We start from the raw sequence: 72,089 nt of genomic DNA, 5'->3' as shown, positions 1-72,089 counted from the left end.
GCTCCTTTGGCAAAATTTGTGCCATTGTTAGTGATGATGCTATGTGGTATGCCTTACCAGATGGTGATATTTGCGATGAAGGTCACAGCAGTCGGCCCATTCAACTTCTTGATTGGCTTTGCTTCAATCTACTTGGTGAACTTTCTACGGCAATAAGTAGATGTGTCATGCCACCGCATGTCGTCTTGAATGGGCCCACCATGTCCATCCCCCAGAAGGCAAAGGGCCAGGTGAGGGGGATGGTCTTGAGTGCAGAAGCCAGCAGGTGTTGCTTGGAGCTGAATACTTGGCACCCTTTGCAGTGTTTGACTAACTCTTTGGCTTCTTCCAAAGTAGTCGGCCAGAAGAAGCCGTGGTGGAAAGCCTTGGCAACAAGTGATCTTGAAGCCGCGTGGTGGCCGCACTCGCCTTGATGGATGTCCTTGAGTATTTCCATGCCCTTCTCTGGCTCAATGCAGCGCTGGAAGACTCCAGTCACGCTACACCTAACGAGCTCTCTATTTACTATTGTGTAGGCTCCAGCTCGGTGTTGAACTTGTCTTGCTGAGATCTCATCAGTCGATAGCTCTCTGTTCACCTGAAAGTTGAGGATGGGCTGAGCCCATGATGGAGCTGCGACTTCTTCTATTGCCAACACGGGTACTGCGACTAGGGCGGTTGGGTTGGGAGGTGGTAGGTTGGAGTCGGCCACCGCCTGTTGTGTCGTTGAAGTCCCCGGGCCGACTGTTGCAGTCCTCGAGCCGGGTTCTGAAGTCCCCAGGCCAGGTTCGACAGTAGCATTCCCCGAGCCGCATGTCGAAGTACCCGAGCCGCCTGCCAAAGTACCCGAGCAACCTGCCGAAGTCCGCAAGTCGGATCCGACTGCATCGGGGTCGGGCGGCACGAAGATAGAATCTGATTCTGGTGACGGCTTGACCGACGGCTTGAGGAGGTGCTGAAGGGAGACGCCGGTTGGTATGGCTTGCCGGGTGGAGCCGATTCGTGCCAGGGCATCTGCTTGCTCATTGTCGGCTCAAGGCATGTGAAGAAACTTGCACCCTTCAAAGTATTGATACATCTCCAACGTATCTACTTTTCCAAACACTTTTGCCCTTGTTTTGGACTCTAACTTGCATGATTTGAATGAAACTAACCCAGACTGACACTGTTTTCAGTAGAACTACCATGATGTTTGTTTTATGTGTAGAAAAGAAAAGTTCTCGGAATGTCCTGAAAATCCACAGAGGCACTTTTTAGAAAATATAAAAATACTGGCGAAAGAATCAAGACCAGGGGGGCCACACCCTGCCCACGAGGGTGGGGGCCTGCCCTGCCCCTGGGCGTGCCCTCGTGTCTCGTGGGCCCCCTGAGGCTCCGTTGACCTCAACTCCAACTCCATATTTTCCTTCTTGCGGAGAAAAAAATCAGATAGAAATTTTCATCGTGTTTTACGATATGGAGCCACCGCCAAGCCCTAATCTCTCTCGGGAGGGCTGATCTAGAGTCCGTTCTGGGCTCCGGAGAGGGGGATTCGTCGCCGTCGTCATCATCAACCATCCTCCATCACCAATTTCATGATGCTCACTGCCGTGCGTGAGTAATTCCATCGTAGGCTTGCTGGACACTGATGGGTTGGATGAGATTTACCATGTAATCAAGTTAGTTTTGTTAGGGTTTGATCCCTAGTATCCACTATGTTCTGAGATTGATGTTGCTATGACTTTGCTATGCTTAATGCTTGTCACTAGGGCCCGAGTGCCATGATTTCAGATCTGAACCTATTATGCTTTCATGAATATATGTGTGTTCTTGATCCTATCTTGCAAGTCTATAGTCACCTATTATGTGTTATGATCCGACAACCCCGAAGTGACAATAATCGGGATACTTCTCGGTGATGACCATAGTTTGAGGAGTTCATGTATTCACTATGTGCTAATGCTTTGTTCGGGTTCTATATTAAAAGGAGGCCTTAATATCCCTTAGTTTCCACTAGGACCCTACCGCCACAGGAGGGTAGGACAAAAGATGTCATGCAAGTTCTTTTCCATAAGCACGTATGACTATTTACGGAATACATGCCTACATTACGTTGATGAACTGGAGCTAGTTATATGTCACTCTATGTTATAGCTATTACATGAGGAATCACATCCGGCATAATTATCCATCACTGATCCATCGCCTACGAGCTTTGCACATATGGACTACATGGATAGTTATGCTGGTTGTGTTTTGAGGGAAAGAACAGTCGACGAAGCTGAATTACTATTGAATAATATGTTGACTAATGGAAATAATTGGACTCTTCCTGAGCCAATTCCTGAGCCAATTCCTGAACCAATTAAGCCAACTCCCGAGCCTATTCCCAAACCCACTCTAAAGAAGAGAGGTGTTTTATTTCTCAGTCCTGAAGATATGCAAGAGGCAAAGAAATCAATGAAAGAAAAAGGTATAAAAGCTAAAGATGTTAAGAATTTACCACCTATTGAAGAAATACATGGTCTTAATATACCGCCTGTTGAAGAACCACATTGTCTTGATAACCCGACATAGGTAGTAAAGGTAAATTCTCTCTATAGATTTGATAAAGTTGAAATTCCCTCTACTAAATATCATATCCCATACTTAGACGAATTTGATGACTTTATGGCTAGGCAAGAAAGTTTTAATGCTTATGTTGGTAGGGAGTTAAAGAATAATGCTTTCGAGATAGGACGCGTGAGCGATAATATGGCTAGATATAAAGGTGAACTAAAACTCATTAGCAAATGTACTTCCATGGTCGCTACTCAAGATGAGCAAGTACTTAAAGCTCAAAATGATTTGCTAGATGAATTAAATAATAAAAATGACTTTGTTGTTAGAGTGGCTACTAGAACTGGTAGAATGACTCAGGAACCTTAAGAGAATCGAGCAATATTCTCAGAGAAACAATTTAGAGGCACCTAGTTCTTCTAAAAAGAATAAAAACAAAAACTATAGGAATTTGCATGCTTCTAGTGAACCTACGGTAGACACACCTGAGAATCCCAATGATATTTCTATTTCTGATGCTAAAACACAATCAGGTGATGAACATGAACCTAGTGATAATGTTAATGATAATGTTCATGTTGATGCTCAACCTAGCAAAAATAATGATGTAGAGATTGAACCTGCTGTTGATCTTGATAACCCTTAATCAAAGAATCAACGTTATGATAAGAGAGATTCTGTTGCTAGGAAGCATGGTAGAGAAAGAGAACCATGGGTTCAGAAACCCATGCCCTTTCCTCCTAAACCATCCAATACAAAGGATGATGAGGATTTTAAGCGCTTTGCTGAAATGATTAGACTTATTTTCTTACGTATGCGCTTAACTGATATGCTCAAAGTAAATCCTTATGCTAAGTATATGAAGGATATCATTACAAACAAAATATCCGAAGCTGAAATTTCCACTATGCTTGCTAATTAAACTTTTAAGGGTGGAATACCAAAGAACTTGGAGATCCAGGGGTACCAACTATACCATGTTCCATTAAAAGAAATTATGTTAGAACTGCTTTATGTGATCTTGGAGCCGGTGTTAGTGTTATGCCTCTCTCCTTATATCGTAGACTTGAATTGAATAAGTTGACACCTACTGAAATATCTTTGCAAATGGCTGATAAATCAACTGCTATACATGTCGGTATTTGTGAGGATGTGCCTGTTGTGGTTGCAAATGTCACTATCTTAACGGACTTTGTTATTCTTGATATTCCCGAGGACGATATTATGTCGGTTATCCTTGGTAGACCCTTTTTGAATACTGCAGGGGCTGTTATTTATTGCAACAAAGGCAATGTCACTTTTCATGTTAATGGTAATGAGCATACAGTACACTTCTGAGGAAACAATCTCAAGTTCATAGCATCAACTCTATTGGGAAAGTTCCAACTATCATCATTGGAGGTTTTGAATTTCCTCTCCCTACTATCAAGAAAAAGTATGATATTGTTATTGTTGGGGATTTCCATATCCCCGTTGAGGTAACTCAGTGTTATTCGAAATTTCTCCAGTTCCGTGTTATTCGGAATGAGTTTGTTAACAAGACTTGATTAACCTTGTTAGTGGATTCATTTTGATGATCACGAGATGGATGAAACTAGAAGGCACAACCTTCTGTACCCTCTTTTTACTTTCTGTTATTTAGAATAAATAAAGAAAAAATAGTATAATCTGTCTATTTTCTGAATTATCTGTGCATTAGAAAATATCTCGAAAATAAAAGTGCTCCAAATGCCCTGCAAATTTAGTAAGTTTTTTATGGAATATTTGAGGATTTTAGGCACTGAAATCACTGTAGGTGGGGCAAGCACCAGGCCACGAGAGTGGAGGGCGCGCCCACCTACCCTGGGCGCGCCCCCTGTCTCGTGGGCCCCTGGTGGCCCCCCTCCACTTATGCCAGCACCCACACACTCCATCTTCTTCCCAAAAAATTCCCCATCCAGCTCAAGCACGAGTTCTAGCTCATTTTGCTGCGATTTTTGATCTCCTTGCTCAAAGCTCCATTCACAAAAATGCTTTGGGAGATTGTTGCTTGAAAAAGAATTATGTCTAGGAGAATGTACCAAGGTGGTTCCTCGGTAAAGAAAGGGCCCAGGATTGCTATACGTGAGCAAGATGTTGAATTACCGAGGGACGCGGATGTACGAGCTTGTGAGTGGCCATCCGACGATTTTATGGTCGAAGCAGGCTTTAAGGAGGAATTTGACGCGTATGTGCGTAATGCTGAGCTGGAGGACTTCTTACAAGATAAGTGTCTGCAGTACTATGAATTGACTGATTCCTTTATGCAGAGGTATAAATATAACTGTACGTGTAATTCTCCTAGTGTCCTATTTGATACTTATGATACATCTTATACCATGGACTCAGAGGATTTTACAACTGCTTGCAAACTCCCGCAATGGGGTAATACTAATAATCCTCACAAATCTGATTTAGAGATTTCCTTGCTAGTATTACTGTGGGAGAATCCATGGACATAGCACAAGCTACTATAGGCAGCATTCATTTTCCTGCTATACATTATTTTGCTCTCTTCATTGGTAGATGCATTAACGGTAAAGATGAAGCATGTCATATGTGTGTCCCTGATCTTTGTGTCCTCAAGAGTGTTGTGTTACGTTATAAAGGTTATAACTTGGGGGCAATAGTTGCACGTAGGTTGCAGAATAATGGTAGAACTGGAGATTTATTTGGAGGAATTTATACAACCCATGTGGCTAATTATCTTGGTATAGCCCCATGACAGGGGGATGTGATGATACCTCCTGCTTATTTAGATTATGATGCTATGGTCAACCATCATTTTCTTAGGAGGAATGGACAATTCCTCCATTATTGACTAATCTATAACAGACGCAACGTCGTCCATGTTACTCTTCCGGCTCCTCTCCTTTTTGATTATCAGGCAAAAGGAAGATATGTTGTTACCAGGGAGGAAGCAGCTGAACACGAGGGGAGAGTGGAGGCAGCTCGCTAACATGCCGCAGCTCAGGAGGCGGTTGCTGCTGCATCTCAGTACAACCCTAGCTACAACTACGGATATCAGCCAGGCAGTCCTTGGTACTACACCAACTTAGGCCAAAAGCCTAAGCTTGGGGGAGTACGTATTTCTCACCGACTTTACATTCATGTTCACACACTAGTCGTCGGTGCTCATACTCTTTCATTGTATTATCCATGTTAGCTTAATTTTCTTTCTTGCTTTCTTCTTGTGTGGTTGATAAACCTTAAGAAAAAACCAAAAAAATTAGTTAGTTTAATTTCCATGCTTGTAGAAGAAATTAAAATGAAAACCCAAAAAGATTTCTAGTTCTTCTTCTAACTTGTTGGGAGCTTTCCCGTGTAAATAGTTTTATTTTATTTTCTTTCCTTTGGGGGTCGAGAAGACCATATTGAAAATGTTTAGTGGCTCTCATATGCATGATTGTTTATTTAATTTAGAGCCCATATTACCTTGTCTTCTCTTTTGAGTTGAATGCTTGCAGATTCCAGCTTAGTCCAATGCACGTGCACTATTATTATTATGCACATCGTTCGGTCGTGCAAATGAAAGGCAATAATGACGATATAAGATGGACCTATTGAGATGAGAGAAGCTGGTATGAACTCGACGTCTCTTGTTTTTGTAAATATGATGAGTTCATCGTTTCTGATTCAGCTTATTATGAAGTAAACATATTTGCAATGACATTTAGAGATTATAGTTGCTTGTGCCATGCTTGATTAGCTATGAGTTATAATGGTTTACCTTGCGTGCCAACATGCTATTAGAATGATTATGATGTGGTATGATGGGATGGTATCCTCCTTTGAATGAATTGAGTGACTCGACTTGGCACATGTTCATGCATGTAGTTGAAACAAATCAACATAGCCTTCATGATATTTATGTTCATGGTAGATTATATCCTACTCATGCTTGTACTCGGTGTAAATTAATTTTAATGCATGTTTATGACTGTTGTCACTCTCTCAGTTGGTCGCTTCCCAGTGTTTTGCTAGCCTTCACCTGTACTAAGTGGGAATACTGCTTGTGCATCCAAACTCCTTAAACCCCAAAGTTCTTCCATATGAGTCCACCATACCTTCCTATATGCGGTATTTACCTGCCGTTTCAAGTAAATTTGTATGTGCCAAACTCCAAACCTTCATGAAATTTTGTTTTGTATGCTCGAGCAGCTCATGTTTCAACTAGGGCTGCCTATATCTTCCATGCTAGGTGGGTTATTCTCAAGAGGAGTGGACTCCGCTCCTCATTCGCGAGAAAGGGCCGGTAACCGGGATGCCCAGTCCCATGATCCAAAAAGATCAAAGCAAATCAAAATAATTAAACAAAAACCCCCCAGGGCTGTTGTTAGTTGGAGGCACTTGTTGTTTCGAGCAAGCCATGGATTTATGCTTGTTGGTGGTTGGGGGGTATAAACCTTTACCATTTTGTTTGGGAACTGCCTATAATGCATGTAGTATGGAAGATACAGCCATCTCATAGTTGTTGCGTTGACAGTGAAAGTATGCCGCTCAAAATGTTATTCAATCTCTATTTTAAAATCGAGCTCTTGCACCTCTACAAATCCCTACTTTCCTCTGCGAAGGGCCTATCTATTTACTTTTATGTTGAGTCATCACCCTTGTTATTAAAAAGCACCCGCTGGAGAGCACACTGTCATTTGCATTTATTACTATTGGTTTATATTGGGTATGACTTGACTGTATCTCTTTTACCATGAATTACAATGTTTAGTCAGTCCTTGATCTTTAAAGGTGCTCTGCATTTATGTTTTGCGGTCTCAGAAAGGGCTAGCGAGATACCATTTTGTTATATCATGTTATGTTTGTTTTGAGAAAGTGTTGTCATCCGAGTTTTATTATTATGGCTCACTAGCTGATTATGCTAATGATATGAGTAATTGTGAGACCTGGGTGTTATTATGAGTATGGTTAGTTCATAATATTTGCTGAAACCTGAATGCTGGCTTTGCATGTTTACAACAACAAGAGGAAACAGAGCTTGTAAAAGTTTTTCTTTATCACTTTCAGTTTATCAACTGAATTGCTTGAGGACAAGCAAAGGTTTAAGCTTGGGGGAGTTGATACGTCTCCAACGTATCTACTTTTCCAAACACTTTTGCCCTCGTTTTGGACTCTAACTTGCATGATTTGAATGAAACTAATTCAGCAGAACTGCCATGATGTTGTTTTATGTGTAGAAAAGAAAAGTTCTCAGAATGTCCTGAAAATCCACGGAGGCACTTTTTGGAAAATATAAAAAATACTAGCAAAAGAATCAATACCAGGGGGCCCACACCCTGTCCACGAGGGCGGGGGGCGTGCCCTCCCCCCTGGGTGCGCCCCCCTATCTCGTGGGCCCCCTGAAGCTCCGCCGACCTCAACTCTAACTCCATATATCCCGTCTCGCAGAGAGAAAAATCAGAGAGAAAGTTTCATCGCGTTTTACGATACGGAGCCGCCACCAAGCCCTAATCTCTCTCGGGAGGGCTGATCTGGAGTCCGTTCGAGCTTCCGAAGAAGGTGATTCGTCGCAATCGTCATCATCAACCATCCTCCATCACCAATTTCATGATGCTCACCGCCGTGCGTGAGTAATTCCATCGTAGGCTTGCTGGACGGTGATGGGTTGCATGAGATTTACCATGTAATCAAGTTAGTTTTGTTAGGGTTTGATCCCTAGTATCCATTATGTTCTGAGATTGATGTTGCTTTGACTTTGCTATGCTTAATGCTTGTCACTAGGGCCCGAGTGCCATGATTTCAGATCTGAACCTATTATGTTTTCATGAATATATGTGTGTTCTTGATCCTATCTTGCAAGTCTATAGTCACCTATTATGTGTTATGATCCGACAACCCCGAAGTGACAATAATTGGGATACTTCTCGGTGATGACCATAGTTTGAGTTCATGTATTCACTATGTGCTAATGCTTTGTTCCGGTTCTCTGTTAAAAGGAGGCCTTAATATCCCTTAGTTTCCACTAGGACCCCGCTGCCACGGGAGGGTAGGACAAATGATGTCATGCAAGTTCTTTTCCATAAGCACGTATGACTATTTACGGAATACATGCCTACATTACATTGATGAACTGGAGCTAGTTCTGTGTCACCCTATGTTATAGCTATTAAATTAGGAATCGCATCCGGCATAATTATCCATCACTGATCCATTGCCTACGTGCTTTTCACATATTGTTCTTCGCTTATTTACTTTTCCGTTGCTACTGTTACAATCACTACAAAACCCAAAAATATTACTTTTGCTATTGTTCCCTTTATTACCATATTACTTTGCTACTAAATACTTTGCTGCAGATACTAAGTTATCCAGGTGTGGTTGAATTGACAACTCAACTGCTAATACAAGAATATTCTTTGGCTCCCCTTGTGTCGAATCAATAAATTTTGGTTGAATACTTTACCCTCGAAAGTTGTTGCGATCCCCTACACTTGTGGGTTATCAAGTATCCGCTGAGTTGCTGGACGAGGAAGTCGTAGCTCACCATGTTTGCATCCTTGGTGTCCCAATCACCGGACGACTGTTGGAATTCCAAGTTCGAGTCGCCATAACACAGGATCCGGCGGATGCCGAGTTCTTTGGCCAGCCGGAGCCCGTTTATGAGTGCCTCATACTCCGCCACATTGTTGGAGGCGGCAAAATGGATTTGCAATGTGTATCTGAGCTTGTCACCTTTGGGAGAGTTGAGGATGATGCCGACTCCCAAACCGGTGCGCATCTTGGATCCGTCGAAGTGCATCCGCCAATGGGTGGAGTCGGGTGCTGGCGGCAAGTATTGGGTCTCGGCCCAGTCGACGAGGAAGTCGTCCAGTACTTGGGACTTTATGGCAGTGCGAGGCTGGCAGAAGATGGTACAAGGAGCCAGCGCAATGGCCCACTTGGCCACCCGGCCGGACGCATCCCGGCTTCCCATGATCTCGGCAAGCGGCGCATTGCAAACGACCGTGTTGGTGTGCTCTTGGAAGTAGGGCTTGAGCTTCTTAGCGGCAAAGTACATGCCATAGCACATCTTCTGGTAGTGGGGGTAGTTCTGCTTTGAGGTTGACAGTACTTTGCTCAAATAATACACAGGCCTCTCGACCAGCTGCGCCTTGCCTTCTTCTGGGCGCTGAACCACGATGACTGTGCTGACCACCCAACTGGTTGCGGCAATGTAAAGGAGCATGGGCTCTTTGTCAGTCGGAGCCGCCAAGACAGGCGGTGTGATTAGCATCTTCTTCAACTGGTGAAAGGCCTCATCCGCCTGGTCATTCCACTGAAGTGAGTGGTCTTCTTCATGAGTTGATACAAGGGAAGAGCTTTCTCTCCTAGCCGACTGATGAAGCGGTTCAGGGAAGCCAAGCAACTGGTGAACTTCTGGATGTATAGCAGCCGGGGGGGAATCTCCATCCTCTCTATTGCCTTGATGTTCACCGGGTTGCACTCAATGCCGCGTTCAGAGACCAGGATGCCAAGGAGCTGGCCGGCTGGTACCCCGAACATCCATTTTTCAGGGTTGAGCTGGATCTGAAAGCGGCACAAGTTGTCAAATGTTTCCTTGAGATCTTCTAGCAGGGTGCCTCGCTTCTCCGTCTTCACCACAATATCGTCTACATAGACGTGGGAATTTCTGCCGAGTTGCTTGAGGAGGCACTTCTGCATGCAACGCTGAAAACTGGCACCAGCATTTCTCAAGCCGAATGTCATAGTCAAGTAACAGAAGGCTCCGAATGGCGTGATGAAGGCGATCTTCAGGCGATCAGCTGGATCCAACTTGATCTGATGGTATAGTGAGTAGGCATCCAAAAAAACTCAACAGCTCGCATACGGCTGTGGAGTCTGTCACTTAATCAATCCGGGGCAAAGCAAACGGATCTTTAGGGCAAGCTTTGTTGAGGCTGGTATAATCTATACACATGTGCCACTTCTTGTTCATCTTCAGTACAAGGACCGGGTGGGCAAGGCACTCTGGAAAGAATACTTCCATAATGAAGTCGACTTCCAGAAGCCGGGCTATCTCTTCACCAACAAATCTTCTCTTCTCCTCCGATAATCGGCGGAGGGGTTGCTTGACTGGATTTGCATCTGCCCGAACGTGTAGCTTGTGCTCGGCGAAATCCGTCGGAACACCCGACATGTCCTTGGGGTACCATGCGAAGATATCCCGATTCTCACAAAGGAAATCGATGAGCTCACTTTCCTATTTGTTATCCAGGTTTGTTCCCACAAGGGCGAACCTCTCCGGGTGCTCCGAGTCCAAAGGTATCTTCTTTGTTTTCTTGGCCGGCTGGAAAGAGCCCTGATCTTTCGACTCCTTGGGATTGGGCGATAGGTCCGGCTACTTGCCGGCCATGGCCACAACCCGGTCAAGGACCTTTTTCTCTATAGCAATAACGAGGCACTTGGCCAGCGGACTGCTGGCTGCAGCGCGGGCGGATAATTTCTTGTAGTCCCCGACTATGGTGACGATGCCCTTGGTGCTCGGCATTTTCATCTTGAATTAGGCATACTAGGGCACAACCATGAACTTGGCCAGAGCAGGTCGGCCAAGCAAAGCGTGATAGGGGCTCTCCAGATCCACCACCTCAAACCACACTGCTTCACGATGGAAGTGATCTTTGTCTACAAAAAGAATATCTATCTTGATCTTGCCGATTGGTGAGCATGAAAGGCAGGGTACAAAACCATGGAAGACGATCGGACTGGGCAAGAGTTGCTTCGTCTTGATGTTCAGCTTCTCCATGGTGTCACGGTACATGATATTGAAGCTGCTTCCGCCATCAATCAGGACTCGGGAGGAACGAGGAGCTTGCCTCTCAGTTGCAAAGGTGGCATCCAACACAATGGCATAAGAACCTGGAGAAGGCATCACCTCTGGGTCGGCTCCAGCTGATGCGCTTCTCAGACCAGTGCATGAATTCTGGAACTTTGGAGGCGAAAGCGTTGACCTCTTGGTGCTGCCGGCGCCAGCTGGGCCTGTCGTCAGCTTGGCTCGTGAAGACAAGGTAGGCTGCATGCTCTTCGGGGAACTCGTCTTGAATGGCTCCGACTGTTGTGCGGGCTGCCGACTGCTGAGGAGCCGGAGGCGGCTGGCCTGCAGGCGGAGAGGGCAGCAGCCCTTAGCCTTTAGAAATTCGGGTGAGCCAGTGGCACTTACGGATTCTGTGGTTGGATGTTTTCGCGCCGCTATGGAACTTGCAGGGGGCATCAAGGCTTTGCTCGTAGGAGAAAGCAGGCTGCCAAGCCGGCTTGCCGCCTTTCTGACGCTTGGGTATGGGCTGCCCTTTTGTCTACTGGTCTTCGACTGTTGCTACTTGCTGGCTGGTGGAAGTCGGCATCAGGGCCTTGCACTTGTTGTCGTTCTGATGCGGGCGCCGATTGGTGTCACCAGTCGGCGTTCTAGGAGCCAGAGGGGAGCACCTTTCCAGAAGTGTCCACCCGAAGTTCCGACTTCATTGAGGAGTCGGCATTGGCGTACTTGTCTGCTATGATCAGCAGCTCGTCGAGCGTGGCCGGCTCATCACGGGGGAGTCTGTGCTTGAGGAGGGTGCCTTCTCGGCACCCGACGGTGAAGTACTCTGTAGCTTGCACCTTGTGCACCCCCTCGCAGGAGTTGCGGAGCTTGGCCCAGCATGTCTGGTAGTCGCGGCTAGACTCGGTTGGGCCTTGGGTGCACAGAGAAAGTTGGCGGGGCTTGGGCACCCGCTTGTACGTGCTGGTGAAGTTACAGAAGAAGAATTCTATGAAATCGAGCCAGCTGTTGACGCTGTAGGGCTCGAGGCTGTTCAGCCAGGTGCGTGTCATGCCCTGAAGCATGAGGGGGACGTACTTCACGGCAACGCGCCTGTTGCCGTTTGCTATGCTGACTGCAGTGGAGTAGTCTATCAGCCAGTCTTCTGGCTTCACTGAGCCGTTGTACTTGGGAGTGTCTCTTGGGAGCAAGAACCCTTTGGGAAAGGGCTCGTCGCGAATGCAGGGACCGAATCAAGGCGGGCTGACCTCATCCTCCTCTTCTAGTGTCAGGGATCTCGCTAAGCGGTCGATCCGATGGCGGGCATCGTTCTCGCTGATTCCTTCGCGGCGGCCCCGCCGGCCGCTGAGTGTCGGGTGCTCAATAGGTGGCGGGGAGGGATATCTCTCCCTGTGGGGTGGAGGAGGAGGCGAATAGTCGCTTCACCGCTCCATGACTCATGGGCGCCCTTCTTCGTCGCGCTCGATGGTGAGGCGCGTCCGACTGTGGCCAGTAGCCGGCTCCATATCTTTTCGCTCTCGGGCGCAGCCTGCAGTCGGCGCCCGGGAGGTTGCATGATGCTCTCGACGTGGGGGGGGAGGACTCTGGGCGCGGGCGCCGGCTTCTTGCCGTTCTGCGACTGTGTCGATGAGCTGCTCGACGCGTCTCATCATGCAACGTAGCTCGTCACCGTTCAAGCCGGCCAGCTCGTCTACTGCCGCCTGGGTAGCTCGCAGGTATTCGAGGGGTGTGGCATAGACCGGATGATCAGCTCCCAGCATGCTGGAGATGGCTATGTGCTACGTCTCGAGCTTGCCTTGGTTTTCCCGAAAGAGGAGAGGATGATGCAGCACAGTAGCATAAGTATTTCCCTTAGTTTTTGAGAACCAAGGTATCAATCCAGTAGGAGGTCACGCGCAAGTTCCTCGTACCTGCACAAAACGATAGCTACTTGCAACCAACGCGATTAGGGGTTGGCAATCCCTTCACGATCACTTACGAGAGTGAGATCTAATAGAGATAATATGTTCGGTATTTTTGGTATAAAGATGCAACATAAAAAGTAAAAGCAAAGCAAGTAAATAAAGTGATGGAGATTGATACGATGAGAATTGACCAGGGGGCCATAGGTTTCACTAGTGGCTTCTCTCAAGAGCATAAGTATTCTACGGTGGGTGAACAAATTACTGTTGAGCAATTGATAGAATTGAGCATAGTTATGAGGTTATCTAGGTATGATCATGTATATAGGCATCACGTCCGTGACAAGTAGATCGAAACGATTATGCATCTACTACTATTACTCCACTCATCGACCGCTATCCAGCATGCATCTAGAGTATTAAGTTAAAAACAGAGTAACGCCTTAAGCAAGATGACATGATGTAGAGGAATAAATTCATGCAATATGATAAATACACCATCTAGTTATCCTCGATGGCAACAATACAATATGTGCCTTGCAATTGTTTCTGTCACTGAGTAAGGACACCGCAAGATTGAACCCAAAGCCATGCACTTCTCCCATTGCAAGAACTACCAATCTAGTTGGCCAAACCAAACGGATAATTCGAAGAGACTTGCAAAGATAACTCAATCACACATAAAAGAATTCAGAGAATATTCAAATATTATTCATAGATAAGCTGGATCATAAACCCACAATTCATCGGTCTCAACAAACACACCGCAAAAAGAAGAAGATTACATCGAATAGATCTCCATGAGAGAGGGGGCGAACATTGTATTGAGATCCAAAAAGAGAGAAGAAGCCATCAAGCTACTAGCTATGGACCCGAAGGTCTGAAGTAAACTACTCACACTTCATCGGAGGGGCTATGGTGATGATGTAGAAGCCCTCCGTGGTGGATGCCCCCTCCGGCGGAGCTCCAGAACAGGCCCCAGGATGGGATCTGGTGGATACAGAAGGTTGCGGCGGTGGAATTAGGTTTTTGGCTCCTCTTCTGATCGTTCGGGGATACGTAGGTATATATAGGAGGAAGGAGTATGTCGGTGGAGCTCCGAAGGGCCCACGAGGTAGGGGGGAGCGCCCAGGGGGGCGCACCCTCCACCCTCATGACCGCCTCTGGTGCTTCTTGGAGTAGGGTCCAAGTCTCCTGGGTCACGTTCGGTTGGAAAATCACGATCCCGAAGGTTTCATTCCGTTTGGACTCCGTTTGATATTATGTTTCTTCGAAATACTGAAAAAGACAAAAAACAGCAATTCTGGGATGGGCCTCCGGTTAATAGGTTAGTCCCAAAAATAATATAAAAGTGGAAAATAAAGCCCATTATTGTCCAAAACAATAGATAAAGTAGCATGGAGCAATCAAAAATTATAGATACGTTGGAGACGTATCAGGCATCCCCAAGCTCAATTCCTACTCGCCCTCGAGTAGGTAAATGATAAAAAAAAGAATTTTTGATGCGGAGTGATACTTTGGCGTAATTTCAATGTAAATCTTCTTAATCATGGTATGAATATTCAGATCCGAAAGATTCAAGACAAAAGTTCATATTGACATAAAAATAATAATACTTGAAGCATACTAACGAAGCAATTATGTCTTCTCAAAATAACATGGCCAAAAAAGTTAACCCTACAAAATCATATAGTCTGGCTATGCTCCATCTTCCCCACACAAAGTATTTAAATCATGCACAACCCCGATGACAAGCGAAGCAATTGTTTCATACTTTAACATTTTCAAAACTTTTTCAATCTTCACGCAATACATGAGCGTGAGCCATGGATATAGAACTATATGTGGAATAGAATGGTGGTTGTGGAGAAGACAAAAGGAGGGAAGATAGTATCACATCAACTAGGCATATCACCGGGCTATGGAGATGCCCATCAATAGATATCAATGTGAGTGAGTAGGGATTGCCATGCAACGGATGCACTAGAGCTATAAGTATATGAAAGCTCAACAAAAGAAATTAAGTGGGTGTGCATCCAACTCACTTGCTCACGAAGACCTAAGGAATTTTGAGGAAGCCCATCATTGGAATATACAAGCCAAGTTCTATAATGAAAAATTCCCACTAGTATATGAAAGTGACAAAAGGAGAGACTCTCTATCATGAAGATCATGGTGCTACTTTGAAGCACAAGTGTGGTAAAAGGATAGTATCATTGTCCCTTCTCTCTTTTTCTCTCATTTTTTTATTTGGGCCTTTTCTCTTTTTTATTGCCTCTCTTTTTTTTCGTCCGGAGTCTCATCCCGACTTGTGGGGGAATCATAGACTCCATCATCCTTTCCTCACTTGGGATAATGCTCTAATAATGATGATCATCACACTTTTATTTTTCTTACAACTCAACAATTACAACTCGATACTTAGAACAAAAATATGACTCTATACGAATGAATCCGGCGGTGTACCGGGATATGCAATGAATCATGAGTGACATGTATGAAAGAATTATGAACGGTGGCTTTGCCACAAATACAATGTCAACTACATGATCATGCTAGCAATATGACAATGATGGAGCGTGTCATAATAAATGGAACGATGGAAAGTTGCATGGCAATATATCTCAGAATGGCTATGGAAATGTAATGATAGGTAGGTATGGTGGCTGTTTTTAGGAAGGTTTATGGTGGGTGTATGATACCGGTGAAAGGTGCGCGATATTAGAGAGGCTAGCAATGGTGGAAGGATGGGAAAAAGTGTGTATAATCCATGGACTCAACATTAGTCATAAAGAACTCATATACTTATTGCAAAAATCTAGAAGTTATCAAAGCAAAGTATTACGCGCATGCTCCTAGGGGGATAGATTGGTAGGAAAATAGCATCGCTCGTCCCCGACCGCCACTCATAAGGAAGACAATCAATAAATAAATCATGCTCCGAGTTCATCACATAACGGTTCACCATACGTGCATGCTACGGGAATCACAAACTTCAACACAAGTATTCTTTAAATTCACAACTACTCAGCTAGCATGACTCTAATATTATCACCTTCGTATCTCAAAACAATTATCAAGCATCAAACTTATCTTAGTATTCAACGCACTCAAAAGAAAGTTTCACGTATCTTGAATACCAAGTATATTAACATTAAGCAAATTACCATGCTATTAATGACTCTCAAAATAATCTAAGTGAAGCATGAGAGATCAAGTATCTTTAAAACAAAGCCACCACCATGCTCTAAAAGATCTAAGTGAAGCACTAGAGCAAAAATTATCACGCTCAAAAGATATAAGTGAAGCACTATGAGCAAACAATCAAGCTCAAAAGATATAAGTGAAGCACATAGAGTATTCTATAAAATTTCAACTAATGTATGGCTCTCTCAAAAGGTGTGTACAGAAAGGATGATTGTGGTAATCTAACAAGCAAAGACGCAAATAATACAAGACGCTCCAAGCAAAACACATATCATGTTGGTGAATAAAAATATAGCTCCAAGTAAATTACCGATGGAAGTGGACGAAAGAGGGGATGCCTTCCGAGGCATCCCCAAGATTTAAATTTTTGGTGTCCTTAGATTATCATGGGGGTGCCATGGGAATACCCAAGCTTAGGCTCTTGCCACTCCTTGTTCCATAATCCATCAAAAGAATTCACCCAAAACTTGAAAACTTCACAACACAAAACTCAACAGAAATCTCGTGAGCTCCGTTAGAGAAAGAAAACAAAAGACTACTTCAAGGTACTATAATGAACTCATTCTTTATTTATTTTGGTGTTAAACCTACTGTATTCCAACTTCTATATGGATTATAAACTATTTTACTAGCCATAGATTCATCAAAATAAGCAAACAACACACGTAAAACAGAATCTGTCAAAAACAGAATAGTTTGTAGCAATCTGTAACTAACGCAAACTTCTGGAACTCTAAAACTTCTACCAAAATAGGAAGTCCTGGAAAATTCGTTTTTTAATCAGCGTCAAAAAGAATCAACGCAAAAGCACGTTCCTGTAATTTATCATAACCAAATTCGTGCGTGCAAAGTTTCTGTTTTTCAGCAGAATCAAATCAACTATCATCGTAGGTTATACTATAGGTCCTACTTGGCACAAACACTAATTAAAACATAAAACCACATCCAAACAGTAGGTATATGGATTATTTATTCCTAAACAGAAGAAAAAACAAAAAACACAAAATAAAATTGGGTTGCCTCCCAACAAGCGCTATCGTTTAACGCCCTTAGCTAGGCATAAAAGCAAGGATAGATCTAGGTATTGCCATCTTTGGTAGGCAATCCATAAGTGGCTCTCATGATAGATTCATATGGTAATTTTATTTTCTTTCTAGGGAAGTGTTCCATACTGTTCTTTAAAGGATTGGAATCTAATATTCCCTTCCTTCATATCAATAATTGCACCAATCGTTCTAAGGAAAGGTCTACCAATAATAATAGGACATGAAGGACTGCAATCTATATCAAGAACGATAAAATCTACGGGCACATAATTCCTATTTGCAACAATAAGGACATCATTAATTCTTCCCATAGGCTTTTTAATAGTGTAATCCGCAAGATGCAAGTTTAGAGAGCAATCATCAAAATCACGGAAATCTAGCAAATCACATAAAGTTTTGGGAATAGTAGAGACACTAGCACCCAAATCACATAAAGCATGAAACTCAAAGTCTTTAATTTTAATAGTAGGTTCCCACTCATCATAGAGTTTTCTAGGGATAGAAACTTTCATCTCAAGTTTTTCTTCATAAGATTGCATCAAGGCATCAACAATGTGTTCGGTAAAAGCCTTATTTTGACTATAAGCATGAGGAGATTCTAGCACGGATTGCAACATGGAAATACAACCAATCAAAGAGCAATTTTAATAATTAAATTCCTTGAGATCCAAAATAGTGGGTTTAGCAACATCACGGTTTTTTATTTATTGCAATCCCACTTTCATCAATTTCATCATCAAGATCTAGAAACTCCGAACTCTTAGAAAGCCTTCTAGGTAAAGGAAGATAATCTTTAGATTCATCAAGATTCATATTGCAAAACAAAGATTTAATGGGGGACACATCAATAACTTTTAGATCTTCATCTTGATTTAGGGATTAGAAGAACACGCTTTAGTAAAGGCATCTTTGGAAGCACGCATCCTAGCGGTTCTTTCTTTGCACTCATCAATGGAAATTCTCATGGCTTTGAGAGACTCATTGATATCATGCTTAGGAGGAATAGATCTAAGCTTTAAAGAATCAATCTTGATAGAAATTCTATCAACGTTCCTAGCCAAATCATCAACTTTAAGCAATTTCTCTTCAAGCAAAGCATTAAAATTCTTTTGTGAATTCATAAACTCTTTAACACTACTCTCAAATTCAGAGGGCATCTTATTAAAATTTCCATAAGAGTTGTTGTAGGAATTTCCATAATTATTAGAAGGATTACTAGGATAAGGCCTAGGATTAAAATTCCCTCTATACGCGTTGTTACCAAAACTATTCCTACCAATAAAATTCACATCCATAGATTCATTATTATTCTCAAGCAAAGTAGATAAACGCATATTATTGGGATCAGAAGAAACACTCTTAGCAAATAAATTCCTAAGTTCATCCATTTTTTCACTCAAAACATTGATTTCTTCTATAGCATGAACCTTTTTATTAGTAGATCTTTCAGTATGCCATTGAGAATAATTAACCATAATATTATCTAGGAGTTTAGTAGCATCTCTAAAGTGATTTCCATAAAAGTGCCTCCCGCGGCCGAATATAAAAGATTTCTAGAAGCAAAATTCAATCCAGCGTAAAAAATTTGTATAATCATCCACAAGTTCAAACCATGAGTAGGACAATTACGTAGCATTAATTTCATTCTCTCCCAAGCTTGTGCAACATGTTCATGATCAAGTTGCTTGAAATTCATAATATCGTTCCTAAGGGAGATAATCTTAGCGGGAGGAAAATACTTAGAGATAAAAGCATCTTTGCACTTGTTCCAAGAATCAATACTATTTTTAGGCAAAGATGAAAACCATGCTTTAGCACGATATCTATGCGAGAAAGGAAATAGCTTCAATTTAACGACATCATTATCGACATCTTTTTTCTTTTGCATCTCACATAAATCAACGAAGCTATTCAGATGAGTAGCGGCATCTTCACTAGGAAGGCCGACGAATTGATCTTTCATAACAAGATTCAACAAAGCAGTATTGATTTCACCAGATTCAGTATTGGCAAGAGGAGCAAGAGGAGTGCTAAGGAAATCATTATTATTGGTATTGGTGAAGTCGCACAATTTGGTAGCATCTTGAGCCATCGCGACAAACAAGCAAACTAACACACTAGCAAACAAACGGACGAGGAAAAAGGCAACGGAAAGAGAGGAGGAGATTGGGAAAGAGAGGGCGAATAAAATGGCAAGGTTGAAGTGGGGGAGAGGAAAACGAGAGGCAAATGGAAAATAATGTAATGCGAGAGATAGGGATTGCGATGGGTATTTGGTATGTTGACTTTTGCGTAAGCCTCCCCGGCAACGGTGCCAGAAATCCTTCTTGCTACGTCTCGAGCTTGCGTTGGTTTTCCCCGAAGAGGAGAGGATGATGCAGCACAATAGCGTAAGTATTTCCCTTAGTTTTTGAGAACCAAGGTATCAATCCAGTAGAAGGTCACGCGCAAGTCCCTCGTACCTGCACAAAATGGTAGCTACTCGCAACCAACGTGATTAGGGGTTGTCAATCCCTTCACGGTCACTTACGAGAGTGAGATCTGATAGAGATAATATTTTTCATATTTTTGGTATAAAGATGTGAAGTAAAAAGTAAAAGCAAAGCAAGTAAATAAAGTGATGGAGATTGATATGATGAGAATAGACCCGGGGGCCATAGGTTTCACTAGTGGCTTCTCTCAAGAGCATAAGTATTCTACGGTGGGTGAACAAATTATTATTGAGCAATTGATAGAATTGAGCATAGTTATGAGGTTATCTAGGTATGATCATGTATATAGGCATCACGTCCGTGACAAGTAGATCGAAACGATTCTGCATCTACTACTATTACTCCACTCATTGACCGCTATCCAGCATGCATCTAGAGTATTAAGTTAAAAACAGAGTAACGCCTTAAGCAAGATGACCTGATGTAGAGGAATAAAGTCATGCAATATGATAAATACCCCATCTTGTTATCCTCGATGGCAACAATACAATACGTGGCTTGCAACTCTTTCTGTCACTGAGTAAGGACACCGCAAGATTGAACCCAAAGCCATGCACTTCTCCCATTGCAAGAACTACCAAACTAGTTGTCCAAACCAAACGGATAATTCAAAGAGACTTGCAAAGATAACTCAATCACACATAAAAGAATTTAGAGAAGATTCAAATATTATTCATAGATAAGCTGGATCATAAACCCACAATTCATCGGTCTCAACAAACACACCGCAAAAAGAAGAAGATTACATCGAATAGATCTCCACGAGAGAGGGGGAGAACATTGTATTGAGATCCAAAAGGAGAGAAGAAGCCATCTAGCTACTAGCTATGGACCCGAAGGACTGAAGTAAACTACTCACACCTCATTGGAGGGGCTATGGTGATGATGTAGAAGCCCTCCGTGGTGGATGCCCCCTCTGGCGGAGCTCCGGAACAGGCCCCAAGATGGGATCTCGTGGATACAGAAGGTTGCGGCAGTGGAATTAGGTTTTTGGCTCCTCTTCTGATTGTTCGGGGATACGTAGGTATATATAGGAGGAAGGAGTAAGTCGGTGGAGCTCCAAGGGGCCCATGAGGTAGGGGGGCGCGCCCAGGGGGGCGCCCTCCACCCTCGTGACCGCCTCTGGCGCTTCTTCGAGTAGGGTCCAAGTCTCTTGGGTCACATTCGGTTGGAAAATCACGATCCCGAAGGTTTCATTCCGTTTGGACTCCGTTTGATATTCTGTTTCTTCGAAATACTGAAAAAGGCAAAAAACTGCAATTCTGGGCTGGGCCTCCGGTTAATAGGTTAGTCCCAAAAATAATATAAAAGTGGAAAATAAAGCCCATTATAGTCCAAAATAATAGATAAAGTAGCATGGAGCAATCAAAAATTATAGATATGTTGGAGACGTATCACTGCGCCGCACTTCTTGATAGTGCAAAGCCGGCTAGGCCCGCCAGGAGTCGACGTGCCAGAGGCGGCACGATCGACCTTGCACTGATAGGCCTCGGTGAGGCGTCTCATGGAGGCTATCTTCTTACTGTTCTCGATGAGGGGAAGGTGGTGGGCCTCCAGCGTCTCGAGGTCGGTGTCAGCCGGGATGTGCGCAGACAGATTGCGCATCGCCGTCTACAGAGTGTCATGAGCTTCTGCGCCAGATGCGGAGCCGTGGCTAATGACCAGCACCTCGATGATGGTGCTGCCACCGCTGTCGGCTCTAGGGAGGGGGTCGTCGATGACCACCACGTTGGTGGGGAAGGCGTCGAGGGATGCCGTGTCAGAATCGACAAGCATCGGGTCGGTGGAGCCGATCGACTCCAAGTCGGAGGTGAAGTCGCTCGTGATGTCGAGTTTGCCAAGGAGGTCGATGAGGCAACTCTCGGAGCTGGCTGCACTCGCGTTCGGCGTGGGCTCGTCGGAGAAGCGGACCTTGCCGAGGAGATCGGTGAGGTAGTCCACTGCAGAGGCGGCGTCGACGCCATGCAGCACATTAGGGCAAGCGCCATCGGTCGTGCTGGGCTGGCTACACTCGCTGGGAAGGAACAGGGTTCCCGTCCAGAGGAGATCTCCGGAAGATGGTGCACCTGGCCCCATGGTGGGTGCCAAATGTTGGGTGGTAGGTGGGACATATGCCAAAGGATGGCTGATCATAGTGGGAGCCAGTAGGACATCGCCGGTGCCTGGAAATGGGATAAGGCGAAGACATGCATGCCAGCGAATCTTACCCAGGTTTGGGGCTCTCCTAGGAGATAACACCCCTAGTCCTCCTCTGCGGGGTCTCCGCATGATCACTAAATCAGCAAGTGGCTGCAAGTGGCTCCTTGAGCTGTTCGGCTAGAGGAATAAAAAGGACAAGGCTAGCTCTCATCTTCTCTCTATATGGTGTGTGTGTGTCTAAGAGTTCAACCCTTTGCATGGGTGCCCTGGGGGGTTTATAAAGGCCTACCCCCCAGGGGTACAATGGTAATCCGGCTAGGTGTGGACCCAGACTGTCAGTGTCTATGGACGCCGGCTTCTCCGCCGACCGCTTGGGCCCGCTGACTGGTGGGTCCCGCCAGCTGCCGGCCTCTTGGCCGACAGGCTGGGCCAACTGCCTGTGGGCCCTGTCGGCTACTTATTACTGTAGCCTTGCCGCTAATGCCGATGGCTTTGTCGGGGTGGGCGTTGCTACAGTGCCGCCTCTTGGCGGGCGTTCACTGTAGCCCCACCCCGTCTTATCTAGTTAATGGTGCACAAACTCCGAGGGTGAGGGTAGGCTGGCTGTTGGGAGCCGACCTCTCCCCATGCTGACTAGTTCGGTCATGCCGCCTTCTGGTAGCTCACTGACAGGTAGGGCCTACCACCTATGGGCCGTACTGATAGTTCATCATGGAGGGCATGGTAGTTCTGCCATGGGTGATGTCATGGTCAACATGGCAACAGTGCAACACCGGGCACGGGATGGCTGCCCGGTATGGTGCACTGTGGCCATGCTTGCTCCGGGATTCGGGGGCGGCAGGCTTCACTGTAGCCACGCCCTGTCTTATCGCCGTTATGTGGTGCAAACTTTGAGGGTCCATGGCAGGCCGCCTACTAGGAGTCAGCCACTCTAGTGGCCGCTTGCTAAGAGTCGGCCCACTTCGGGGCGACTTACTGAACCTCGCTGCCTTCTTGCAACCGGCTGTCTGCCCAGCCAGCTACTAGAAGGCGGCCCTTCTTCATGGATGCTTGAGGGGCGCAGTCGGCCCGATGTCTTGGAAAGCCAGGGGGAGCTGATAAGGCTACCCGTGGTCATTTACATCGACAGAGATGAAGGGGAAACCTGCAAGCAGGAGTTCCAGAAAGCTACTAACGCCCTATGCATTGACAGAGGTGCATCTTTACACTCCTCTAACCGCCAGCTGAAACAATGGGCACGTGAGGTTAATGCCCTGGAGCCAGTAGCAGATTCTCGGAAGCCACTCAAGTGGTCCCGCACGCCCATTATCTTTTATGAAGAGGATCACCCTGACCGCACCACTCCGGTAGGGTGTTTGCCGTTGTTGGTTTCACAGACGATCCTTAACCTCAAGGTCATGACGATGTTGGTTGATGGCAGGGCCGGGTTAACTCTGATTTCTCCCAAGGTCTTCAGCAAACTCCAGATAGTAGATGAAGATCTCATGGTTATTGGTACATTCCAAGGGACCAACCCGGCAGGAGTCGTCCTAAGGGCAATCACACTACCGGTAATGTTCGGGGAAGGGGGGGGGAGTTGAACTACCGGACTGAGAAGATCATGTTTGACGTGGTTGACCTCCCCCTGCCATATAATGGAATCCTTTGTCGTGCAGCCCTGGCAAAGTTCATGGCGGCATCGCACTAATCCTACAACACGATGAAGATGCCAGGGCCAATGGGCGTTGTGATCCTGCCTTCCATCGAACCCTCTGGTTTATATAGACACCGGAGGGGCTTAGGGTTGTACAAAGTTAGTTTAACAGGAAGGAAATAACATATCTGGACACCTAAACTTGCCATCCACGTATACGAGAGTCCCTACCGGACACAAGAGGTGGTCTTCTGCCTTGTATCTTGACGGCCCATCACTCCGGCCCATATCCAATAGACCGGACGCCCGAGGACCCCTTAGTTTAGGACTCCCTCAGTAGCCCCTGAACATGTCTTCAATGTCGATGTGTTTGGCGTGCGTATTGTCTTCGGCATTGCAAGGCGGGTTCCTTGAATAATACACCTCAGCTTTTCTCCATAAGAGAATTGTATCCGGCTTTGCATAGTTAACACTACCCTTAGCTGCGAAGGCAGGATATATAAAAAATAAGAATAGTGTCTTTTACTGACAACTTTTTTCGGCGAAGCGTCAAACATGACCCTTCGAAGTTTTGAACCATTTTCACACCCCGTGTTCCGTGTTTCGGGCCCAAGCCCCATTGGCCCATCCTGTCAAAACAGAGATCATGCCCACTTAATACAGGATTGCTCATTAATAGAATTTGGTTAATCCAACCATTTACGGTGCACACTTTCATTGGGAATAGGCGAGCTTCAAGGCGCAAGTAGGAGGACAGTTGGCATTTTTACCGCCTATAAGAGGGCAATAGATTTCTCTTTTCTTCCCCACGCCTTCCAGTCTCCTCTGCCTTCCAATCTCCCAAGCTCTCAGCGCCTGAAAAGTTTCTGTCTTTCTCACCAGAAACACCACCTCCTCCGACCATGGCCGGATCTGGTTCCAAAGGCAAGTGGGAGGCCTCCTCCGTCGTGGAGAAGGAGATAAAGGATCTCCGGAGTGCGGGATACCTCGCTGCCACCATTGCGCACAGGCTCCCCCAAGGGTCAGATCATTCCCACTCCGGAGCCCCATGAACGGGTCGTATTCTTTCCTCATTTCCTTAGAGGGTTAGGTTTTCCACTCCACCCATTCGTCCATGGACTCATGTTCTACTACAGGCTAGATTTCCATCATCTAGCCCCGAACTCTTTCCTCCACATCTTGGTGTTCACCGTCGTGTGTGAGGCTCGTCTCCGCATCCACCTACACTTCGGTCTATGGCTGAAGGCCTTCAATGTGAAGCCGAAGGTAGTCGACGATCAGCACGCGGAATGGGGCGGAGCTATGATCAGCAAGATGCCCAATGCTACATGGTCCAAAGAGGCCTTTGTGGAGACCGTCAAGATTTGGCAACAAGAGTGGTTCCATATCACTGAGCCATGCCGCACTAAGTGGGCGGCGATCCCAAAATTCATATCCGAACCCCCCATGAGGCTCGTCTCCTAGACCACGAAGGGCCACGACAGGGGATCTCAGACGGAGGTGCATACGCTGCAAACGCGTATCACCAACGTGCTGAGCATAAACTTTGGTCTAACCAATGTGGTGCAAATTATGCTCTTCTGCCGCATCCTCCCCTGCCAGCGCCGGACTTCCCCCATGTTGGAGTTCTATCCGGAGGAGCCACGGACTCTGCAGCATTTCCTCGGCACAATGCACAAGGGAATGTGGAAGCTGCTCTTCAAGGCGCAGAAGAGCTGGCCCATGGAGACTGAAGATGTCGGCCTCAACGCCAAGAATCCGACCACTCAGGTAAGTATTTAACTTTCCGAAGACATACCTAGTTTATGTATTTGATCAATACAAAACTCATCAACCCACCTTTTTGCAGGGCTGGACCAAGAAGTCGGAGTGGATTAAAAGTCCGGCTCCATTGCCCGAAGACCCAGTCACTCCTCGACTAGAGGAGATGCTGGTCTCGGCGCCCTATCAGGCATCGGAGAAGAAAAGATCAAGAAGAAGGGCAAGGGGCCGAAGAACGGGCCCTGCCGCAAAGGTCCTTCGGACGCAGTGTCCAGAGAGACCGAGGCCATCTCCTCTCACGAGGAAGACGAGGACAAAGATGAGAGGAGGAGGAAGTGGAGAGAGACTGCCACTCAAGACGAGGAGGGGGAAGAGGACAGCCTCCGAAAACCTGGAGGGAGCGACGCTGAATAAGGGGAGGGTAGTCCTCTCGGATAGTGCGGAATCAGAGTCCGAACACAGCCTAAAGAGGGCCCAAAGAGAGAAGCCCCTGGCCGAAACGTAAGTGTCGAAAACTTACTTGTTTAGTTATCGCTTAATCTGCCTCTGTTATATAAATCAAATCTTTTCTTTGCTTTTCAGCCCTCCGAGCAAGATCCCAATTCCCTCCTCTTCGAAGGGGAACTTTCTAGCACCTTAAGAGGTGGAGAGTGACAGACCATCGCATGCCTTCTCCCCCTGCCATCAAGGACACCAAGGTGTCGTCTCAAAGGGCATCTCCTGGCTGAGGAGGAGCAGACGAGGCTGTCCAGAAGGCGCCCGAGGATAACACCTCGGACGCTGTAGAGCGGGGTACGTCAACCCCCATGACCACCGAGGGTGGGGGCCTCAACAGTTCGGTCCCTTGCTGAACACCGTCCGGGAGACCACTACGGCTCCGGGTTCGGGCCGACACCCCCCTTCGACAGGGGGGAGGAGCGGCAACTCCATCAGCAGCCTCTGTCAATCCGGAGGCCGCTGACACCCTACAGGAAGCACTGCAACGTGCGTCCATTGTGGATGAATACCGCGAAGAGCGTGCACCCCCCACACAAGGCATGTAAAAGATTCGGTCCACGAAGAGCGGACTGGCCGAAGCTTTGAACAACCTACTGATGGGATTTGAGGTATGCAATGTAATACTGTTTACAAGGTTTTTGGGTATATATATATATATATATATATATATATATATATATATATAAGGCTGAAACCTATCTATATACAGTAGTCCCTGCGACTCTATCCGGATTAGAACAATCCGGATAGAGGATCAAAATCAAAATGAAAATTTAACGTACTATGTTATTGGACAGGTTTCTATGTCAGCGGCTACTGCCCAGGCTGCAGAGGTAACCGAGCTTAATCGGAAGCTTCTGCTATCTGATGAGGAACTCGACCGCATCAACAAGCATTTTAACGAAACCCAAGGTATGCGGCAGTACAACATACCCGAAAGTGATATGTATGTTAATCTTTTATACTAACTAAAATGTTATAAATATACGCATAGTTGGCGCAGCTGAGGTCGAGTCCCTCAAAAGCGCCCTCGCCCAAGCCAAGAAGGAGGCGAAGGTGAGAAAGGCTACCGCTGACAAAGCGGCCAAGGAGTTAGAGGTGGAGCACACCACCCGCCGGAGACATGAGGCGCAGGTGGGGGAGGTCGAACAGGAGCTCAAGGACGCCATCACCAAGTGCGAGTCCATGGAGAAGAAGAGTTCGGAACAAGCCTCCGAGCTCACCAAAGCACTAGAAAGCGCAAAAGAAGCCTGTGTTGAGGCCCAGGGAGCTCGCCAGGAGATCCGAGAGGCGAGGCAAATAGTGCTGGTAAGGCCTTTCTCATGCAGAGTAAATTTACGAGGAAGAGATATATTTCACTCAGGTTTGGAGTTCTCCAGGCACATTTGTGGATCTGCCGAGGAGCATTGCTGATGCCGCTGAGTTCTTCCGTGCCAAAGAGGGGAGCTCCACGGAGAAGCTATTCTGGTCGCAATACCTTGAGCCAGAGTATCCGGCGCCCCTCAGCGATTAGCTGAAGCAGCTGACGGAGCTGCACAGGGTGGTTGGACTAGCCGTGAAGGACGTAATAGTCCGTCTTTGGCCAGTCGAGCCCATACCCAACAACTACTTCGGACTTGTGAAGCGGCTAGTTGAGGCGTGTCCTCGGGTTGATGCCATCAAGCAGTCGTCCTGCATAGAAGGTGCCCGGATGGCCTTCGACCTAGTCAAGGTACAACGGGCAAAGATGAAGGCCACCAAGATTGCCACCGCGGGGCTGCCCGAAGGGAAGGATCACCGGCGGCCGGAGAAGTACTTCAGCGAGGTCCTCAAGGGAGCCCGCATTGTAGAGGCCCAATGCTCAAATGACATCATATTTGATTAGTAGACGATTTGTAAGTCATGTAATGAACTTATGGTGTAAAATATTTATACTTGCGCTTTATGATTAGTTTATCCTCCTGTTTGGCCATTTTAATTTATAAGTATGAAAGTTTACCAGTCGTCGGCTTCTGCCTCCATGTAAATATTACAGGGGTGTTAGGGAACGCGTGACCGCACTTTATCCAACATCTTGGTCTGATGCAGGAGGCGTCTTACAAGGTGAACTAGGCAATAAGATTATGCGGCTTTAGTACTTTCACTTAGCCATAAGAGTCCATTGTTGGCGCTAAGTACTAGCCCCTTGTTGCGTGAACGGCAATCCGGAGTGTGGCGCCTTTGCAACGCAGTTGGTTGAAGCCCAGCCCTTCTTATAAGACGGCATAAATCGCGAACGATTTGTAGTATAACACTAAGTCACCGGATTGCTGACCCGCTCTCGCATATCATGACAATCAGTTTTTGGCTTTCTCTACTGAGGTACTTAACCGGACGAACCAGAATTACAATCACAGTAGTTCTCCCTTTACTACCTTAGCCGAACTTGCGGAATGTAAGGTGGAAAACACAGGAGCAGGGCAACCCAATTGTAGCTCACAGACATGATTCAGAGCCGATGCATATAATGCAATATCTGGGACGCCGAAGAGTTCCCTAGAGGTGTTCAGACTTAAGAGCTTGCGGAGTTGAATAAATCCCCTGGTATGATGGATGTGCCGAAGCATGTATGTCAGATGAATGCAAGGTGGAAAATGGATAACAAGATATTATAAGAACCCAACCAAAAAGGTGATGATCATCTGCTTCCTTTATATCCATATGAAGAAGCTGAGGCATGTTTTGACAGACAATGCCATTAATATTAAGGTCGTATTACATGCCTAAAGATAAAAAAGAAAAGAAAATTTTACATAAGGGAAAGTTGAACACAGGGCCTAAAATAATAGATCAAAAACTCCAGTGATGCCCTGTCACACGTCTGTGTCGTTTCTCCTTAGTAATAAGTTCTTTGATAGGAGTGTTTGATGGTTGGGAAACGCTGGCCTTAAAAGGATCTCCTGAAACTACCATATAGCAAGTAGATCTCTTGATGAACCTGCAGTGAAAAAAGGTATATACAGTCCAGATGGGGTCAAGCCGTACTATGGACCCCTTCCATAGTGTGCCTCTGGCGCCGCCCATGGTATTTTTAGTGCGTAGTTATGTACGCGCGGTACGTAAGCCATAACGTGATGGGGCAATCAATGGAGGCAGAACTGCTAATCAAGGTTTGGATCCGTTGATTTGTCGCAATTACGCATGGACTGGACTCGTTTAGATACATCATTGGCTTTCTTGGCCACTGAACTCTACGGCTTGATGAGGCCGCCATACACCTCGACTGCGAGAGCCACGGTGTGCTATTTTGTATGGAGGGAGCGCTCCATATTTCCATTGAGTGTAATAACGCCCTGAGGTCCGGGCATCTTAAGCTTCAAGTAAGCGTAGTGCAGGACTACATTAAAGCGGGTGAAAGCAGTTTGTCCGAGCAGTGCGTGATAGCACTTCGGAAAGGGACGATGTCGAAGAATAATTCCTCGTTACGTAAGTTGTCTTGGGAGCCGAATACTACCTCCATTGTCAATGAGCCCGTGCAACGAGCCTCCCCGCCCGGTATCACACCTTTAAATGTAGTGTTACTAGGCATGATTCTTGATGGGTCAATGCCCATCTTGAGGATAGTGTCTTGATAGATCAAGTTGAGACTGCTGCCCCCGTCCATAAGCACTCTGGTGAGATGGTATCCGTCAATAATTGGATCGAGTACCAGGGTGGCTGAACCCCATGACAGATACTGGTTGGGTGATCCTTGCGATCAAAAGTGATCAGACAGGCTGACCATGTGTTAAACTTGGGGGCGGCAAGCTCTACAACGTAGACGTCCCTTAGTGCGCGCTTGCACTCCCTTTTGGGGATGTGAGTGCATAGATCATGTTCACTATTTTCACCTCGGGGGAAACTGCTTCTGACCCCCGGTGTTCAGCTGACGGGGCTCATCATTGTCTTCACTTGGAAGTCCCTTTCCCTTGTGTTCAATATTTATCTTACCGGCCTTTTTAAAAACCCAACAATTCCTGTTGGTGTGGTTACAAGGCTTATTGGGTGTGCCATGAATCTAGCAGGGCCTCTCAAGGATTTTATCCAAGCTGGATGGACTGTCCCTGGTGCCTTTGAAAGGTTTCTTCCACCATCGGATTTAGAGTCGCTGAATCCGGCATTGTTTGTCGAATCGTCTGTGTCGTCGTTGTTGTTCTGATGTTTATTTTTATTGCGGCGAGGTTTACCATTGCCATACCTAGCCTCTAAAGTGTTGGGGTCGCCTGAGCTGTTTCTTCTACAAGCCAACCAGCTATCTTCAGCCGCACAGAAGCGGGTCATTAGTGCAGTTAAGGCTGCCATAGTCTTCGGCTTTTCCTGCCTGAGGTGTCGGGCAAGCAATTCGTCCCGGACGCTGTGTTTGAAGGCCACTAAGGCTTCAGCGTCCGGACAGTCCATGATCTGGTTCTTTTTAATTAGGAACCAATTCCAAAGCTTGCGAGCCGATGCGCCTGGTTGCTGGATTATGTGACTCAAGTTGTCAGCATCCGGTGGCCGGGCATAAGTGCCCTGAAAGTTGGCATGAAAAGCATCTTCCAAATCTACCCAGGTTCCAATGGAGTTTTTTGGGAGGCTGTTTAGCCAGTGCTGTGCTAGTCCTTTCAGCTTTATAGGAAGATATTTGATGGCATGGAGGTCATCTCCACGAGCCATGCAAATGTGACAAAGAAAATCTTCAATCTAGACAGCTGGATCCGTCGTTCGATCGTAATGTTCGATGTTTATGGGTTTAAACCCTTCTGGAAATCGATGCTGCATGACCTCATCGGTGAAGCATAAAGGGTGTGTAGCCCCTCTATATCACGCAATGTCACGGCGGAGGTCGGCTGACATCTGAGTTCGGTACTGATCCCAAGTATAGTAATGGTTGTCACGCCAGGCTTCATAGCCGTTATCTCGTGCCGGGGCATGGCCTCTTGATCCGTAGATTGATCTAGTCTGGCCAGCTTTATTGGCTAGGTTGTGTTGCAAGTCATATGTGTATCCCGCATCTGCCGTTTCCCTGCCTCTTCGGCAAGGGGGTGCAGGCTAGTGTTTGGCTTGATATGCCGCTTTAGCCCATCCACGTGGTGGTCGGTCTGGTTGATCTGCCTGATTGTACTTTGATGGTATTGTCTCAAGGGATTCGTTGTCGAATTGTGGTAGCAGCTTCTGCTTGGGGTAACTTTTGGTAGTCGCTCGTGGTCGTACTCCTCGGCGGCCAAGACCTTGGTCCACCTTTCATTGAGTGTATCCTGTTCAGCTTTGAGCTGCTGTTATTTCTTTTTCAGGCTCCACACTATGGTGATGAGCTATCACTTGAAGCATTCTTGTTCGAGGGGTTCCTCTGGGATGATAAAATCTTCGTCTCTGAGGCTAAGTTCCTCTTTGGATTCTGTCATATAGTTGTTGTCTTCCGAATCTTCTTGATCAATGTGTTTGGGACTATATTGACCCTCTTCCTTTCATCCTATTCGGATGTGGGCTCGACGGGGTATTCAGGTTCTTCGGCATCATCCGGAGTCTCATTGTCTCCGGTGCCGGTATTACTATCCTTCGCCCGACGCGATCGTGAGAGGCGCCGCTGACGTTGGTGCTTTGGTGGTTTATCGATGGGTTTGTCCTCATCGGGGCTCTGATCATTTTCGTCATCCTTTTTATTAGGAGTGTCCACCATGTACACATCATAGGTTGAAGTGGCCGTCCAACGCCCTGTGATGGCTGGGACTTGGCTCGGTTCGGCGTCTGCATTGTCCTCCATACCGTCGATGTCTTCGGACGCGTAGTCCAGCATGTCGGTTAAATGCTCGACAGTGGCTATTAAGTGGGTGGTGGGTAGGGCATAAAATTCCCCGCTCTCAGCCCCCAGCCCGAGCTGGGTACAGTTCAGAGGCAAAGCCCCTGTGATGGCGAGAGACTGCATTAATCCCAATGCTTCATCTAGGAGCGAAAGTTGGACCGGAAACTGTGGGTCTGCTGGGCTGAGTTCGGCCTGGGACAACGGATCAGACCTAATGAGCGTAGACCTCGACAATTCGGAGTGGTTGTATAGAGGCAAGTCCAAGATTGCATCTGGGTCTTCGGTCGGGAGCTCCGTGAGGGGAAGGAGTTCGACAGGGCTCATGCTGCCATCTTCGGACGATGCGACCTGCTCCGGATCTAAGGCCAGGGCAGGTACGAGTGTTGATCCCTGAACGGGATCTAGCAGGGGGGTCCGCAGATCCTGCTTGACGAGGGCACAGAGAAGCAGCCGAGGCCGCCAACCCCTCTAAGATTAGACCTCCTCGGATGTTAGCGACATAGTTCAGGTTTCCAAACCTGATGTGGTGGCCTGGGGCATAACTGTCGACCTGCTCGAGGCGGCCGATCAAGTTGGCATGAAGCACGAAGCTACCGAACACAAATACCTATCCGGGGAGAAGGTTTCCTTGGATGCAACGGCATTTTTGATGAAGAGGCAAGCCATCAATCCTTCTATCAATGATACAGTGGAGCTCTCAATCAAAGCACCAATGTCGGTGTCAAAACCGGCAGATCTTGGGTAGGGGGGCCCAAGCTATATGTCTAAGGATCGGTGGTAACAATGATCAAAAGGACACAGTGTTTACCCAGGTTCGGGCCCTCTTAATGGAGGTAAAACCCTACTCTTGCTTGATTATATTTGAAGGGTATAGGAGTTACAAGAGTTGATCTACCACAAGATCGTATTGGCTAACCCTAGTCTGGCTAGCTTAGTAATGTTGTGATCCTGCCTTCGATCTAACCCTCTAGTTTATATAGACACCGGAGGGGCTTAGGGAAGGAAATAACATATCTGGACACCTAAACTTGCCATCCACATATACGGGAGTCCCTACCGGACACGAGAGGTGGTCTTCTGCCATGTATCTTGACGACCCATCAATCCGGCCCATATCCAATAAATTGGACGCCCAAGGACCCCTTAGTCTAGGACTCCATCAGCCTACATTTCCATTCCATCAGATCAGAAGGACCCAATCATATGGGTGGATAAGATGTACCGAGAAGTAGTCACCGTAGAGGCCGTGGAAGCTATCACTTCCGCCAAGGAAAGCAAGAAAGGGAAGAAAGCTAGCAAGGATAATGGCAAAGAATCTAGGAAGCGTGCCTCTTCGGAGTGCGCCTCACCTATCGATGATTTGCCCGAGATTTCCAATAGCAAGATATCAAAGGTTGCTGCACCCACTGTGAAGAAGGTCTCGGCAGGGCTGGTTGGCACTGATGGTACATTTACCATCACTGCCACCCTCGACAACAAATAGGAAAGCACGCTCGTTACCTTCCCGTGGGCGAACATCGATGTGTTTGCCTGGCAACCATATGACATCCCCGGTATTCCTAGGGAGGTAATCGAGCACCACCTTGCCATCCGCCCACATGCTTGGCCCGTCAAACAGAAGGTCTGAAAGCAAGCTTTGGAGTGGCACCAGTTTATTGCCAAAGAAATCAAGAAACTTGAGAAAACTGGTTTGGTAAGAGGAGTGTTGCATCCAACGTGGTTGGCAAATCCAGTGGTTGTGTGCAAGGTGAATGGGAAATGAAGGCTTTTCATAGATTTCACAGATCTGAATAGAGTGTGCCCGAAGGACCCATTCCCCTTGCCACACATTGACCAGATGGTGGATTCCACCTCTGGGTGTGACCTGCTTTCCTTCCTGGATGCTTACTCCAGGTACCACCAGATTTTCATGACCAAGGAAGACAAAGAGAAGACCGCGTTTATAACCCATGTGGTACGGACTATTTTGTATGGATGCCCTTTGGGTTAAAAAGTGTTAGATCCACTTATACAAGAGCAGAATAGATTTGCTTCGAGTCCCAGCTGCACAGGAATGTTGAAGCCTACATGGATCATATAGTGGTCAAAACGAAGGACAAATCGACTCTCATTCAGGACTTGGGAGAGACCTTCGCAAATCTGTGCAAGATCAACTTGAAGCTGACCCATAGAAGTGCGTATTTGGTGTTCCTTCTGGCAAGCTACTTGGCTTCTTTGTGTCCCACCGGGGGATAGAGGCCAGCCCCGATAAGATTAAGGTGATTGTGTAGATTCAAGAAATCAAGACACATAAAGACGTGAGGCATTTTACTGGATGTGTTGCCACGCTAAGCAGGTTCATTTCCAAGTCCGCCGAGCGTGCCCTGCGATTTTTCAAAATTTGGAAAAGGAAGGGCTCGTAGAGTGGACCCCGAAGGCTGACATTGTGCTACAAGATTTGAAGACCTACCTTTCCATTGTTCCCACTTTAGTCGCTCCTAAACCACAAGAGTCGTTACTGCTATATCTAGCGGCAATCAATCAAGTGGTTAGTGTAGCACTTGTGGCATAGCAGGAGGTAGATGAAGCAGCAGCGGCAACCTCCGTCCCTCTAGAGAGGAAAGCGAACTCATCCCGGCAAGGTCAGATACAAATCAAAACAAAGAAGAGCAGGGCAATGGAGACAGTTCCAAGGTCACGCCAAGGAAGAAGGTGGCGCAGTGGCCAGTGTACTTCGTCAGCTCCCTATTGCAGGGGGCTAGGTCTAGGTACTCTGGCATGCGAAAGTTGAATTTGGCCTCGTCATGGCCTCATGGAAACTGCGCCACTACTTCCAAGCCCAAGAGATCACGATCGTCACCCGCTTCCCCTTGCAACGCATATTGAGTAACCTGAGACCACATGTAGAATAGTGGAATGACCATTGGAGCACGTCAACTATTAAGAGTAGAGCACTAGCGGAGTTCATTGCAGAATGGGCGCCTACCCATGACGAAGAAGTGCTGGAGAGAACTAACCTCGGCAAGGAAGCGCCCCAAGAATGGATCATGTACTTTGATGGTGCCTTATCCCTACAAGGTGCAGGATGGGGCGTGCTTCTCAGTGACCCCGCTGGGGAGCACCTCAAGTACATGGTTCAAATTCATTTTCCCCGAGAGAAGGCTAACTACAATACTGCAGAGTATGAAGGACTCCTTGCCGAGCTCAGGATCGCAACAGAACTGGGAATCAAGAAGTTGATCATTCGTGGAGATTCAAAACTTGTGGTGAGGCAAGTTAACATGGATTATCAAAGCCCCTTGATGGAGGCATACGTAGAGGAAATGAGAAAGTTGGAGGAGCGCTTTGATGGATTACAAACAGATCACATACCACGTGCGGAAAACAACATTGTTGACCATCTGTCAAAGTGTGCTGCGCAAAAACTCCCTGTGGAAGCAGGAACTTTTGTTCTCCATCTACCTCAACCCTCTGTATCCCCAACAATAATGGCCATAAAGAGGGGGAAATTAGACTCCGTCAAGCCTCTTCATGCAGAGCTTGCCAAAGCCCCCGGCTGAGAGCTTTGTGGGAACAACTCTTCTTCGATTGGTAGGCTACACCCTCCCACCAAACTACCAGTCTTAGCGGTTGATGCATGCGCTCTCGCCAATGAGGAGGTGCCACTAATCCTTGTTGTCGAGCCTCATGCTCCAACTTGGGCACGACATACAGTCCATTTCCACCAAACAAGAGAACATCCCGAAGAGGTAGAAGAAGCTGAAAGAGTAGCCCGAAGAACGAGTATGTATGATTTCATTGACGACATACTATAGAGAAGAAGGCCCAATGGTGTGAAATTGAAGTGCATTTGCCGGGAAGAAGGAAAGGAACTACTGGCAAAAATACACAAGGGTATGTGTGGTTCCCATATTGGATCTAGGGCCTTGGTTGGAAAAGCTTTCCGGCAAGGTTTCTACTGGCCCACGGCCCTGCAAGATGCAATTGAGCTAGTCACCAAGTGTGAAGCCTGCCAGTTCCACTCCAAGAATATCCATCAGCCTGCTCAAGATCTCCAAACAATCCCTTTGTCATTACCATTTTCGGTCTGGGGTCTAGACATCTTGGGCCCCTTCCCCCGTGCAACCGGGGGCTTTGAATTTTTGTACATTGCAAATCGACAAGTTTACAAAGTGGCCGGAAGTGGAGCCCGTGAGGAAGGTGACGACACAGTCAGCTATCTAGTTCTTGATAGGATTGGTGTGCCGTTTCTGAGTACCCGCTAGAGTCATCAGTGACAATGGCACCCAATTCACAAGTTGTGCCTTCATGCAATACGTTCATGCCCTTGGAAGCAAGGTCTCATTTTCCTCTCTTGCCCATCCCAGAAACAACGGACAAGGTGAGAGGGAAAACGCTGAAGTGCTGTGAGGACTCAAGACAAGAACATTTGATAGGCTGTAGAAGTGTGGCAGGCGATGGATCGAGAAACTGCCTGTGGTTCTTTGGTCCCTCCGTACGACACCAAATCGAGCTACTGGACAGACTCCCTTCTCCCTAGGCTATGGAGAAGAAGCAGTGATGCCCATGGAACTCATATACGGGTCACCTCGAGTACTTGCCTACGATGAAGTTGCGCAAGAACAGCACTGGCGTGACGACAATGTGCTACTTGAGGAGAACCATCTCCGGGCTGCTATGCGTGGTGCATGGTACCAGCAAGCCCTGCATTGCTATCACAACCACAGGGTTCATGCCCGAAGTCTTGAGGAAGAGGACCTTATCCTTAGGCGTGTTCAGTCCCCCAAAGGTGCAAACAAGTTTACGCCAAAGTGGGAAGGACCTTACCGGGTAGTATGAGTCACCAGACCCGGTGCAGTCCGTCTATAGCCGGAGATGGCAATCCGTTGCAAAACTCATGCAACATTGAGCATCTCCGTAAGTTCTACCCTGTCGGTGGAAAACGACACCTACGGGATCACTGGAATCCCTTCTGCGGTTGCGGGGCGCGGAGATCGTGAGAAGAGCAGGACTAGCAGACAACACAAAGGGATTTACCCAGGTTCGGCCCGCAAAGATGCGTAAAACCCTACGATCCTACTTTGGTGGATATATTTAGTGTTCTTGAGCTCTCGAACTAGATCTGGGTGCTGTGGGGTTCGAAAGAGCCGAATCCTTTCCCTGTGTGCCATGGGCCTCATTTTATAGGCGAAAGGGGCTGCCACAGTGGCACCCAGGAGGTGGAAAGTGCTACAGCATTGCGAGTTTATCGCTAGTATTACAGGACATGACACATTTAATGCGAGGCTTAGGTGTCCCTTCGCTTTATCGGGGACGGGGGCGAGGCCCGTCCCGTCAGTTGCCACCCCCCTCGCTTCGACACGCGCCCTGGCCAGCGATGCATGCGGTGCCATGTAGGCAGGTAGGCGGCTGAGGTGGCATGGTGTTGGAGCCTCCATGAAGGATTGCATGCTGCCACGCAGGTGCCTGCCCAGCTGGTTGGGTCGGCAGCTGCATGCAAATGGCGGTGGTGACTTGGCTTGTGCGGGCCTGGCGGTGGCCCTGCTAGTGTGCTTGGCGAGGGTCTTGCCGGGTAGCCCGGCAAGGGTCTTGTCGTGGCGCGCTGGCTTCCCCGGCAAGGATCTTGCCGGGGGTCTTGCGGATTTCCTTGGTGAGGATGGCTGCCTTCCTATCCTCTTATGATCTTGAGCATTCTATGTCTTCAAAAAGATCTGCATGCCACCACGGAGGTGCCTCCCGAGCCTTGTCCCAATGCATCTGTTCAGCGTTGGTGGGCTCAAGGGTGTCTCGCTTGGTTGGCGTGGGCGAGCTGCCCCGGCAAGGGTCCTTGCCGGGAAAACCTGCTTCGTCCATCTGATCTTTGTGGCCTTGGTCCTTGTCATTGCTTCATTTGTCCTTGTGGCTTCGGCTTTTCTCCGGCTTCCCTCTCTTGCCGTGTCTGTGCGTGGCCATGGCAGGAGGCTCTGACTGCCCGTTCCAAAGTAAAGGGGTTAAAAGCAGGGCCCCTACTTTTGTAAACCGATAGGAGCCCCCGGGCCTGGGCCACACATAAGCGCAACACGTTGTTGGGCCAGGCCCAGAACGGTGCGCGGGCATTTGGGGCAGATTTTTATCGCGGTCGTTGTTCTGTCTGCTGCGCTTCCCCACGACCCGCATTGAACGCGTGATGTGGGGGTCGTGCGCGCGCACGACATGGGGGCATGCGTGGGACAGCACCGGCACGCATGCGTCACATCGCAGTTAATGGGAAAGGAGGCAGCCCGCGCCTTCCCCATAAAAAGGAATTATCGTGGGTGCGCTGCTCACTTTACCCCTTCCCTGCGCCTTCTTCCAATCTTAGAACCGCCGCCCATTCTTCTCCAGCCTCTCTGCTTTCGCCCATCGCCGCCGTGCTTCCGCCATCCTCCGCCACTTTGCTTCCCGCAGCCGCCATGGCGCCTAAGACCACCAAGAGCAAGGGAGCAGTGAAGGATGCCGGCGTGTCGGAGCAGCCGGAGAGCGAGCTGGTGGTGCGGCGGTTGCAGTCCACCTACTTCCCATCGACGGTTGGCGTGCCCGAGCTCCGGGAGATGTTCAAGTGTTTGTGGGGCGAGAACACGGGGGGAGAGAAGACGGGGCATCCGGCCACGACCGTCGTCCCTGACAGCGCCGGGCCCTCCCCGCATCGGTACCCCTTCTTCGTCGATTATTTCTCTTGTGGGCTCTGTCCCCCCTTCTCTGATTTCTTCAAGGACATCATGCACACATACTACTTTCGCCTCTTGGATTTTACTCCAAATGCCGTGGCGTGCATGGCCCTCTTCGCCCATCTCTTCGAGGGGTTCGTAGGGGTACATCGCAGCACGGCGCTCTTCCGCCATTATTTCTCCCCTCCGATCCAGAAAGGGGGCGCCATTGTTGGATGCGTCGCCTGGATCCCGAGGGCCAAGGGGACGTACCCGGACAGCGCCACGAAGGAGAGGTGGGAGCAATGGCGGGGTCGGTGGTGCTGGATTAAGGAGAAGGACCCGCTAGCATTCTGCGAGGTTTGCCAGAAGCCGCCGGTCCGCGGCAGCGATTGGGGCGACATCGACACCGACGAAGCGAAGCTCACGATCTCCAACAGCAGGATTCTTCGGCTAACCTAGGCCGGGCTCACCCTCGAGATGATTGGGGCGAACTTCATCCGCCGCCGGATTGCCCCTCTGCACGACAAGGGGAGGCCGACCTGGCTCTTTGTGAACGCAGCCGATATCATGAGGCTCCGCCCCGTCCTCGACAACAACCTGATGGTGTTGCGGCACGCCCATATTTGCCAGCGAATCTTTCAGCTCGAGGTCGACGACGTGGGCGAGGTCGAGCGGTCCAGCAAGCTTGCCAGGACTGCCACGAAGGCCGGCAAGGTCGATAAGGAGCCTGTTTTCAAGCTGCCGGCGGGAGTGGTCCCACTGAGCAACAACTCTCGCCGGAACGAGATCGTCGCCATGATGCCGCTCTTCAACGCGCACGGCCTCGACCCGAACTGGGTCAAGCCGGACGAGCTCATAGTGCAGGAGTTCTTCGACACTCTGCATGAGATATATATCACCGACGAGCCGCGGCTCATCCAGGACACCTCCCCGGCAGAGCTGGATTATATTGCCGCCAGGGTGGAGGAGGCGAGGCTTGCCGAGGAGTAGGCGAAGCTCGTCAAGGCGGCTAGCAGTGCCGGCGGAGTGGTGGTCAAGGCCGCGGCGAAGGTGGAGGAGAGGGAGCTCGCCCGGTGGGTTGCAGCCGCTGGGGAGGCGAGTGGCACCGACACCGGGGCTCCCCTCTTTGAGGACGTCGCCGATGGGTCGTCGTCGAAGGAGGGCGAGGAGGAGAGGACCGCAACCGCCGATCCTCCGATCACCGGAAAGAGGCAGCTCCTGCGGCGGGCCACCTCCGGCGAGCTGGTCCGCCTCAAGCGGGTCGTGCAGCTGCGGCAAGCCCAGGAGGCGCCCTTGTGCCAGACGAGGCTTGTGACGATGAAGAAAACGGCGAACGCCGTGGCATCGAAGAGGAGGATACCCGCATCTTCATCGTCCAAACGCGCCCGGACGCCATCGCCTCCCCCCTCGCCGGCAAACATCGGTGCAGGGATCGGGGGTGACTTGTTTGACTTCGGGCCTCTCAACCCGGAGAGAGAGCTCGGGCCTCTCAGCCCGGAGCGGAAGAGGAAAGCAACAGAGGAGGAGGAGGAAGAGAACAAAGAGTAAGCCTCTGCTTTTCTCCCTCATTCCCTGCACTCCCCCCGATGGTGTTGCTTACCTGTCTTCATCTTGGAGGGATGTGGAGACGCTGGCCCAGAGGATCAAGAGGGCCAGGGTCTCGGCAAGCGGCCAGCCCCCGGCAGGCACCTCCAGTACGCCACTGGTGGTGTCGAGCAGCCCAGAGTGCAGCCCCCGGCCCAGCCCCCAGCGTGATTCCACCACCCACCTTCGATCAACGTGTGTCGTGCGTGATGCTTCAGTGTTAACTGTGTCGTGGATGCAGGAGAGGAGAAACGGCAAGGGGAGCCACAGGGGGCTTCTCTGATCGTGTCGCCCCTGTCAACTACACCACCCCAAGGGGCGTCCCCGACAAGAACACCGAGCACCGAGGTCGTGCACACGGAGGAGGGGAAGGAGAACACACGTGTCGGTGGCTTTACCTCGACGCCAGACCTTGGCGGAGAGAGGTCTTCCTCCTCTCGTCCCAGCATGGGTAGGCCACTCGCTCTCCACTTCCGGTTGTATTCTTCTCTTCTCTTATCGACCTTCGATCTTGACGCCGCCCTATCTCTTTCATGGCATCCAGGCCTCTCCCCAGAGGACGTCGACGCCACCATCAAGGACGTTGGCGCGGATGCCGCAGCAGAGGCGGAGAAGATCGCTGCCGAGGAGGGGGCCAGGGGCGCCGCCGAGGATGCTGCCAAGGGGGCCGCCGAAGAGTCCGGCAAGGGGCCTTCCGAGGGAGCCGGCAAGGCCACTGCCGAGGAGGGGGCGTTTGGCGACCTGCCCTCCTCCTCCATTGTTTCGGGCTCTGATAGGTACCTGAGGGTCAGCGACGACCTTTTCGTCCACCTTCTTGGCGCGTCGAGCACCAGGGCTCTCTTTGAGGGAGAGGTGTTAGACGAGGAGGCACTTGCCACCGCCGGGCTCGAGGTTGTTGACGAGCCGGGCGTTGGTGGCGCAGGCTCCCAGGAGGAGCAGCTGCTCCAAGCCATGGGCACCATCTTCCGGAAGCTCCAGGCACTCCATCGCGCTTGCGTGGACAAGGCCAAGTCCAGGACGGGGGTGGTGAAGAGGATGGATGAGGACTTTGGGGGGCACGTCGCCGAGGCACAAGAATGGTACCGCGAGGCTTAGGACGAGCTGAAGGCCGCCCAGGGTGAGCTGGCCAACCATGAGGTGGAGCTCGCCCTGAAGCTGGCCGACATCGAGAAGGCCCAGGAAACGGCAAAGAGGCTAGCCGATGAAGTCGAAGCCGTCCGGTCCCTGCACGAGGCGGCCCTGAAGACCCAGGAGGAGGACCTTGCCGAGCGCGAGGAGAAGCTTGCTGCCATGCTCCATGGCAAGGACGAAGAGGTGGACAAGCTCGTCCTACAGCAGACCCAAGAGCTGGAGCGGAAGCATCAGGAGGCACTCAACGCCCTGGCTCAGGCACATGCCAGCGAGGTGAAGGAGCTGGAGGAGCAAGCTCTGAAGTTGGCCCAGGAGAAGCACATGCTCAACGGCGCTCTAACGATGGCGCAGGGCGAGATCATCAGCAAGTCTGGGGAGCTCTCCGAGGCCAATGCCTCCATCAAAGATCTCAAGCTGAAGATAGGAGAGCTCGAGGAGCCGATGTCGGGAGCCTTGACCCGGGAGGGGATCCTGACAAAGGAGCTGGAGATGGAGAAGCACCTGCTAAGGAACGAGACCACCAAGCTCAAGGACTACAAGGCGGCAAGAAGCGCTGGTTCGGGCGCCTTGCTGCCATTGCAAACTCGGCCGCCGATCAGCTGGCCATCATGGGGATGCCGGAGATGGGGTACGCCCCAGAAGCGAGCCTGAGCCCCAACGCCAACCTGACCATATACATCGAGAAGGTCGTCGGCGCGCTGAAGTGGCTTCACTCCAATCGGGCGGCCTCCCTGGCCGAGGAATCCCGGATACTCTATCGAGGGACCATGACCAGGGTGCTCACCAAGATCACGCACTAGCACCCCTACCTCGACTTTGGAGCTGTGCTGAAGAGCTTGCCGGAGGGTGTCGACACCGCGGCACTCAATGAGAGTATCCACCCCATCCTCAGCTGCATCGATAAAATCAAGAGGGTGGAGGGCCAACGCCGGGACTAGGCATCCCGTTCTCCATCACCGCTGCAGGTTCATCACCAAGACAAAGCTATCTTTAGTTAGAACCACGGTGGCAATTTGTGTAATATAACTCTGTGATGCCCCTGAAACTATGCATGTTATTTTCCCGTTCGATTTTCCTTTGTATGTCCACCCCACGTCAACTGGGTACGCTTGTCGGCACGTGAATCGAGGGTGGCGCTGTGAGGACAGGTACTCATTTGCCTGCCGGGTGTGGTTGCTGCCGGGCAAAGCACCGCCCTTGGAGCGGCCGCTTGATCTGTCGAGCTTGACTCGAGTCAGAACCGAGAGCGTTGCCAATGGCGGAAGGCCCACCCTGCCGCTCTTGACGCGGCCGCTTGAACTATTGTGCGGACTCGAAACCGAACATGGGCATTGCCGATTGCAGGAGGGCCCCTCTACGTTTAGGCTTCCCATACATAGGCCGAACCGTCGCGGATAATAACATTATATTTAAGGAGAAGGACTTAAAATTTAGCATGACTTAGCTCTCTCATCACCGCCTTGGCGTTCTTCGCACCGCGGGCAGCGCCGCCTTCTTGGCCGGAGCCATGGTGATGAGGAACAACCAGGCCAACTGCTAGGCCAGATTCTCACAATAGCACCCCCCTACTTGGCGCGCCGAAGATGTCGGTGGAAAACGACACATATGGGATCACTGGAATCCCTTCTGCGGTTGAGGGGCGCGGAGATCGTGAGAAGAGCAGGACTAGCAGACAACACAAAGGGATTTACCCAGGTTCAGGCCGCAAAGATGCGTAAAACCCTCTGATCCTGCTTTGGTGGATATATTTAGTGTTCTTGACCTCTCGAACTAGCTCTGGGTGCTGTGAGGTCCGAAAGATCCGAATCCTTTCTCTGTGTGCCATGGGCCTCCTTTTATAGGGGAAAGGGGCTGCCACAGTGGCACACAGGAGGTGGAAAGTGCAACAGCATTGCGACTTTATCGCTAGTATTACAAGACAAGACGCATTTAATGCAAGGCTTAGGTGTCCCTTTGCTTTATCGGGGACGGGGGCGAGCCCGTCCCGTTTGTCGCCGCTCCCCCTTGCTTCGACACGCGCCCTGGCCAGCGATGCATGCGGTGCCATGTAGGCAGGCAGGCAGCTGAGGTGGCACGATGGTGGAGCCTCCACGAAGGATTGCATGCTGCCACGCAGGTGCCTGCCCAGCTGGTTGGGTCGGCAGCTGCATGCGAACGGCGGTGGTGACTTGGCGATAGCCCTACCAGTGCGCTTGGCGAGGGTCTTGCTGGGTGGCCCGACAAGGGTCTTGCCGGGTAGCCCGGTAAGGGTCTTGCCGTGGCATGCTGGCTTCCCCGGCAAGGATCTTGCCGGGGGTCTTGCGGTTTTCCTTGGTGAGGATGGTTGCCTTCCTATCCTCTTTTGATCTTGAGCATTCTATGTCTTCACAAAGATTTGCATGCCACCACGGAGGGCTCAAGGGCGGCTTGCTCGGTTGGCGTGGGCGAGCTGCTCAGGCAAGGGTCTTGCCGGGGCCGCTGAGGCTGCCCAGGCAAGGGTCCTTGCCAGGAAAACCTGCTTCGTCCATCTGATCTTCGTGGCCTTGGTCCTTGTTGTTGCTTCGTTTTTCCTTGTGACTTCGGCTTCTCTCTGGCTTCCCTCTTCTGCCATGTGTCTACGTGGCCATGGCGGGAGGCTCTGACTGCCCGTGCACAAGTAAAGGGGTCAAAAGCAGGGCCCCTACTTTTGTACACCGACATACACGTAAGGTGAGGTTGTCGGGTCCTGCCCGAAAACCACCCTTTTTTGCAAGCATTGCCGATGTTGCATGTAATCCTTTGTACAAAGCCAGGCGCAGACTCTGAGAACCAGATGAATAAACGAAGTGCTAGGGGCCCCGAAAACTTGCATGCATGCATAAGCATATCATGAGCATAGCATGATCGTGTAGACAAAATCGCATGTAGCTCTGTTTTCATCTAGACTAAGTTGTAGGGTTATTGCCTCAGACGTGGTCCCGAAGAGGGGAAAAACGGAGACGAGCAAACATATCGGTCCCCGGCGATCCAAATACATAAGTTCCTTGTTATTCATACCTGTTCTGTAAAGTGAAAACTTGTGCATATGAAAACCTCATCACCTTCAAACATAGGTGCTCCCATTCTTTGTCCCGAACGTTGCTTCAGTCAAGGTGGTCGCATTGGCCTTTGACAGAGAAGGTTCGACGAGGGGCTGGTCCTTTTTCATGGTTTTATGCCCTGCAAGCCTAGCCCCGCGGCAGCAAATTAAAGGCACCAACAAGATAGCTTGCCGGAGAAAAGTTGTTTACTTAAATGTATAGAGGCACCACACCTCTGCATGGACATGTTACATGCACAACTACCCGACAAGGCTTGTATTTTTCATTAGTATGCTAATAAGCAAGTACTGATCTTGCAGAACACAAACATGGATAAAGAAGATTACATAATTTGAACTAAAGTCTGGAAAACACCTACACATTTTAGACTAAAAAGAGATAAGTGCCCCATAATACATTTCTTGTCCCTCTCCTCCTAGGAACTACAATAGGAGGTGAGGAGGGTGAAATGAGTGCCTGAGCAGAAGTCCAGCCCGATCCCGCCATGGCTTGTCGGGCGCAGCCTAACAAGATCGGGAGTGGATAGGCAGCAAAGGAGAAGCATGAAGGGAGCAGATCGGCAGTGCGCTTGTCACCACCCCAGGGCTAGCAAGAAGCACCAGCACAGGCGCCAGTGGGGAGAACCGCGGGAACTAGGCTGGGTTTCTACTAAAGGAGGCGAAGGCACCAAGAGAGCGACGCCCTCCCCGGGAACCGTCCTAAAGAGGCCGATGATGATGGTGCCGGGGAGTGAGGGGAAGAGCGGAAAAACGAGGCAGCGGGCCGGCCGTACGAGACGAAGGCGACGGTGCCATCGTACTTCGACCTGACGCCCTGCAACCCTCCTTATCCGTCTTCCCTCGTTTTTTCCTCATCACCACCGCTCTAGGAGGATGCCGGCTCCGCAGCCCATTGCCTCCCACGGAGATATAACTGACGATGGTGACGTCCAAGACGCTCAAGGAGCACCGCCCCCCACATTGGCGGGTAGGAAGGTGCCACCGTCTTCAACAACAACCCCGACTCCGCTGGAAGGAGCAGTGCTGGGATTACCAAGGGTCCCAAGGACTGCACCCCAGATGGGCACCGAAAGCCCTAGGAGCCTCGCAGTTAAGTTAATGAACCTCAACGACTTGTGGCCAGGGGAAGCACTCCCCACCTGCCGGCCGGCTCGTATGGGGGAGACGAGCGCTTCACCATTTTTGAAAAGCATAACGCCTCCCACACTATGGATGGTTCAGTGCCCACACCTTCTGCCGCTGCACCTCCTACAGCCCCAGACTAGACTCACCCCCCCGAGCGTCACCACAAGCATTCGGCATCATCGACCCTAAGTTTGAGCTTGGGGCCCAGCCCCGGTCTCTCCCCTTCAGCATAACAAAGGGGAATGCGATACATGGAAGAGGAGAGGCATGTGGATGGACACATCTGCTCCATCCTCACCTCCTCTTTTATAGGCAGCTTGGGGCTGGGGGCTGATCCTTCACCCCACCCCCAATGGGTTCTTTCTGATCCGGCCCATTAATATTACCTCCGATAGCCGAATCCGACTACCGTCCCCTTGCACCAACCCAAGCAGACCGGGCCCTTGCCATGGCGCTCTCTGCTGCACCACGCGCCTCTGTTACCTACCCCACTCAATGCATGCAGCATATGTGGCAATGGATAAGGGCGTGGTGGGATGAGTGAGGGAGTCCTGGATTAAGGGGTCCTCGGACGGACGGACAATGTAGCATGGGTTGGACTGATGGGCTATGAAGATACAAGACAGAAGACTTCTTCCCGTGTTCGGATGGGCCACTCCTTTACATGGACAGCAATCTTGGCGTTCAGATTTGTAGATTCCTTTCTCTATAACCGACATTGTATAACCCTAATCCCCTCTTATGTCTATATAAACTGGAGGGTTAGTCCGTAGAGGCAATCATAATCATACATGCTAGACTTTTAGGGTTTTGGCCATTACGATCCCGTGGTAGATCAACTCTTGAAATACTCATATTCATCAAGATCAATCAAGCAGGAAGTAGGGTATTAGCTCCATAGAGAGGTTCCGAACCTGGGTAAACATCGTGTCCCCCGCCTCCGATTACCATCAACCTTAGACACACAGTTTGGGACACCCTACCCGAGATCCGCCGGTTTTGACACCGACATTGGTGCTTTCATTGAGAGTTCCGCTGCATCGTCACCAAAAGGTTTGATGGCTCCGTCATTCATCTACAACAATGCAGTCAAGGGGGAGACTTTCCTCCCCGGACAGATCTTCATATTCGGCGGCATCACACTGCAGGCCAACTCGCTTGGTCATCTAGATCAGATCGATAGCTATGCTCCTTGCCGTCACGTCAGCTTGGAAGCTTGAATTACGTTGTCGATATCCGCGGAGACTTGATCTTTGACGGATTCAAGCCCATGGCAGCCGCTCCCTGCCACCATGATGAACATGACCTAAATCTATCATCGGACCGTGTCCGCATGTAACTGCTCTGGCCCTGGATCTGGAGCAGATTGTGCCGTCCGAGGACGGGAAGCTCAACCCTGCCACGGAAGCTCAACCCTGCCGTGGAAGCCGCAGACTCAGTGGCATCAGAGCTGCACACACATCCAACGTCGAGCGGGGCCTGTGTCACTGGAACCTCAGATTCGTCTCCGACCATAGGTTCCGAACCGCATGCATCCGCGCCCATCCAACCTGATCAGGCACCGATCGTTGCATTCAGCTCCGCGGACATCTTCCGGCACTCACCTTTAGGTGATGTGCTAAACTCATTAAAAGCCCTCTCCTTATGAGGGGACTCTCAGCCGAACTATATCCGGTTTGGATTGGAAGCTGATGACGGAGAATTCTGCTTCCCACCCACCACCCAATTCAAAGCCACTATCGAAGACTTAACCAACATGCTCGATTACGGCTCCGAAGACATCGACGGTATGGATGATGATGCCGGAGAGGAGCAGGAACAAAAACCACCGCTTATAGGGCGCTGGACAACCACCTCCTCGTTTGACGTATACATGGTGGATACACCCAAAGAGAACAACAACGACAATGAAAAATATCCAGTCGATGATAAGCCTCCTGAGATACAGTCAAAGCGCCGATGTCAGCGGCGCCGCTCTAAACCACGCCATGGATAAAACAGCAATACCGGCACAGGAGAAAATAATACTCTGGACGATGCCGAAGACAACGAAGACCCCGTTGAGCCAACTTCCGAACAGGACAACGGGATGATGGGCGAGTTAGCCCTGATGAACAGCCCATGAACAAAGACTCTGAGGATAGAAACTTCGTTCCGCTCTCCGAGGACGAGGTGAGACTCGGCAACAAGGATTTTATCGTGCCTGAGGAACCTCTCAAGCAGGAGCTCTTTAAGCGCCAGCTAATAGCCACTGCAAGGAGCCTAAAAAAGAAGCAGCAACAGCTTCAAGATGATCAAGATCTGCTCAATGATAGATGGACTAATGTCCTAGCGGCCGAAGAATACGGCCTCGAGCGCCCAACCAAAAGTTACCCGAAGAGCAAATGGTTACCCAATTCGATGACGAGGCACCGGAGCCCATCCTACCAGCGCATAATGCAACTGACCGACCACCATGTGGCCGGGACAAAGCGGCAACTCAAGCCGAACACCAGCCCATACCACCTCGTGGGCAGAGACATAACAGTCCGGGGTCATACATATGACCTGCGGCAGGACCTAGACAATAGAGCAGGTTAGACCAGATCGATCTATAGATCACGAGGACGAGCCCGGACATGCAACGACGACCATCTAGCCGGACGCGACAAGCACAACCACGCCCGGGCCGAGCACCGGAGACAAACTCCATCCGAGCTACATCACGACGTGGCCTGACATAGAGGCGCCGCACACCCCCTTTGCTTCACTGATGAAGTAATGGAACACGAATTCCTGGAAGGGTTTAAACACACGAATACCTAAGTCACTTCATCCAGCAGCCCGGGGAGTCTGCCAGGAAACTCTGGACTAGGTTCTTAATCAAAAAGAACCAAATTGTCGATTGTCCGGACGCTGAAGCCCTCACGACCTTTAAACATAGCATCTGAGATGAGTGGCTCACCCACCACCTCGGTCAAGAAAAACCAAGATCCATGGCTGCCCTTACCAGTCTGATGACCCATTTTTGCGCGGGCAAAGACAACTGGCTCGCTCGTAGAAGTAACAACACCGTTGATCTGAGTACTTCCGAAGTTCGAGACGGCAACGGCAAGCCACGACACAATAAACACAAGCGTCGCAATAATAATGAAGGAACACAAGACACGGCGGTCAACGCCGGATTCAGTGGTTCCATACCCGGTCAACGGAAAAAGCCATTCAAGGCAAACAGAGATGGACCATGCAATTTAGACAAGATACTGGATCGGCCCTGCCAGATTCATGGCACCCCCGTTAAACCAGCCAATCACACCAACATGAGCTGTTTGGTTTTTAAACAAGTCGACAAGCTTAATGTCGAACACAAGGTGAAGGGGCCGCCCAGTGACAGCGATGACCAAACACCGGGGGTCAGAAGCAATTCCCACCCCTACCCCCCCCCCCCCGAAGTAAAGACAGTGAACATGGTATACATGACGCACATCCCCACAGGGGACTGCAAGCGCGCGCTATGGGACGCCGGTGTCATAGAGCCATCCGCCCAAAAATTAAGCCAATGGGCGGCCCGCCCGATCACTTTTGATCGCAAGGACCACCCAGCCAGTATCCTTCATGAAGGTCTGGCAGCTCTCATCCTCGATCCAATTATCAATGTGTTCCATCTCATGTAAGTCCTTATGGACAGCGGCAGTAGCCTTAATCTACTCTACCAAGGCACTGTCCACAAAATGGGCATTGATCCTTCAAGAATCAGGCCTACCACAACAACCTTCAAGGGAACAATATCCAGCGTAGAAGCTCACTGCACGGGCTCGATTACATTGCAAGTTGTTTTCGACTCGCCGAACAACTTTCGAAGCAAAGCCTTGACCTTAGATATTGTCCCGCTCCGTAGTAGCTGCCATGCACCACTCGGGCGTACTGATTTTGCTCGCTTTAATGCGGTCCCACATTACACCTATCTCCAATTTAAGATGCCCAGTCCACGCGGCACCATCATGATAAACAGAAATACGAAATGCTCCTTCCGTACAGAGGAGCATACTACGGCTATTGCGGCCGAAGTACAAAGGGGCCTTATCAAGCCGCACATTTCATCGGCCATCAAGCCGCCAGTCTACATTAGACAGGACCAATCAATTTTAGAGCTGGATTAGCAGTTCAGCCTCTGTCGTCCGCCCCATATAGCCGTGAAGTCTGTCCCACGCACAAAATTATACACTTACTAGTCACCGGCAGAGGCACAATGTAGACAGACCTATAGCACTATCCGCACTCTCATAGTCTTTTTCTTTTCTAACCATTTTTTATCTTTTACCACAGGTGACTATATTTGCTGAGAAGTCCTTTAACCAAGGCAAGGCAGCGTAGACGTGCGACAGGAGGTCCAAATGTTTTTTCTAGACCGCATCTTTATTTCAAACCTGTAAAGTGCCCTTTTTCTCAGCTTTTGACCCACGGCATGTCAAATAGCCTTGGTAGTAGTGTTATAATCTGTAAAGATTGTGCTTGACCTATCACTTAGATGCTAGTCAACATAACCCGTATTCAGTATTCACTCTTCTCAAAGAACTGAATTTTGCATCTGTGGTTATTTCATGCACGCACCTTGGCATATATTTCCAGGGGCTCGATATGGCAACATATGAGTTGCCGACAAGTCCGAACAGCTTTATAGCACACTTCGGCGTCACGAGTTTGGCCTTATATGCATCAGCTTAGAATCATGTCTTTGGTCAATAGTTGGGTTGCCCAGCTCCTGTGCTTACTACCTTATGTTCCGCTCTATCGGCTAGGGTAGTAAAGGGAGAACTACTGCGATTGTGTCCTGGTTTGTCCGGATGAGCACCTCAGTAGAGAAAGCCAAAAACTGATTGTCATGATGCAGGGAGAGATGGTCAACCACTCGATGACTTACGGAATCTTCGCAATTCCTTCCGTATTACACGAAGGATCGTTCTTCTGGTCATGTATGTAAACGCACCGTATTCGGATAACTGCATACATACCATGGGCTATATCGTAGACCCACTGTCAAACTCCTATGGCTAAGTGAAAGTGCTAAAGCCCTATAGTCTGATTGCCTGGTTCGCCGCATTGAATCCTCCTTAATGGACCAAGACATTGGGTCAAGAGTATTCAAGTGCTTTTCCGAACACCCCGCATTATATGCGAGGGGGCCGAAGCCGACAACTAGTGAACTTTCATATTATACAAAAAACGGCTGCACAGGAGGCACCAAAAACTTTTTAGGCAAAAGTATAAAACACATAGCCCTAATATATCATAATATTGTTTTTACAATTTCGGTACATTTCACTCGAACATAATATCTTTCGAGCAATGACCCTCTATCAAGCGGGCATCCTCTAGGACATCCTCAAAATAATGCTCTGGCATGTGATGGTCCTTGCCCTTGGGTGGACTTTTTGCTGTAATATCAGTGGCCTTCATCTTCACCCAGTACGTCTTGACGCGGGCAAAGGCCATCCGTGCACCTTCTATGCATGTTGACCGCTTAATAGCGTCAATACGCGGCGCCGCATCAACAAGTCGCTGCACCAAACCGAAATAACTATTCCGTATTTGCTCGGTCGGCCACAACCAGACCACGACGTCCTTCATGGTAGATCCGTATATCTTGTGGAGCTCGGCCCACTGGGCCATCTGTTCGTTCAGCAACAGCGGACGCTTTGGCATGCTGAATTGCGACCAGAAAAGCTTTTCCATCGCATGTCCTTCTTGCGCTTGGAAAAACCGCGTCGCATCAGAGACACTCTTCGGCAAGTCCAAAAATGCGTTTGGAGAACTCCACATTTGATTAAGGAGGGCATACATCGGATCGCCGAATTTAGTTTGTAATAAGAAGGGCTTACCAGCCGTGATCACTCCAGCTTGTCGGATCTCCTCCCGAGCGGCTCTAGACTAGGACTGTGCTTCCCTTGCCTCTTGTAAGGCCTTGTCAAGATCGGTCGTTCTGGTTTTGTTATGTTTCTGGAGAAATTCACACCGGCTAGTGGCATCCTTTAGCTCAAGTGCCATAGTAGATATTCTCTCCTCGCACTGGCACCGAGCAACCTGTTCGGCCTTTAATTCAGCAGCTACCTTTTCGGCAGCCGCATTACTCATCCTGGCTTGCTCCTTGGACCAGGCATGCTTTGCCCGAAGGGTCTCAACTACGGCGGCACTATCTGCAGTTATGCATATCTCAGTATACAATTCTCATTGTCATGCTGATATTATAGTACTTGCATATACTGACCACCCCAAAGACATACCTTGCGGCTCGTCGAGCCGCCTGTTAATAAGCATGATGTCATCATCCGCCACATCAAGTTCTGCTTCAGATCTGCAACCTCTATAGCTTGGGCAGTCGCCAGGCATGTAACAACCTGTGTTCCAATTAGTTAGATTATTTCCTGGGCATATCTTTCTTGATCCTCTGATCGCCTCCCTTTGGACGCTAACTAGAGTTTCAACGGCTACAATCTATATATACACAGGCGCATTTTGCATTTATAGCACAATTGAAAATATTACATTACGTACCTCGAAGCCTCTTAGCAGGCTCGTAAAGGCTTCATTCAATCCGCTCTTCGCAAACAGAACCCTCTCAACTACCATACCCATCAAGGTACGATGTTCCTCTGAGATGGGCGCATGTTGCAATATGTCCATCAATGTATCCAGCGCCTCCGGATGCCTGGAAGCGGCTGTAGGGGTACAGACTCCCTTCAATGGAATATGTTTACTCGACATTGGAGTAGTATTTGGCTGTTAATTAAATAGTTCAGGGCCTTCATTGTTGGTCCTCTTAGGGGCCGCACACCCCGGACCCTAGATGGCCAAAGTGTCACCTTCGGGCCTAGTCTTCATTGTCCCTCACACCACTTTTTGATCGGGAGGGATCCTCCGGGACGACACCTTGGGACCGTCTGCCCTATTGGGTGGGGAGATCTGTGGAGGCGTCTCGCTCTCCATCATCTCCGAAAGAAGATCCCCCGAGGAGGAGGACTGTTGAGGAAGGCTGCATGCCGGACTGCAAACATATATTTGAAATATTACCCTTGCAACCAGGAAAGAATGGGATATGTTCAAGACACCCTTGTTCACTTACGATTCAGCTAAGGGCTTGTCCTTACGGAGGAATTGTGTGACGATGTCGCCTCCCGAACTAGAACCCCCTGACAGGGATATCTTCCCTCGCTTAGAAGCCTTTATCATCAAGTCTTCAAAGGCGGTCCTCTTCTTGCCATGGGGAAAAGGGATGTCAGTTTTTCCTTCCCTTTCATCTTCGGAAGAGGGAGTTCCAATCTCCCCGAACGAGGTACCTGGCGTACCTCTAGAATGGAGGCCACCCTAGGCCTTCTTGCTCTCCTCCTTGTCTTCCTTCACCGGCACTTGATATGGTGCCGGAACCAGCATCTTTGTTAACATCCGATGAGCTGAGTCTTCGGGCAGAGGGGCCGAACACCTAATTCTCTCTGCCTTCTTTATCCATCCCTGGACGAGTATGTTTTTCTCAGTATATTGTTATGAGAAATTTAACTAAGCTGTGTTCAGGAGTCGAGTGCTTACCGAGGTATCCGGATGGTTGCAGTCAAGGCCAATGTCCTCTCTAGTATCCGGCCACTGTTTTCGTGTCCTGAAGAGTAATTTCCACATTCCTCTGAGCATCGTGCCGGAGAAGTGCTGAAGGGTTCATGTTCCTTTCAGATTGAACTCCCACATGCGGAGAGGTCGTCGCTGGCACGGTAGGACCTGACGGACTAGCATTACTTGGATTACGTTGATAAGACCGGTGTCCTTTTCAATGAGGCTCCGAATGAGGCTTTGCGGCGTCCGCACTTCATCAATTGATCCCCAGTCCAGCCCCTTATTAATCCATGATGCAAGCCGTAATAGAGGGCCAGATCGGAACGCAGGTGTAGCTGCCCACTTGGTACCACGTGGTTCAGTGATGTAAAACCACTCCTGCTGCCATAGGTTGGAAGTTTCTAAAGGAGCCTTTTGGCCAAGGAATATTGGTGAGTTTGATCACTACAACACCACCGCACTCCGCCTGTTTCCCGTCGACTACCTTCGGCTTCACATTAAAGGTCTTGAGCCACAAGCCAAAGTGAGGGGGAATACGGAGGAAGGCCTCGCACATGATAATGAACACCGAGACGTGAAGAAAGGAGTCCCAAGCTAGATCGTGAAAATCTAGCCCGTAATAGAACACGAGCTCTCGAACGAAGGGATGAAGAGAAAACCCTAGCCCTCGGAGGAAGTGGAAGATGAATACAACCCTCTCGTCGGATCCGGGAGTAGGAATAACCTGCCCTTGAGCAGGAAGCCTGTGGGGGATTTCCACGGTCAGGTATCTTTCCACCCGGAGCTTTGCAATATCCTCCTCTGTGACAGAGGAAGCCACCCACCGGCCTTGAGGGCTAGGTCCGGACATGACTGGGAAGCGCGAAGCGATTAAATTCAACCTTGGGTGTTGGAACTCAAAGTGGAAGAGGTTGAGGAAAGGGTTGGCATAAAGGAGAAAAGATGGGTCTTAGCCCATTTATAAAGGTGATGAATATCAAACGCCCCCTCCTAGGCCTCAAAACCTGCCTATTCCTAAGGAATCATGCCAATAGAACGGTTGGGTTACCCACTCCCGTATTGATGAGAATCCCGCAATAAGGGGACACGATCTCTGCTTTAACAGAACATGCCAATGAAACCGCATCTCGAAATATGGAGCGGCGAGCTAAAAACGGTTCAAAATAATGGTCTGGTGGCGACGTGATGTCATGCTACAAAAAGTTTTCAGCGGATTGGACTCGTGAAATATTACACTCTCTGCGGTTGTGTGTGGAATTTGTTTTGTAGAGCCGGACACGATTCTTTTGTTCAAAGACTATTTTGTATTATTCGGAGAAGGAACCAGCCTTGCAATATTATACGTCTCCGTTGTATCTACTTTTACAAACACTTTTGCCCTTGTTTTGGACTCTAACTTGCATGACTTGAATGGAACTAACCCGGACTGACGCTGTTTTCAGCAGAACTGCCATGGTGTTATTTTTGTGCAGAAATAAAAGTTCTCAGAATGACCTGAAAATGCACGGAGCAACTTTTTGGCATTAATAAAAAATATTGGCGAAAGAATCAACGTCAGGGGCCCACACCCTGTCCATGAGGATGGGGGGCGCCCCCCCTAGGGAGTGCCCCCTGCCTCGTAGGCCCCCTGATGCTCCACCTACGTCAACCCCAACTCCATATATTCACGTTCGGGGAGAAAAAAATTAGAGAGGAGGATTCATTGCGTTTTACGATACGGAGCCGCCGCCAAGCCCTAAACTCTCTTGGGAGGGCAGATCTGGAGACCGTTTGGGGCTCCAGACAGGGGGATCTGTCGTCGTTGTCATCATCAACCAACCTCCATCACCAATTTCATGATGCTCACCGCCATGCATGAGTAATTCCATCGTAGGCTTGCTGGGCGGTGATGGGTTGGATGGGAGTTACCATGTAATGGAGTTAGTTTTGTTAGGGTTTGATCCCTAGTATCCACTATGTTCTGATATTGATGTATCTATGACTTTGCTATGCTTAATACTTGTCACTAGGGCCCGAGTGCCATGATTTCATATCTGAACCTATTATGTTTTCATGAATATATGTGAGTTCTTGATCCTATCTTGCATTTCTATAGTCAACTATTGTGTGTTATGATCCATTAACCCCGAAGTGACAATAATCGGGATACTTACCTGTGATGACCGTAGTTTGAGGAGTTCATGTATTCACTATGTGTTAATGCTTTGGTCCGGTACTCTATTAAAAGGAGGCCTTAATATCCCTTAGTTTCCAATAAGAACTCGCTGCCACGGGAGGGTAGGAAAAAAATATGTCATGCAAGTTCTTTTCCATAAGCATGTATGACTATATTCGGAATACATGCCTACATTACATTGATGAACTGGAGCTAGTTCTGTGCCACCCGATGTTATAACTATTACTTGAGGAATCGCATCCGACATAATTATCCACACTGATCCAATGCCTACGAGCTTTTCACATATTGCTCTTTGCTTAGTTACTTTACCGTTGCCACTGTTACAATTACTACAAAACTTCTACTTTTACTTTTTCCACTTTTACCATTACTTCCATACTACTTTGCTACTAAATACTTTGCTGAAGATATTAAGTTATCCAGGTGTGGTTGAATTGAGAAGTCGACTGCTAATACTTGAGAATATTCTTTGGCTCCCCTTGGGTCGAATCAATAAATTTGGGTTGAATACTCTACCTTCGAATACTGTTGCGATCCTCTATAGTTGTGGGTTATCAAGACTATTTTTTGGCGCTGTTGCCGGGGAGCATAGCTCTATTCTTTGAGTCACTTGGGATTTATATCTGCTGATCACTATGAGGAACTTGAAAGACGAAATAAATAAGATTTTCCCTCAACTACGAGGGGAGGTAAGGAACTGCCATCAAGCTATGCACTTGATTCACCATCTATTTTCAGTAAGCTTGCGACACCTAAACCTGCTTCTGCTATTAATTCTGATATGTCGCATGTTATTGATGATGCCACTTCTGCTATGCATGATACTTATGATGAAACTACTTCTATGCTTGATACTACTGTGCCATTAGGTGAATTTCTTGATGAACAACTTGCTAGGGTTAGAGAGAATGAAATTATTCAAACGGATAATATTGATGAAAGTGATGATGAAGATTCTCCCCCTAAATATGAATTGCCTATTGTGCCCTAGGGTTATGTTATGGATGAAGAAACTGCTAGAGATTTTCTTGCTTGCAATGATAGATCTGATCTTAAGAAATTATTAGCTAAGCTGAAAGAAAAGTCTCTGAATGCTAGAATGAAATATGACCCTGCTTTTGGTACTTCACCTATCTGTGTTACTGATAAGGATTATGATTTATCTATCGATCCTGAGATAATTACTGTGGTCGAATCTGATCCATTTTATGGCTATGAATCTAAAACTGTTGTGGCACATCTTACTAAATTGAATGATATAGCCACTCTATTCACCAATGATGAGAAAACTCATTACTACTATATCCTTAAAATATTTCCATTCTTATTAAAGGGTGATGCTAAAACTTGGTTTATTGATCTTGATCCTGGTTGTGTGCGTAGTCCCCAGGATATGATTTATTACTCTGCTAAATATTTCCCTGCTCATAAGAAACAAGTTTCCTTAAGGGAAATATATAATTTTGTGCAAATTGAAGAAGAGACTCTCCCACAAGCTTGGGGGAGGCTTCTCCAATTACTTAATGCTTTGCCTGATCATCCTCTTAAGAAAAATGAAATACTTGATATCTTTTATAATGGACTAACGGATGCTTCCAGAGACCACCTGGATAGTTGTGTTGGTTGTGGTTTCAGGGAAAGAACTATCGAACAAGCTGAATTGCTATTGAATAATATGTTGACTAATGAAAACAATTGGACACTTCATGAACCAACTCCTAAACCAAATCGGAAGAAAATAGGTGTTTTGTTTCTCAGTCCTGAAGATATGCAAGAGGCAACGAAATCTATGAAAGAAAAAGGTATTAAAGCTGGAGATGTTAAGAATTTACCTCCTGTTGAAGAAATACATGGTCTTGATAACCCGACACTGGTAGTAGAGGTAAATTCTCTCTATAGATACGATAAAGTTGAAATCCCGTCTACTATGTTTTCTAGCCAATGCTTGGATGAGTTTGATGACTTTATGGCTAAACAAGAAAATTTCAATGCTTATGTTGGTAGAAAATTGAAGAGTAATGCTTATATGATTGGACACTTGAGTGATTATATGTCTAGAGTTAAGAATGAACTTAAACTTATTAGTAAACATGCTTCTATGGTTACCACTCAGGTAAAACAAGTGCTTAAGGCTCAGAATGATTTGCTCAATGAACTAAATGATAAGAAAAATGATAATGTTGTTAGAGTTATGACTAGAGGGGGTAAAATGACTCAGGAACCACTATATCCTGGGGGCCACCCTAAGAGAATTGAACAAGATTCTCAGAGAAATAATGTTGATGCACCTAGTCCTTATAAAAATAAGAAAAAGAAAAATGATAGGACTTTGCATGCTTCTAGTGAACCTGTTGTAAACACACCTGAGAATCCCAATGATATTTCTATTTCTCATGCTGAAACACAATCTGGTGATGAACATGAACTTAGTGATAATGTTAATTATAATGTTCACGTTGATGCTCAACCTAGCGACAATAATGATCTAGAGGTTGAACCTGCTGTTGATCTTGATAACCCACAATCAAAGAATCAACGTTATGATAAGAGAGACTTTGTTGCTAGGAAGCACGGTAAAGAGAGAGAACCATGGGTTCAGAAACCCATGCCTTTTCCTCCTAAACCATCCACGAAAAAGGATGATGAGGATTTTCAGCGCTTTGCTGAAATGATTAGAAATATGTTTTTGCGTATGCATTTGACTGATATGCTTAAAATGAATCCTTATGCTAAGTACATGAAAGATATTGTTACAAATAAAAGAAAGATACTGGAAGCTGAAATTTCCACCATGCTTGCTAATTATACTTTTAAGGGTGGAATACCTAAGAAACTGGGAGATCCAGGAGTACCAACTATACCATGCTCCATTAAAAGAAGGGTCGCGCTAACTGCCACACGTGTGGCAGGAAGGGAGACGCACCACATGTCTCTAATGTAAACAGATTGCCACGTCATCGCATGCATGCATGCAGGAATCTTTTTGGATTTTCAGTTTTTAAAATGTTTTATCTCTTAAATGAAAAATCCGATTGAAAATCCGTTTTCACCATTAAATCCCTCGCGATGAGATCTTCAAAACTAGATCCCATGTTGATATGTTTTGATGAAATATTTTTTGGATTAAAAGTTGCCATGTCTATTGCATATGAATTGCCATGATGTTTACACTGAAGTTGCCATGATATGTTTCAGCTATTTTCTTCTACATTTAAAAGTAAATTTTGACATTTATAAAACAGGGAATTAAGAAACTAGACTTGCCATGAACCATAAACTAAAATTGCCATGATACATGCACGTAAAATTGCCATGGTTCATACAAAAAATAATTTTCATGGTCAAAGTACTGGAGTTGCCATCATCAAAATACTAAAATTGCCATGATCTACAAACTAAAATTGCCACATGGCAACTTTAGTTTAAGCCCTATGGCAAATGCAGTGTAAACATCGTGGCAACTTCTGGCAAAAAAAATTCGTCGAAACATATCAACATGGGGTCTAGTTTTGAAGATCTCGTCGAGACGGATTTAATGGTGAAAACGGATTTTTAGTTCGCTTTTTTATTTAGGAGATACAACATTTTTAAGCTGAAAACCAAAAAAAATTCTGCTGATGTCATCTATTCATACGTGGTAAAATGAGTGGTGATGAAGGCGTGTGGGCGATGTGCAAACGCCCACACGTGTGGGCGTTAACATTTCAGTAAAAGAAACTATGTTAAAACTGCTTTATGTGAGCTTGGAGCCGGTGTCAGTGTTATGCCTCTCTGTTTATATCGTAGACTTGAATTGAATAAGTTGACACCTACTCAAATATCTTTGCAAATGGCAAATAAATCAACTACTATACCTGTCGGTATTTGTGAGGATGTGCCTGTTGTGGTTGCAAATGTTACTATCTTAATGATCTTTGTTATTCTTGATAATCCCGAGGACAATAGTATGTCGATTATCCTTGGTAGACCCTTTTTGAATACTGCAGGGGCTGTTATTAATTACAACAAAGGAAATGTCACTTTTCATGTTAATGATAATGAGCATACAGTACACTTTCCGAGGAAACAACCTCAAGTCCACAGTATCAATTCTACTGAAAAAATTCCATCGATTATTATTGGATGTTTTGAATTTCCTCTTCCTACTATCAAGAAGAAATATGATATTCTTATTATTGGGGATGTACATATCCTCGTTGAGGTAACCTAGTGTTATTCAAAATTTCTCCGGTTTCATGCGATTCGAAATGAGTTTGTTAACAAGACTTGATCAACCTTGTTAGTGGATTCCTTTTGATGAGCATGAGATGGATGAAGTTAGAAGGCTCAACCTTCTGCACCCTCTTTTTCCTTTATGTTATTTAGATTAAATAAAGCAAAATTAGTATTTTCTGTCTCTTTTCTGAGTTATCCATGCAATAAAAAAATACACCAAAAATAGAAGTTCTCCAAATGCCCTGAAAATGAAATATGATTTTTTCTAGAATATCTGAGAATATCTGGCACTGAGAATACAACAGAGGGGCAAGCACCTGGCCACGAGGGTCCAGGGCGCGCCTCCTGCCTCATGGGCCCATGGTGGCCCCCTCCACTCATTCCTGCACCCACACACTCCTTCCTCCCAAAAAAATCACTAACCAGCTCAAGCACGAGTTCTAGCTCATCTTGCTGCCATTTTCGATCTCCTTGCTCAAAGCTCCATTCACAAAACTTCTTTGGGGGATTGTTCTTTGGTATATGACTCCTCCAATGGTCCAATTAGTTTTTTTCTAGTGCTTTATTGATTGTAAATTTTTGCTGCTAAGGTGACCCTTTTCTTGAGCTTGCATGTCAAATTTATATGGTCCCAAGTAATTCTAATGCATGATATAGTCTCTAGGCACTTGTGTGAGTAGTTGCTATCAATTTTGTTGAGTTTGGTTCACTTTTATTTTGAGTTACTAAAAATTTCAGAAATTTTCAGAAAATGATGAAGAGATTTTTGAGGGGCTCTTCAAGCCAAAGCTTGAAGGATAAACAAAATAAGGAGAATAAAAAGCCCAAGTATAATCTCCATCGTGTCGCGGAGGTTCAGCCGTGTGAATGGCCTTGTGATGAGTTCTTGAGAGCAGCCGGGATTCATGATGATTTCTATTCTTTGGCTGATAATGCTGGCCTCACCGACTTCCTCCACGACAAGCTCGAACAGTATCTCTTACTCACTAATACTTTCATGCAAAAAATTTACGTTCATGCTAAGAAATCACCACCTTCACTGGAGTTTCATTTATATGATGAGGTTAGGGAGATGTCACTAGATGATTTTTGTGGGGTTTGCAAGATACCCTTCGAGGGCAGCATAGAGGAACCACATCGTAGTGATGTCGATGGATTTATTGATATGATTACTGTAGGGGAAACGAGGAAGGTTTCTGATGCAAGAATTACTAGCATACACTTTTCTGTTCTACGTTACTTTGCAATATTTGCTAGTAGATGCTTAATTGGTCGAGGGAACTGTGGAAACTTTAGTGCCCCTGATATTGTTATTTTGTTCCATGCTTTGTTTCGCGATAACACTGTTAGTTTAGGCGCTATTAATGCAAAACGGTTAAGTCTGAACCGTACAAAGGGCCCCATCTTTGGAGGCATATTTGCTTCTCGCCTTGCTAAACACTTTAGGATACCTATCAGGCATTATGAGAAAGAGGAAAAGTTGTTGCCTTCTATTTTTCTAGATTATAAGAGTATGGTAGCACATGAGTTTATTGTTAAAAATGATGAAATGATGCTTAAGTATAATTTGAGATTTAATCAAACTCACAATGAGACTATTATCTTGCCTGCACCCTCTTTGTTTGACTTATCTTCAGGCATGTACCTCATCTTGCCGGAGGCTGTTTACGTATACCGTGGCCTGACACCAGCTCCAGAGCCTGAGCCGGAACCACCATTTGACCCTTATCGACAGTCTTTTTATCAGTGGGATCCGGAGGAGATCACCAGCCAGTGGCACTCTGATGACACTCCTCAGTACACCGGAGAGAGTAGTCGTGATCCATGGGCATAGACAAACTTAGGCCAAAAGCCTAAGCTTGGGGGAGTACATATTTCTCACCGACATTACATTCATGTTCACACACTCATTCTAGTTGTCGGTTGTCACGCCCAATATGCGATACTATCCTAAAGAGACTCGAAGGTCCCACCAAGGATAGAACCGCATATTGATACGCTTTTGCAAGGTGGATATAATTACATCAACATTACATAATAGATGGGGATATATACAAGAGGAATACAATGCCACACGAATACAACATCATCATACATAAGAGCACCATCTAACTACGGATGCAACACAAACATAAACTCAACTGACATCCACCCTGCTAGCCCAGGCTGCTGACCTGGAACCTATCCCCTGATCAAAGAAGAAGCAGAAGAAGAACTCCAAAACAAGCAATCATCACTCTCGCGTCAAGATCATCGCATAACCTGTACCTGCAACTGTTGTTGTAGTAATCTGTGAGCCACGAGGACTCAGCAATCCCATTACCATGGGTATCAAGACTAGCAAAGCTTAATGGGTAAGGAAGGAGTAAAGTGGTGAGGTTGCAGCAGCGACTACGCAATCCTATGATCCTGAAGTCCTACTTACGTCAAACATAACCCAAAACCGTGTTCACTTCCCGGACTCCGCCGAAAAGAGACCATCACAGTTAGACATGTAGTTGATGCGTTTTAATTCGTATCTGGTGTCAAGTTATCTACAACCAGACATGAACAAATTCCCATCTGCCACATAACCGCGGGCACGGCTCTCGAAAGTTTATACCCTGCAGGGGTGTCCCAACTTAGCCCATGATAAGCTCTCGTGATCAACAAAGGATATTCCTTCTCCCTGGAAGACCCGATCAGTCTCGGAATCCCGGTTTACAACACATTTCGACAATGGTAAAACAAAACCAGCAAAGCCGCCCGAATGTGCCGACAAATCCTGATAGGAGCTTCACATATCTTGTTCTCAGGGCACACCGGATTGTCCAAACTTCCGGTAGGCCAAACCGGAGTTGCCCCTGGTGGCCACTGGTGGCTGACAGGTTGGACCAACACTCACGACGAGTGCTGGCCCGAGGGGGGGCTAAATAAAGATGACCCTCGAGAGAGCGACTCCCAAGGGAAAAGTAGGTGGTGGTGAGGCAAATAGTAAAACCAAGGTTGGGCCTTGCTGGAGGAGTTTTATTCAAAGCGAACTGTCAAGGGGGTCCCATAAATCACCCAACCGCGTTAGGGACGCAAAATCCGGGAACATAATACCGATATGACAGAAACTAGGGCGGCAAGAGTGGAACAAAACACTAGGCATAAGGTCGAGTTTTCCACCCTTTACCAAGTATATCGATGCATTAATAATATAAGAGATATTGTGATATCCCAACATAATCCTGTCCATCATGGAGCCATCTTCAACTTCACCTGTAACTAACAACGCTATAAGCGGGGCTGAGCAAAGCGGTAACATAGCCAAGCAACGGTTTGCTAGGAAGGGTGAAAAGGTTAGAGGCTGACATGGCAATTTGGGAGGCTTGATCAACAAGAGATAGGTAGTGCAGCATAGCGATAGAACGAAGTAACTAGCATAGCAATGATAGTAGTGATATCCAAGGTGATGGTCATCTTGCCTGAAATCCCTCAAGGAAGGAGAACGAGTCCATGAAGAAGACGAAGAGACATAGTCGAATGAATCCTCACAACTCCGGAACGAAACCGAAGCTAACAAGAGAAGAAAACCGGAAAGCAGGAAACAACATGGTAAACACAAAAGCATAATCATGGCATGATGCACAATCAAGTATGATGCATGTCCGGTTTAATGAGGCATGGCATGGCAAAGTGCAACAAACAATACTACAAGTTAAATGGAGCTCAATATGTGACGAGTTGCATATTGACTAAACACCACATCAATTATTTAGTTCTCTCTCGGTTTAGGTACACAACAATATTAAATGTTATTAAACATGGCAAGGGGTGAAGCATAAGAAAACTACCTATCTAGGCAAGTTTAAATGAGGCGGGAACACAAACAACAATTCCAGAAAATCTTCATGTCCATATTTTGAATTAGCTACTATTCTGCCCTAAAATATATTTTAAATTTGTTAAACAGGAAAATAAAGTGCACCATGTTAAACTAGGCATTTTTCACCCCATTTACATATGAAGTTTATTAAATTTGGAGTTCCGGTTATTAAGTTATGAAATAAACTATTTTAACATGGCATTTGAGCAAATTTAAACAAACAACATTTTAAACATTTTTAAACATGGATGAAAGTGGCATATTATTAATCTACACAAAATTCTAATCGTTTTACATGTTTGAAACATTTTAATCTGATGCACGGTTCATGAGTTATTATACGCATGATGCACGGTTCTGTAGAACCTGGGATAATGCTAAATTCCCAGAATCTGAAAAAAACATTACACGGGCCGAAACTACTGGGCGCAGGACATCAGCAGTAGCCGCAAAATCGGGCCAATCCCAAGTAGGAACAGAGTGGCATTGGGGATCTGCTCACCATGGGCTAAGGCCCGGTCGATGGAGAGAGAGGCCGGGAGGGGGCGATGCTGGGTCTTGGCGCTGATCTGGCCCAAGTGCGGGAGGCGCACGGTCAACGGGGATGAGCGGGCGAGCTGCTGCTGCTGCTCGTTCCTGAAGAACGAAAACAATAGCAGGTTCAGGGCGACAGATGGCGGGAATGGCTGCCGGCGACATGGGACATGGCGCGACGCTGGAGAGGAGGGAGGCTGCGGATGCGGCAGGAAGCTAAGCGAACGGGGTCGAGCTGGAGGATCTCGGGGCCTCAGGTGCCGGAGCAGAGGAGGCCGAGACGCCATGGCAGGGGAACAGCAGCGCAATGCAGGGGCTCTAGCGAGGCGGCCTCGGCGGGGACCAGCCGGAACGGGACTGGGGCGACGGGATCCGACGGAGGGGGCCGGATCTTGAGCGAACGGTGGTCAATGCGGCAGGGGCGGCGGGCTTGAGCTCCTTGCAGCTTCCATGGTGTTCTACTATGAGCAAAAACAGAGAGAGGGAGAGGGAGATCGTGAGAAAGAGAGATAGAGAAGCGGGAGGGGAAAAGGAGTGGGGCTGTCGAGGCACTCATCTCCGGCAAGGTGAGGTGGTCATGGACGAGGAGGCTGCGGCCTCGGACCCCGGCGAGAAAGAAGCAGAGGGCTCGGGGCTACAGCTGCTGGATCTTGCGGGCGCGGATGACGATGACGGCGGGCGGCCGAATGCGTCCAGGACCAAGGGAGAAGGAGGCACGAGGCGCTGGTGCTACTCGGGGTCGAGCCTTTGCTCTCCCGAGCAAGGAGGCGGTGGGATCGAGGGGAAGCTTCGGGGGTGTACTGGTTGGTGGGATTGGATCAGTGGAATGAGGGGATCCCGAGGAAGAAAGGTAGGTGGGTGGCGGCAGGGGAGGACAAACCTCCTAGATTTTAGGGTTTGGTCAAAATAGACTAGGGATGAACTATATATATGCTAAAGGGGGATGATTTGGATCCTTCGATCGCGATCGGGCGGTCCGAAATAAATAGGTTAGGGAGTCCAAAAGGGAAAACGAAGATAATTAGGGGATGTTTGGGGATGATCCTAATCCAACGGTAACGATAGTCCGATCCGGGTTCGGTGGAGTTTTCGGACGCGCGTTATGGGGTCTGGGTATTGTGCGAAGAGGGGTTAGACGGTCCCAATCAAGAGTGGTTGGGCTGAGAATGGTCGGCGAAGAAAAGCGGTCCGAGGGAAGGTGATGAAGGCAAAGGGAGAAACGGCAACAATGGTTGGGAATGCAAGTTTTTTTAAAAAACAATGACGACAACGAGTGCTGATGCAATGCAAATGATGACACGACGAATGCAACAAACAAATAAATAACACAGCTGACTGCAAAACAAGGAAGGCATCTGGAGCGTCGGTCTCGGGGCGTTACATCGGTGCTCATGCTTTTTCATTGTACTATCCATGCTAGTTTATTTTCTTTTGCTCGCTTTCTTCTTATGTGTTTGAATAACCTTAAGAAAAACAAAAAAATAGTTAGTTTGCTTTCCATGCTTGTAGTTGTAATTAAAAGAAAACCCAAAAAGATTTCTTGTCCTTCTTTTGCTTGTTGGGAGATTTCCTGTGTAAATAGTTTTTTTTTCTTTTCTTTTCTTTGGGGGTTGAGAGGAGAAGACAATGATGAAAATGTTGAAGTGGCTCTCATATGCATTATTGTTGATATTAAGAAAGAGCCCATATTACCTTGTCTTCTCCCTTGAATTGAATGCTTGCAGATTCCAGCTTAGTCCAATGCACATGCACTATTATTATTATCCTCACCGTTCGGTCGTGCAACTAAAAGGCAATAATGACGATATATGATGGACTGATTGAGATGAGAGAAGCTGGTATGAACACGACCAATCTTGTTTTTGTTAATATGATTAGTTCATCATTCCTGATTCAACCTATTATGAATAAACATGTTTGCAATGATAATTAGAGATTATAGTTGCTTATGCCATGCTTAACTAGCTAGGAGTTTATAATGGTTTACCTTGCGTGCCAACAAGCTATTAAAATGATTGTGATGTGGTCTGATAGGGTGGTATCTTCCTTTGAATGATTCGAGTGACTTAACTTGGCACATGTTCATGCATGTACTTGAAACAAAATAAACATAGCCTTCACGATATTTATGTTCATGGTGGATTATATCCTATCATGCTTGCACTCAGTGTTGATTAATTTTAATGCATGTTCATGACTGTTGTCGCTCGCTAGTTGGTCGCTTCCCAGTCTTTTTCTAGCCTTCACTTGTACTAAGCGGGAATACTGCTTGTGCATCCACTTCCATAAACCCCAAAGTTATTCCATATGATTCCACCATACCTTCCTATATGCGGTATCTACCTGCCGTTCCAAGTAAATTTGTATGTGCCAAACTCTAAACCGTCAAATGAAATTCAGTTTTGCATGCTCGAATAGCTCATGTATCAACTAGGGTTGTCTGTATCTTCCATGTTAGGCGGGTTATTCTCAAGAGGAGTGGACTCCGCTCCTCACTCACGAGAAAATGGCTGGTCACTGGGATGCCCAGTCCCATGATCAAATCAAATCAAAATAATTGCAAACAAAACTCCCCCAGGATTGTTGTTAGTTGGAGGCACACGTTGTTTTGGGCAAGCCATGGATTGATGATTGTTGGTGGAGGGGGAGTATAATCTTTACCATTCTATTTGGGAAACGCCTATATTGTGTGTGGCATGGAAGATATCAAGATCTCTCGGTTGTTATGTTGATAATGGAAGTATCCCGCTCAAAATATTATTTATCTATGTTTCAAAATCGAGCTCTGGCACCTCTACAAATCCCTGCTTCCCTCTGCGAAGGGCCTATCTATTTACTTTTATGTTGAGTCATCATCCTCTAATTAAAAAGCACCAGTTGGGGAGCACCGCTGTCATCTGCATGCATTACTATAAATTTATATTGAGTATGACTGGATCTCTTTTACCATGATTTGCAATGTTTAGTCAGTCCTTGATCTTTAAAGGTGCCCTTTATTTATGTTTTGCAGTCTCAAAAAGGACTAGCGAGATACCATCTTGTTATACATATTATGATTTTTTTGAGAAAGTGTTGTCATCCAAGATTAATTATTATTGCTCGCTAGCTGATTATGCCATTGATATGAGTAAACCTGAGACCTAAGTGTTATTGTGAATATGGTTAGTTCATAATCTTTGCTACAAATTTGAATGCGGGCTTTACATATTTACAACAACAAGAGCAAATAGAGTTTGTAGAAGTTTTTCTTTATCACTTTCAGTTTGTCAACTGAATGGCTTGTGGACAAGAAAAGGTTTAAGCTTGGAGGACTTGATACGTCTGTGTCGTATCTACTTTTCCAAACACTTTTGCCCTTGTTTTGGACTCTAACTTGCATGATTTGAATGGAACTAACCCGGACTGACGATGTTTTCATCAGAACTGCCATGGTGTTATTTTTGTGCAGAAATAAAAGTTCTCGGAATGACCTCAAAATCCATGCAACAACTTTTTGGAATTAATAAAAAATATTGGCGAAAGAATCAACGTTAGGGGGCCCACACCCTTTCCACGAGGGTGGGGGGCGCCCCCCCTAGGGCGCGCCCCCTACCTCATGGGCCCCCTGATCCTCCACCGACGTCAACTCCCACTCCATATATTCATGTTCGGGAGAAAAAAATCAAAGAGAAGGATTCATCGCATTTTATGATACGGAGCCACCGTCAAGCCCTAAACTCTCTCGGGAGGGCTGACCTGGAGTCCGTTCGGGGCTCTGGAGAGGGGGGGGGGTCCGTCGCTGTCGTCATCATCAACCATCCTCCATCACCAATTTCACGATGCTCACCGCCGTGCGTGAGTAATTCCATCGTAGGCTTGCTGGACGGTGATGGGTTGGATGAGATTTACCATGTAATCGAGTTAGTTTTGTTACTGTTTGATCCCTAGGATCAACTATGTTCTGAGATTAATGCTTGTCACTAGGGCCCGAGTGCCATGATTTCAGATCTGAACCAATTATGTTTTGATGAATATATGTGAGTTCTTGATCCTATATTGCAAGTCTATAGTCACCTATTATGTGTTATGATCCGTTAACCCCGAAGTGACAATAATTGGGATACTTACCGGTGATGACCGTAGTTTGAGGAGTTCATGTATTCACTATGTGTTAATGCTTTCGTCTGGTACTCTATTAAAAGGAGGCCTTAATATCCCTTAGTTTCCAATAGGACCCCGTTGCCACGGGAGGGTAGGACACAAGATGTCATGCAAGTTATTTTCCATAATCACGTATGACTGTATTCGGAATACATGCCTACATTACATTGATGAACTGGAGCTAGTTCTGTGTCACCCTATGTTATAACTATTACATGAGGAATCGCATCCGACATAATTATCCATCACTGATGCAATGCCTATGAGCTTTTCACATATTGCTCTTTGCTTAATTACTTTACCATTGCCACTATTACAATTACTACAAAACTGCTACTTTTACTTTTGCCACTGTTACTGTTACTCCATACTACTTTGCTACAAAATACTTTGCTGCAGATATTAAGTTATCCAGGTGTGGTTGAATTGACAACTCAACTGCTAATACTTGAGAATATTCTTTGGTTCCCATTGTGTCGAATCAATAAATTTGGGTTGAATACTCAACCCTCAAAAACTGTTGCAATCCCCTGTACTTGTGGGTTATCACAATACCGAAGACAATCCATGCACCACACACCTCGTCATTGAAGCCTGGTTCAGGGGCTATTGAGGGAGTCCTGGATTAAGGGTCCTCGGATGGCCGGACTATGTAGCATGGGCCGGACTGATGGGCTATGAAGATACAAGACAGAAGACTTCTTCCCGTGTTCATATGGGACTCTCCTTTGCGTGGACGGCAAGCTTAGCGTTCGGATTTGTAGATTCCTTTCTCTGTAGCGACTTTGTACAACCCTAGTCCCCTCCAGTGTCTATATAAATCGGAGGGTTAGTCCATAGAGGCAATCATAATTATACATGCTAGACTTCTAGGGTTTTAGCCATTAGGATCTCGTGGTAGATCAACTCTTGGAATACTCATATTAATCAAGATCAATCAAGCAGGAAGTAGGGTATTACCTCCATAGAGAGGTCCCAAACCTGGGTAAACATTGTGTCCCCACCTCCTGTTACCATGAACCTTAGACGCACAGTTCGGGACCCCCTACCGAGATCCGCCGGTTTTGACACCGACAATGAGTGAATTGGTAGTTACTCCCTCGTGTGTTAAAGTCATTCATGGGCCACTACAGAGGTGGCCCCTCCGCAATTGGCACCATGCGCCACGCAGAAAAACCGGAACCTGACTCAAGCACAAGTTAATGATGAAGTAACGAAGATCTCAAATGATGAGCTACCGCAACCCTCTCGCCTGCTCACTAGACAGGGCCTACCCTGATGACGCTTGGCAGAGCGTTCAGGCAGGCCCGGGGGCTCCTGTCGGTGCAACAAACCCTAGGCGTGTGTTTCCCATACTATACAGAGGCTTAAGAGTAAGGTTGTAGCATCCAAGACAAGACCAAGCAGAAGAGATAAGCTCTTTGAGAAATCGGAGGGCGATCAAGAAGACCTAGACCAACCAAAAGAGCAAGATATCATTAAGGAAGAACCTCCCTTGCCGGGCAGATGAGCCTGGCAGGGTCGAGGTTACCTCAAGGACAAGCATCAAGACTCCCTCGACAAGCTTGCCGGGGATGCTGAGGGCAGATTGCCCCGGTCAGGCACCACTACTCCACCTCATAGCAACACAATTCACTTATCCGTGCGGTGTCGAGCCCCCGATTGATTAGGTGGCTATTATTTGGCACGTCGCAGCCATTCCTGAGGAAGAACACTCCCAAATGACACCCATCCAGGAGACGTGTCATGCAGCTAGGCGAGGAGGTGGCTGCATGGCACGGCAATGTGGCAGCCTGATTTTTGGCCCTTTCATTTTCTTTTGTTTTTCCGAGGTTTTTGCCTGAGTTTTCTTTTTTCATGGCTTTGTGGTCTGGAAACTGAAGAAGATGCCCTCTTCTTTTCTTCCAGAGTGGCTTGTCATATCCAGATCCTTCCCTAGACCTTTCCATTTCCACCTTGGACCAAATCCCAATATTCGTTTTATTGAGAATATTCCTTTTCTATCAAAGGAATAACTCCAATTGCCCTAGGTTGTGAAGCAACCTATATTTCCATCACTCCAAAAATTCCCAACTAATTCTCAAAAAAAAAATTGGGTCATATCTTGATGAAATATGGCTAGTATTACAAGACAAGACGCATTTAATGCAAGGCTTAGGTGTCCCTTTGCTTTATCGGGGACGGGGGTGAGCCCGTCCCGTTTGTCGCCGCTCCCCCTTGCTTCGACACGCGCCCTGGCCAGCGATGCATGCGGTGCCATGTAGGCAGGCAGGCAGCTGAGGTGGCACGATGGTGGAGCCTCCACGAAGGATTGCATGCTGCCACGCAGGTGCCTGCCCAGCTGGTTGGGTCGGCAGCTGCATGCGAACGGCGGTGGTGACTTGGCGATAGCCCTACCAGTGCGCTTGGCGAGGGTCTTGCTGGGTGGCCCGACAAGGGTCTTGCCGGGTAGCCCGGTAAGGGTCTTGCCGTGGCATGCTGGCTTCCCCGGCAAGGATCTTGCCGGGGGTCTTGCGGTTTTCCTTGGTGAGGATGGTTGCCTTCCTATCCTCTTTTGATCTTGAGCATTCTATGTCTTCACAAAGATTTGCATGCCACCACGGAGGGCTCAAGGGCGGCTTGCTCGGTTGGCGTGGGCGAGCTGCTCAGGCAAGGGTCTTGCCGGGGCCGCTGAGGCTGCCCAGGCAAGGGTCCTTGCCAGGAAAACCTGCTTCGTCCATCTGATCTTCGTGGCCTTGGTCCTTGTTGTTGCTTCGTTTTTCCTTGTGACTTCGGCTTCTCTCTGGCTTCCCTCTTCTGCCATGTGTCTACGTGGCCGTGGCGGGAGGCTCTGACTGCCCGTGCACAAGTAAAGGGGTCAAAAGCAGGGCCCCTACTTTTGTACACCGACATACACGTAAGGTGAGGTTGTCGGGTCCTGCCCGAAAACCACCCTTTTTTGCAAGCATTGCCGATGTTGCATGTAATCCTTTGTACAAAGCCAGGCGCAGACTCTGAGAACCAGATGAATAAACGAAGTGCTAGGGGCCCCGAAAACTTGCATGCATGCATAAGCATATCATGAGCATAGCATGATCGTGTAGACAAAATCGCATGTAGCTCTGTTTTCATCTAGACTAAGTTGTAGGGTTATTGCCTCAGACTTGGTCCCGAAGAGGGGAAAAACGGAGACGAGCAAACATATCGGTCCCCGGCGATCCAAATACATAAGTTCCTTGTTATTCATACCTGTTCTGTAAAGTGAAAACTTGTGCATATGAAAACCTCATCACCTTCAAACATAGGTGCTCCATTCTTTGTCCCGAACGTTGCTTCAGTCAAGGTGGTCGCAGTGGCCTTTGACAGAGAAGGTTCGACGAGGGGCTGGTCCTTTTTCATGGTTTTATGCCCTGCAAGCCTAGCCCCGCGGCAGCAAATTAAAGGCACCAACAAGATAGCTTGCCGGAGAAAAGTTGTTTACTTAAATGTATAGAGGCACCACACCTCTGCATGGACATGTTACATGCACAACTACCCGACAAGGCTTGTATTTTTCATTAGTATGCTAATAAGCAAGTACTGATCTTGCAGAACACAAACATGGATAAAGAAGATTACATAATTTGAACTAAAGTCTGGAAAACACCTACACATTTTAGACTAAAAAGAGATAAGTGCCCCATAATACATTTCTTGTCCCTCTCCTCCTAGGAACTACAATAGGAGGTGAGGAGGGTGAAATGAGTGCCTGAGCAGAAGTCCAGCCCGATCCCGCCATGGCTTGTCGGGCGCAGCCTAACAAGATCGGGAGTGGATAGGCAGCAAAGGAGAAGCATGAAGGGAGCAGATCGGCAGTGCGCTTGTCACCACCCCAGGGCTAGCAAGAAGCACCAGCACAGGCGCCAGTGGGGAGAACCGCGGGAACTAGGCTGGGTTTCTACTAAAGGAGGCGAAGGCACCAAGAGAGCGACGCCCTCCCCGGGAACCGTCCTAAAGAGGCCGATGATGATGGTGCCGGGGACTGAGGGGAAGAGCGGAAAAACGAGGCAGCGGGCCGGCCGTACGAGACGAAGGCGACGGTGCCATCGTACTTCGACCTGACGCCCTGCAACCCTCCTTATCCGTCTTCCCTCGTTTTTTCCTCATCACCACCGCTCTAGGAGGATGCCGGCTCCGCAGCCCATTGCCTCCCACGGAGATATAACTGACGATGGTGACGTCCAAGACGCTCAAGGAGCACCGCCCCCCACATTGGCGGGTAGGAAGGTGCCACCGTCTTCAACAACAACCCCGACTCCGCTGGAAGGAGCAGTGCTGGGATTACCAAGGGTCCCAAGG

The sequence above is a fragment of the Triticum aestivum genome, chromosome 3B, assembly GCF_018294505.1.
Source record: "Triticum aestivum cultivar Chinese Spring chromosome 3B, IWGSC CS RefSeq v2.1, whole genome shotgun sequence".
Taxonomy (NCBI): domain Eukaryota; kingdom Viridiplantae; phylum Streptophyta; class Magnoliopsida; order Poales; family Poaceae; genus Triticum; species Triticum aestivum.
Note: the sequence above shows the minus strand (reverse complement) of the source record.